Genomic DNA, 72,089 nt, shown 5'->3' with positions numbered 1-72,089 from the left:
TCTTGGCATTGCAGAATGTAGTTTGTGATTGTGAAATGCTACCAAAAGCATTTTAATTTTTCATAGAAATTATTTGGAACAGTATATCACGCCAATTAGTAAAATGTGCTGTTATTTATAAACCATGAAGAATTGATTTTCTGTGGTCGATTGATGATTCAGTCCAACTGCAGCAACAACAGCACCTACATCATTGTGTGGCTTACAATTTCTAGCTGAAAGTTACTAATTAGATTTTTTATTGACGTTGTTTCTAAGGCCTGGAATTTCCATAGCGACCAGGACTTACACCCATTCTACAGATATTAAGTTCCCCCCAAATTTCCTGTGAAATTAGAATATGCCCAAATGTAAAAATGGGTATAAATCAGTAGAAAGTGGTGTAAACAAATGTAGCCCAAGGAAAATGTCAAGCTCACACCATATATTCCTTCCTTAAGTCTGAAAATTAAAGTTTCAACTCATTTAACCACTGTTCGTGCACATTAAACAGACTGGGGATTAAATTGCACAGGTCTCAAAATTGGGCATGGGGATTACAGTAGACATGTTCATTGCAAGTTAAATTAGGAAGATAGGAGCAGGAGTAGGCAATTCAGACCCTCGAGCCATTTAACTAGATCATGATTTATCATCTACCTCAATGACATTTTCCCACGCTGGCCCATATCCCTTGATGTCATTAGTATCTAGCAACCTATCAATTTCTGTCTTGAACATGCTCAATGATTGAGCTTCAACAGCCCTCTGAGGTAGAAAATTCCAAAGATTCACCATCCTCTCAGTGAAGATATTCCTCCTCATTTCAATGCTAAATGAATTGCCCCTTATTCTGAAACTGGGTCCACTTTTTCTAGTACAATCCCCCCCAACTCCATTTCCCCCCAGCTAGGGGGAATATCCCTTCTGCATCTACTGTATCTCTAGCCCTTTAAGAATTTTGTATGTTTCAATGAAATCAGCTTGCGTTCTTCTAAATAAACATGTCGACATGTTTTTAAAATTCCAAGCTTCACCCAACTTTAAAAGGATCTCTTCTTCTTGCCCCACCAGAGTGAACCTTCCAGTGTCCTTTTAAACAAAGTTCTCTTCACTCAACCCTTTCAGCATAATTGAATGGACCTCCAGTAACAAGTGGTGATTCTGTGGTCTTTAACTCTTCACAAGCCCAGTTTCTTTGAATCTGGAATCAGTCCTCACCAGCACTCTGTTTGACGGTTAACTCTGAAACAGTCCTTTTCCTCTAGCACCCATTTGCAGTCCCAATCTTCAGGTTTCCCTGTTTGATTGAGATTCCTGTGCTTCCAAATAGCAACTGTCCTCTATCTATGAGTTACTCTGCCAAGGTATTAAAACCTACATCGTCATTTCAATAAGTTTTGACCATGGCAACCAGGTCACATGTGCTTGTATTTGGGCAGATTTCATAGGAGGTTGCATCCCCCAGTCCAAACTATTCAATTTTAGCTTGAATTAAAGGAGACAATTTAAAACATAACCATCTTATCTTGTCCTATTTTCTTTGTCCTCAGCTCTGACGAAGGGTCATCTGGACTTGAAACATTGACTCCATCCTCTCTCCAGATTTTCCACCATTTTCTGTTTTTGTTTCAGATTCCAGCATCTGCAGTAATTTGCTTTCATTTTATACCACCCAGTGGTCATAAAAATATGTTCAGCAGGAATCAATGGATAATCATAAAAGATCGGGGAGATCAAGACATACAATACTTGTGCGTGCGCACATCTCATTTACTCTCAAAATTCCATCACCCTTTAGCCTGCATATGTGATTAGCCATCTAATCGCATGTGTCTCTGGGTAAAAATACAGGGATATTCAAGGTCCCATGTGTTTGAAACAATGGTGTAGAAACAGGGTTATTAGTAACTCTGAATTAATTAACAGTGCAACTTTAATGCAGAATGTCCCACTCTGGCACATTACTGTAAGTAATCTCCATGTCCTTTATCGCCTTTGATGCTTTTCTATATTTTCAGCATAACAATTATCAAAATTGAGACGAGCTGATTAAAGGCTGAGATGTACATAATTGTTAACTTTCCATGAAAAATGCTACAGTCTCAGGCACAGTAAAATATCTTATGGGTTTTTCCTTACAAAAGAACTTGATAAAATGTTAGTGTTTAACTTAATGAATAAGCTAATGCTGCTCTACAATTTATCACAATGCAAACAACAATCCACAAATAGTTTGTGCTGAATCACAGTGACTGACACAGATCATTGCTAGATGAAGCATAGGATTTAAGCAAAAGAACAACAGAACTGGAATCTTGATTAGGAAACTCATAGGAAACTCCGGGTTTTGTGATAACAGCCTATCAGCCCTCACTGTAATTATGGAGCAGATTGGACAGCAACTTTCTGCACATAGAGTCATAGAGGTTTACAGCATGGAAACAGGCCCTTCGGCCCAACTTGTCCATGCCGCCCTTTCTTTTTTAAAACCCCTAAGCTAATCCCAATTGCCCGCATTTGGCCCATATCCCTCCATACCCATCGTACCCATGTAACTATCTAAATACTTTTTAAAAGACAACATTGTACCCGCCTCTACTACTACCTCTGACAGCTTGTTCCAGCCACTCACCACCCTCTGTGTGAAAAAATTGCCCCTCTAGACACTTTTGTATCTCTCCCCTCTCACCTTAAACCCACATCCTCTAGTTTTAGACTCCCCGACCTTTGGGAAAAGATATTGGCTATCTAGCTGATCTGTGCCCCTCATTATTTTAAAGACCTCTATAAGATCACCCCTCAGCCTCCTACGCTCCAGAGAAAAAAGTCCCAGTCTATCCAGCCTCTCCTTATAACCCAATCCATCAAGTCCCGGTAGCATCCTAGTAAATCTTTTCTGCACTCTTTCTAGTTTAATAATATCCTTTCTATAATAGGGTGACCAGAATTGTGCACAGTATTCTAAGTGTGGCCTTACCAATGTCTTGTACAACTTCAACAAGACGACCCAACTCCTGTATTCAATGTTCTGACCGATGAAACCAAACATGCCGAATGCCTTCTTCACCACTCTATCCACCTGTGACTCTACTTTCAAGGAGATATGAACATGTACCCCTAGATCTCTTTGTTCTGTAACTCTCTCTAACGCCCTACCATTAACTGAGTAAGTCCTGCCCTGGTTCAATCTACCAAAATGCATCACCTCGCATTTGTCTAAATTAAACTCCATCTGCCATTTGTCAGCCCACTGGCCCAATTGATCAAGATCCCGCTGCAATTGGAGATAACTTTCTTCACTGTCCACTATGCCACCAATCTTAGTGTCATCTGCAAACTTACTAACCATGTTTCCTATATTCTCATCCAAATCATTAATATAAATGACAAATAACAGTGGACCCAGCACTGATCCCTGAGGCACACCGCTGGTCGCAGGCCTCCAGTTTGAAAAACAACCCTCTACAACCACCCTCTGGCTTCTGTCAAGAAGCCAATCTTGTATCCATTTAGATACCTCACCCTGGATCCCATGAGATTTAACCTTATGCAACAACCTACCATGCGGTACCTTGTCAAAGGCCTTGCTAAAGTCCATGTAGACAACACCAACTGCACTGCCCTCATCTACCTTCTTGGTTACCCCTTCAAAAAACTCAATCAAATTTGTGAGACATGATTTTCCACTCACAAAGCCATGCTGACTGTCCTAATCAGTCCTTGCATCTCTAAATGCCTGTAGATCCTGTCTATCAAAATACCTTCCAACAATTTACCCACCACAGATGTGAGGCTCACTGGCCTGTAGTTCCCAGTCTTTTCCCTGCAGCCCTTTTTAAACAAAGGCACAACATTTGCCACTCTCCAATCTTCAGGCACCTCACCCGTGACTATCGATGATTCAAATATCTCAGCTAGGGGACCCGCAATTTCCTCCCTAGCCTCCCACAATGTCCTGGGATACACTTCATCAGGTCCCGGGGATTTAGCTACCTTGATGCGCTTTAAGATTTCCAGCACCTCCTTCTCTGTAATATGTACACTTCTCAAGACATACTATTTATTTCCCCAAGTTCCCTAACATCCATGCTTAACATGTGCAGTTAAATGTGGAAATCCAAAATTTGCTGTCCAATTTTCCCTTCTCCTCCACAAATTACACTCCATCGACACCTTGCCAATAGACTCAGCATTGAAATGAATGCAAGGGTCTGTGAATTTGTAGTACTTACCCATTCACTCACTAAACATGGTGGAATAAGTTCGGGCTGGTGTATTAAGGTGGAAGCGAATTTTAACGGTATGATAAGTCTTAAGTACTGCCAAACAACCTCTTTGGCCCTGAAAATTTAACCTTGCAAATGTAAAGTCTCAATTGAGAATGTAATTGTTGGAGATTTTAAAATACTTCAGCCATCTGTCTCTTACATGTCTCTCGCTTTTAATCACATCTCTCTTTATTTTCTGTACAAAACTTTACAGCAGATTAAATATTCTAATTTATACATCCAGCTTTCAACTCCATAGTAGGAAGATTTACTTACCTGATCCGCACGGAGTGGGTTGATCAGAGAGTCATAGAATCATCATAGAATCATAGAAACCAGACAGCACAGAAAGAAGCCATTCGGCCCATCGAGTCTGCACCGACCACAATCCCACCCAGGCCCTGCCCCCATACCCCTTTATGTTTACCCACTAATCCCTCTAACCTACGCATCTCAGGACACTAAGGGCAATTTTAGCATGGCCAATCAACCTAACCCGCACATCTTTGGAGTCGTGAGGTCCTTGTGCACACCATGGAATTTTAACTCCACAGCGTTTAAGCAATGTTATTGATCTGTTACCACACAGAGGCCCAGCCTGATTTACAGGTTGGATCCCCAATTAGGCAAGGAGTCAACTGCTGAAGGTCACAGCTGCAGGTCTGTCTGTGATAAAGAAGGTGAGGAAGGGTTTAGGAGGGATGGTTAGCTGGGGGCAGAGGTACAGGGAAATAAAAGTGTTGACAAAAGGGATTGACCATAAGGGGTTGAATCATGGGGAGGTCAATTGAGAGATCAGAGGAGGAGGAGTGTGGATAGATTGGGTGAGCTGCCAATTACGGGAAGGAAAGAGGGTGGGGCAACACAGGCTGTCTTGGGATCTTGGACTGTGGCAGGCTCAGAGGCCTTGGCTGGGGTGATCACAGGCTGGGATTGGGAGCAGAAGAAAAGGTGACCATTGTGGAGTAAGGCAGAAGTGGTGCATACCTCAGTGATGTTTGGAGTTTGGAGACCATGGGCGATGGAGGAGGACCAGAAGCCTGATGGTGGTGGGAGGTGATGATTGGAAGTGTTAATGAAGCTGTTGGGTGATCAATGCTCCAGAAGAAAGCAGTTAAAGTCAAAAACCCAAGCGACAGAGGCTTTCAGCCTTATTATCATATTTAATGTTCCAACCTATAACCTTGAAACAGATAGGCTGCACACCCACATTCTGACCCCTGGAAATGGGAAATAGAAGCATGTTTGGGTTGGAAACAGATTTCTGAGATTTTATGACCTCCTGCCCCTATTAATATATTTTAAGGTTAAGATGTCACCCAGCCCACCCCCAACCTCCCATGTGTTTCACTGAGGACTCTCCACCCAGACGTGTGGAGGAGACACCTTGTTGTTTGTCCTGTTCACATCCACCATAGATCCTCTGTAGAGGATGTCACACTAAACAAGCTGTAAGTTGCGGCTCTAAGCACATAAAGGACTGTAGGCAACTGTAAGCATGATGCATGGCAAGCGCCATGTCTTCAGTACGGCCTGTGAAATCTGAGCCAATGTCAATAAGCAGGAGGCGGGAGTGACAGAGGCAACCAATAGGTGGATTGATCTTGGAGATAAAAATATTTTCCAGAGAGCTGTCTCTAATACATTCTGCTTTTGCTTATTGCTCCATTCATAACATCAATGTCTCAACCCAGCCCCTACCCCAACTCTTTTGATAAAGGGTGAATGAACTGGCAATCCCTAAATTCTCTTATCCCAATTCTTTCCTTGCTGAACTCTTATCATCCATAATTCAATTGTTCTAAATTGCCCTGTGTATTGTGTTGCACATCAAGTCCCACTGGTTAATCTTCCCAGCTTTTGCAAGCTTATGGCTTTTAGCTCATCGAACAAATCACATTTCAAATCATTCTCCTCAGCGATAATTCCCTTCATAGTCTCACCCTGTAAATTCATATGATTTCTGGAGCCCTACATCGCTTTCTAAATACTCCATTTTGCTGACTCCAGTTTTCTGCTCACCAGTACCCTTCTTTCTTTTTATTCCAAAAATATACTTTATTCATAAGAAGTCTGTGAGAACATTACAAACATTCCAAAATGGCCACCAGGCAAAAAGCAATAATATTCAGGTTCTTTACATATACCATGTAACACTCTGAGATGCTTCAGTACAGTGAAAGAAACATTTCAGACATTTTACAATGGTCCTTACAAGTGTTGCAAAGTTATCTTGAAGGTGGTCCACATAGAACAAGTTGCACTCTGAGGTGCTTCAGTACAACTGAGATATTCACTGTATACATTCAGTGATGATGAGGAGATGCCGGCGTTGGACTGGGGTGAACACAGTAAGAGTTTTAACAACACCAGGTTAAAGTCCAACAGGTTTATTTGGTAGCAAATACCATTAGCTTTCGGAGCGCTGCTCCTTCGTCAGATGGAGTGGAAATGTGCTCTCAAACAGGGCACAGAGACACAAAATCAAGTTACAGAATACTGATTAGAATGCAAATCCCTACAGCCAACCAGATCTTAAAGATACAGACAATGTGGGTGGAGGGAGCATTAAGCACAGGTCAAAGAGATGTGTATTGTCTCCAGACAGGATAGCCCGCAAGTCCAGGAGGCAAGCTGTGGGGGTTACTGATAATGTGACATAAATCCAACATCCCGGTTTAGGTCGTCCTCATGTGTGCGGAACTTGGCTATCAGTTTCTGCTCAGCGACTCTGCGCTGTCGTGTGTCGTGAAGGCCGCCTTGGAGAACACTTACCTGAAGATCAGAGGCTGAATGCCCGTGACTGCTGAAGTGCTCCCCCAGAGGAAGAGAACAGTCTTGCCTGGTGATTGTCGAGCGGTGTTCATTCATCCATTGTCATAGCGTCTGCATGGTTTCCCCAATGTACCATGCCTCAGGACATCCTTTCCTGCAGCGTATCAGGTAGACAATGTTGGCCGAGTTGCAAGAGTAGGTACCATGTACCTGGTAGATGGTGTTCTCACGTGAGATGCTCCCTCCACCCACATTGTCTGTATCTTTAAGATCTGGTTGGCTGTAGGGATTTGCATTCTAATCAGTATTCTGTAACTTGATTTTGTGTCTGTGCCCTGTTTGAGAGCACATTTCCACTCCATCTGACGAAGGAGCAGCACTCCGAAAGCTAATGGTATTTGCTACCAAATAAACCTGTTGGACTTTAACCTGGTGTTGTTAAAACTCTTACTACATTCAGTGAGTCATTTGGCCTGAGAAGGTTCTTTCTGCTCCCCTCAGTTCACCATGGTTGAAAGTTCCCTGACAGCGACCTTCCCCATTGCGCCTCTGCGGCAGCTGCCCCAAGCTTTAGTGCATCCCTCAGCACTTCTTTCAACTCACCATTGGTTATAGAGTTCTTTGGAACTCTCCAGCCTCTTGCAATTTTTTTTAACCCTGCAGCCATTGGGAATTCCCCTTTAAGAGGTGCAGACTGCTTTTGAATTGCAACACAGACACCCAATTTCCCATTGCCTCTCCCAAGCAGACAGCTAAAAGCAGATAAATGCTTTTCTTACTTTTTCTCCACCTTTGCTTCCCTTTTCCCTCTTTTTCTTAATTTTACTTCTCCCACCCATCTCCCCCCTCCCCCCACATCTTCATCTGTCACAGCTTACCCTCTGATTTCAACTTCTCTGCCGTTTGGCCATTCACACCTTCTATTCTCTCTATGGACTGCCATGAGCACCTCTACAGTGGCACAGTGGTTAGGACCGCTGCCTCACAGCGCCAGGTACCCATGTTCAATTCCTGATTTGGGTCACAGTCTGTGCGGAGTCTGCACGTTCTCCTCGTGTCTGCGTGGGTTTCCTCCAGGTGCTCTGGTTACCTCCCACAGTCCAAAAGTCATGCTGGTTAGGTACACTGGCCATGCTGAATTCTCCCTCAGTGTACTCGAACAGGTGCCGGAGTGTGGTGACTAGGGGATTTTCACATTAACTTCAATGCAGTGTTAATGTAAGCCTACTTGGGACACTAATAAATAAACTTTAAAACTCATAGCCTTTCCATGGTTTGGGGGCTATGACTCATCTTTCATTCCCTCACCCTACAGTATAAATATCTCCCAGTTCTAGCTTTGACAAAGGGTCATCTGGAGTCAAAACGTCAGCTCTTTTCTCTCCTTATAGATGCTGCCAGACCTCCTGAGATTTTCCAGCATTTTCTCTTTTGGTTTCAGATTCCAGCATCCGCAGTAAGTTGCTTTTATCCTTTTATTTTAGCAGATAAATGGCACTAGCAGCGCCGTTGTCTCAGTATAATTAGCTGCCAGCCCCTGGCCCCGGCACCCACACGAACTCATGAATGTCCATCCTTTGCATGTCTGTTTTCGTAGAATCCCTACAGTACAGAAGGAGGCTATTTGGCCCATCGAGCCTGCACCGACAACAATCCCACCCTGGCCCTACCCCCGTAACTCCACATATTTACCCTGCAAATCCCGCTGACACTAAGGGGGCAATTTAGCATGGCCAATCAACCTAACCCACACATTTTTGGGGTGTGGGAGGAAACCGGAGCACCCGGAGGAAACCCACGCAGACATGGGGACAATGTGCAAACTCCACACAGGCAGTCAGCCGAGGCTGGGATTGAACCTGAGTCCCTGGTGCTATGAAGCAGCAGTGCTAACCACTGTGCCACCGTACCACCCCAATTTTCTAGTGTAATTGAAACTTTAGATCTGCATTTTCTGCATATATGTACAAAATTGTGAGAGGTCCTGAATTATGATAATATATTTTTATCACTATGAATCTTTACTTTAGCATGAATATAGGAAATTAGAGGATTTTCTTATCACTTCAGAAGTTTAGTAACACAATCGGTTACGTGTCAGAATGCATGCTCCTTACTATTTACAATGTTAGATAGCACATAGAAATTGGTTTAGGTTGGAGGGTCACAGTTTTTTTTTAACTGGTCGGTGCAACATCGTGGGCCGAAGGGCCTGTTCTGCGCTGTAATGTTCTATGTTCTATGTTCTATCTAATATTTTAAAAATGAATTATTGATGGCTTGTATATATAGAGCAGGGGCTGGTTGAAGATGTTCTCAGTAAGTGACCAGGAAACACTACAGTTATAAAACAGGAATATAAAAGGACTTTCAAAAATAAAAGGGACAATTATTAAATATGAAATCAACTGCCTGGACATCAAGATCTCACTTGAATCACATACTGTAACCATATCCTGTACCTCAGCAGAAAATAAACAGCACAGTAATTCTAGTACAGAAAAACTTACAAGCTATCAGAAAGTGAATACAAAGACCTTAATTATGAAATTAAACTAAGTCATAATCCTATGTATAAATATATATAACAGCAGATTACTGTTCAATAGGAGGCTTTGTGGTGCAGTGGTAACGCTCCTAATGCTGGACCAGAAACTCTTGTCGGAATTTTACCACATGTCCACCTGAGATTCGTACGATCCCACGCAAGGCCAATGGAGAATGTCGTTCTCCGAGCCTCACCCGCCCCCGGAATTGGGGCAGGCACGCCGGTAAAATTCTTGGCGTTGTTGGCCACAAAAGGAGTGTTCAACACGGTTTAACAGGCTGATAATCAGCTCAGAAATCCTTCCACTACCTCCTCCACTATTCCCCAAAGGGTAAAACAAACAGCGTGGGTGGGAAGATACTCTGAACAGCAAGGTACGCAACATCCAAAATAAAATGAGGGAGCTGGAGGCAATAATCCATAGTGAGGATGTAGCCAGAATAACTGAAACATGGCTAAATAAAGGTGAGCTCTGGCAACTAAATAGTGCTGGTTGTTACAATCAGAAAGGAATGGTAAGGAAGATTGGGAGATGGGTGGAATAACCATACTAATTAGAGATAACATAATGGCAATGGTAAAAAGGGACATAACTAACAGAAGGCTAAATAAAGAGTCCATATGGGATTGAAATAAAAGATAAGGGATTGATCACGCTAATAGTGTATACTCCAGATAACTGAATGAAGGACCGGAGGTAGCAGAAGAAATGTATGAAATGACTAAATGACTAAAGTTCAGAGCATAACAACCTCGAATAAACTGGCAAAAAGAAGCAGCAAAACAAGTACCGGAAATGGCATTTTAACAAAGTGCGCAAGACTACTTGCTCACCCAGTGGGAGCGACCTTCCCCTCAGTGCACTGAGTGCATGCTAAGGCGAGAAACCCGACGTGTAACTCTCCAGCTGCACTCTCGGTGTTTTCTCTCCAGATTTTAGTGTACTCTGTACAAAAAGTAAGCTGGGGGCATGGTTTTCGCCATCACTGAGGCAGGGGGTGTTTCGGGGGGGGGGGGGGGGTTGGGGAGAGTGGGTGGAGTTGCCTGATGGATCTGGCAACAGAGGTTCCACAGAGATTGGGGCAAAATCTTTAAAGGGCACCCCAATCACCGATAAAAGTAAACTTGCCCCAACCACGCACCAACATGGGGGGCACCCACACAAGTATCGGGGCACTGCCCCCCCCCCCCCCCCATCTTACATGTATCAAGATAATGGAGTATTTAATGGATAGAGGATACTAGGAAGCTCAGAGGAAGCGATCCCTGAAGGCGACAGAGCAGGTGAATAGGATAATTAAGAAGGCATATGGGACACTTGTTTTCATCAGTCACGGCATAGAGTATAAGAGCATAGAGGTAATGTTGGAGCTGTACAGAATGTTGGTTAGACCACAGCTGGAGTACTGTGTTCAGTCTGGTCACCTCTTACAGGAAGAATGTGATAGCACTAGAGGGACTACAGTAGAGATTCACCAGGATGTTGCCTGGAATGGTGCATTTGAGATATAAGGAGACTAGAAAGGCTTGAATTGTTTTCTCACCTTCACCTTGGCAGGTGGTCTTGCAATTTTAAGTCTTTTGTTCCATCTCATTTTGAATTGCAAAATTTCCAGTCAGTTGAAAGTTGAAAAGTCATATTTTCAAAATTAAGAGGGCATGTCACTTGAGTGCACACCTCCCCCATGCTGTGTTAACTGAATATTATTGCAATTTTGCATCTCTTTCTTGTGGTTTTTTCCCAGCCTGGTTGATGACCTGTAACTACAAAACTGAAAAAAAAGTTGCTATGGTGGCCATGAAGGCCATCGGGATCATCAGTAAATCTCCCAATGGACTTCATGAAATAGTTCATGAAAGTTGGGCGGCACGGTAGCACAGTGGTTAGCACTGCTGCTTCACAGCTCCAGGGATCTGGGTTCGATTCCCGGCTTGGGTCACTGTCTGTGTGGAGTTTGCACATTCTCCTCGTGTCTGCGTGGGTTTCCTCCGGGTGCTCCGGTTTCCTCCCACAGTCCAAAGATGTGGGGGTTAGGTTGATTGGCCATGCTAGAAATTGCCCTCAGTGTCCTGAGTGTGTAGGTTAGAGGGATTAGTGGGTAAATATGGAGGGATCTGGGGGTAGGGCCTGGGTGGGATTGTGGTCGATGCAGACTTGATGGGCCGAATGGCCTCTTTCTGTACTGGAGGGTTTCTATGATTCTACATGAGCTGCCTCATTGAGCGAGTAGAGGCTCACCCAACAGGAAGCGTTCAGTGGAGGTTTTTAAGCCTGTTACTCTACCTGGACCATTGTTGTAGGTCCTGAAGTGAAGACTACCTGATTCTCAGCCACAGTTGCGACCCTTTCCTTTGGTGCACAATAAAGGGTGTTGGTGATGGGAAACTGGTGTTTGGCTGTATTGCTGTATTGGTGACGAGGATGGGACTTTGCGGGCCCCTCTATGGCTTCCATGTTTTTAACCATGGTGTATGCACACCCCAAGTGGTTAGAAATGCACCGCATGGATTCCACCACTTCTCAGGCTGCGGTCGAGAAATTACAGCAAAGCTTCAGTGCCAGAAGTCCTGGTTTCCGCTAACGACACAGCCTTTACTATCAGTGATTTCCAGAACGTCGTGCTCTCCAACGGTAGCTGACATGTCTAAACAGCACCATATCACCTGTTGTGAAATGGACTGGCAGGACAGGTGGCTCAAACCTTCAAAAATGATATGAAGAAACAACCAGCAGCATTCATGGAGACTAAACTGGTATGATGTTTGTTTGACGACAGGACCACACCACACTGCACACAACCAACAGATGTTGTTCCAGTGGATCTGTTAGTGGGATGACGGCTTTGTTTCAGATTGAGCCAGCTATTCCCAAACCTGATGGTGAGGATGGAGTCCCAACAAGAAAACCAAAAAAAGGAACTACAATTCTGCAAGGACAAAAAGAACTTTTGCAATGGGTGATCTGGTTCACATGAAGAAATTTGGGGATGGTCCCAGATGGGTCCCTGGGATCATTATGGAGAAGATGGGACCAGTACCTTACAAGGTCTAAAGAAGCACTAGGATCATCTCAGCACCAGGGAGTCCCTGCCCGAGCAGGCCCCATCACTGGCCTTGGAATTAGCCGCTGCCAATGCCAGCCCTCAGCTCGAAGCTGACTCCGTGTTGGTCCCTCCAGGTAGCGAAGGTACAGACTTGGAGATGGAGGCTGAAGAAGTGCGCCTCCAGGCTGAGGTTGATTCTGAGAAGGAACCTGCATTGATAACCCTGTGAAACTCCCACCAGAAAAAAAGGTTCCTTGTTCGGTTTACACCGCCTGATCCAGCCCCTACCTTCGATGGACCTCTGACCAAACACAAAATGATGGAAAGGGCCTCATCACAGTGGGGTGCTGGGAGAGATGCGCACCTAAGGGTGGAGGGATGTTATGATGGCCAGGAAGACCACGGAGGATCATCAATAGATCTCACCGTGGGCTTTGTGAAGTACAATCTGCTTTACTGAGTGACCAGAGGATCACCCAATGGGAAGCAGTTGTGGCCAAACAGGCCATCTAAAATGGTGATTTGTAAAGCACTCTGGGACAATTGGGCAAGAACTAAAATGACAGGCTGCAGCCTAAAAGACAGAGATAAACAGGCTGCAACCCAGACGAGTGAACACACAGGATATGGGTCATCTCCAGGATCAAAGGGACTTTCTGGTCAAACTGGGTTATCTACCAGACATAGGGGCGCCGTAACCCCTTATTTGGGAGGGAGGTGTGTACTCTACGTGCCCCCAGCACCTGCAGACATGGCCGTTGGGGACACACCCGGAGATTGGTGTGGCAGCACCCGATTGGACTTTATCAATCAGGGTGATCAAGTCCTGATCGATTGATTGGCAAACGCCAAAAGAAGCGCGAAACCCAATGGGGTATAAAGGGTGCTGCACAACCAAGGATCTCTCTCTCTCTGACCCCACGAACGGGCTACAACAACGGTGACCATCGCCAGCGACAACCAGCACGAGGAGAGCCACCACACCCGAGAAGGAAGGAAGACCAGAGCCAGAGTGCCAGACCAGACCAAAGGACCAGACTACACAGATGACGACCGAGACCAGTGCACAGATAAAGGCCAATATCTGCTTGGGTACTTGCCAGTCACGCAAAGTTAAGTCAAGGTCTTGTGTTGGACTTGAACTCTCGTATTTTCTGTAAGATAACTTATTGTTGGTTGGGTTTGGGTGAGTGATTATTGATTGTGTGTCTTAAATAAATATTAGTTGTCCTAACAAGACGTCTACTCGCAGTTATTTGTCCACCGTATAAGGATTAAAACAGACTGTGCGGCAGGCACAACAATTGGCGACTCCTCCGGGACATCGACAAGAAGTAACTTTGTTGCTCCAATATTGAATCCCACAGAATCTATATTAAACGATTATTTAAAACTCAGAGCCAACAGGTGTAAACTCCTTATTGGACAAATAACTGCTTTCAGGAAATTGTTTATTGTGCATGCATTGTTACTAACAAGGAGGATAGGGTAAACTCCATAGGTTTGCATTAGAATCCAGAGGGATTAGGACTGGAACATAGCCCAAAGCCGTACCCGCAGTCCGATCAACTCCCTACCCCTTGTCATTGAATATAAAATGGCAGGAAACAGCACAGAGACAGAGAAGTATCCCATATTGGAAACAAAAATCAGGGAATTTATTAAGAAGAAAGGGTGGCTCCTATGGGGAGAATCTTGTGCCAATACTGAGACGGGACCGGGATCCCTAGGACAGAAGTATTGGGAAGATCTAAGGAAAGTTCAGGGAAAATGGGCAGACAAAAGTGAGAAAGAAATTGCCATTGTGAGCTGCTTAGGACAGCTGCTAGGAACAGAAAAGGAATTAAACACAGTTCGTAAGGAACTGGAGGAATCAAAGAGAACACAGGAGGAAAAGGAGGAGGAGATTAAGAAACTAAAAGAACAACAGCAGGAGAGGATAGAGCAGATAAGAGCCAAAAAGGACAGAGAGGTAGATGAATTAAGGTAGATGAATTTGCCAACCAGGAAAATTTATGACATCTGGGCAATTTTCAAACCCAGTGTGAGACAGCCTACCAAGACGCCCAGCCAAGTCTTGGCCAAAGGTGAAGTCAAGCAGGCAGTAGCACGATTGGAAGCTAAGTGCACTGATCTGCAGGTGGCAATAAAAGTGCTACATCAAGCCAGTAAAGACCAGAGACAGGCAACCGCTGACCACTCCAAACGCCAGTGAGAAATTTCACAGCTGGAAACTCTATTATCGGTTCAGAACGGATTTATGTGAACCTTCGGGACAGGAGAGGAAGAGGAGATAGAGAATGCGGATTGGGGAGAGTTAAAGGAGAATGCTAGACTTTACGTTACGCAAACTGAGGATTGGGGTCCACCACCATCTTTCCCAGCGGAAGTCATACTCACTGCGCCCCCAGATTCACCTCAGTACCGATGCACCCAGTGACGACTGAACATCGGGTAGGAGAGTCTCAGGGCCCAGCTGTTACATATACAACCCCAATTACAGTGGCACAATTGGCCAAAATCACAAATAAAATCACAACTTTTGAGCCATCGGCTAATCCACACAGTTTTTTTGAGGATGTTAGGCAGCAGAAGATAATGCATGGGCGAGATGAAAGGGAAGAGGTGAAGCTGATAGTCATGTGCTTAAGCAAGTCTGTACGGTCTGCCCTGCCAGCCCCTCAAAATGTCGGGGAAGGAACATTAAACGAAATTAAGGAAGCGATATTGACCGCGGTAGGGTTCAATAAATGGGATCCTGTAGATGGGTTAAATAAATGTAGACAGAGGAAAGGGGAACATCCGACTGCCTTTGCCGGTTGTTTATGGATCCACTTCACGGGAGTATATGGGGAATTAGATCGGGCTAGATTAAATGAGGCTGAGTCATCCAAATGGGCTAGGACATTAGTCTCGCACACCACAGAGGAAGGCAAGAAAGCCTGCGCTAATTTTGACCCGATGTGGAGATGCCGTCTCCACATCGGATTTTGACCCCACAGAGACTACACACAATGATGCATGGGTTCTCCAACGCTTAGCTCGAGTCTGGGAACAGAAGGTTCAGGGAGCCTCACGGTCAGAAAGGGAGGCGAGAATGCTTCCGATGAGGGCTAGCCAGGGTCCAGTATAGAGAAACGAGGGTAGAGGGGATCACCAATACCAGAGAGGTACAGCTCCACCTTACACAGCAGCCCCAGGGAGAGATAGAGGAACATGTTTTAATTTCAAGCAGCCAGAACACTTCGCTCGAGATTGTAGGAGACTCTCGCCACCATATACACGGTCCCTGAGACTACCAGGACCACCAGCTCCACCAGTTAGGGCAGCTCCTAGGTAGGAGAGAGAACACCGCCCACCATCAATGGAAGGTCCCGGTCACCCCATGTATACCGTAAGCACGAGCCCATCATTGTATCCAACTGTCCCCGCCTATGGAACCCTCGATTGACGGTGCCCAGCCTCCCCAACCTGGATCTGTAGCACCAGGTGGGATAGCGTAGGGAGACCCCTAGTTAACGGCGAGGTAAGAGGCCACCTCGTAGAATTCCTTTGGGATACCGGAGGTTCCCGAACTACCCTAAATGTATCAAAATTAAAAATAGACATCCCTTGGCCAACTACGGGCACAATTACACTGAGTGGATTCACAGGACACATGCAGGAGGGACGCATTACAGCCCCTGTACAGGTCCGCTTAGGTAACATGGTGTGTGACCATCCGGTAGTGTTAGCTGACCTTCCCCCAAGCGCTGAACACATCCTGGGGTCCGATTATATGAATAAATGTAATCTTTCATTCAATCCAGCTAATCGATGCATTTGGCAGATGGCTACGATTAGCAGGGTGCCATCAATCATCCCAGTCGGGACACAGGCTAATGGGATTAGCACAATAGGGGAATTCTGGTTTGATCCCTTAACGATTAGCAGTGCTCCGGCCATCAGGGAGGTGCTTCAAAGAAACAATGGGGTGTTTGCGCGGCATAAACATGATTGTGGCCAGATACCTGGGGAGGTGTTAATTGAAGGGCCGGACCCGAAACCACAGAGACAATACGGTTTCCCCAGACAGGCAGAGGGGGAGGTGGCCAAAGTAATTGATAGTCTATTACAGCAGGGGGTGTTGAGACGAGTGGCACCCACAAATAATGCGCCGATATGGCCCGTGAAGAAGGTAGATGGATCATGGAGGGTAACAGTCGACTACCGGGAATTAAATAAGGTTACCCCACTCACGGCCCCCACAGTAGCCACGGGTCCCGTCAACATGATGAGACAGGGAGCCCAGGCAAAGTTTTTCACGGTACTAGATATTAGTAACGGCTTCTGGTCCATCCCTTTAAATCGGTCTTGCCAGTACAAGTTTGCCTTTACCTTCCAAGGACAGCAATACACTTGGACTTGCCTACCACAGGGTTTCCATAATTCCCCGTCCATCTTTCACAGGCGACTAACTACCGGACTAGAAAAGTTTTCCCGACCCGAGTGCTTGGTCCAATATGCAGATGATTTATTGTTACAGACTAACATCAAAGAGGAACATATAACATTGCTGGATGAATTACTCGCACTGCTCCTCTCATTAGGCTGCAAAGTCAACCCGAAAAAGACCCAAATTTTGCAACCCAAGATTATATACCTAGGTACAGTGATTACCCCATGGGAAGAGGGAGATTGAACAGAAAAGAATAGACTCCATCGTGCACCTTCCACTGCCCCGAGATGTGAGTGCCCTCCGATCGTTCCTAGGTCTAGTAGGGTGCTGTCGGAACCATATAGACGGCTTCGCCACCAAGGCAGCCCCACTTTCCGAATTGCTAAAGAAAAACGCAACCTGGAAGTGGACTGTGCAGCACACAGCTGCAGTAATCGATTTAAAGCGCACCCTTGCCACAGCGCCAGCCTTACTAGTCCCTGACCCAGATCTACCATCCGCCTTAGAAGTTGCAGCCACCGACCACACACTTTCAGCAGTATTATTATAAGAAAGACATGGTAGACTAGGCCCAGTAGCCTATGCCTCACGAGTATTAGACCCAGTCGAACAAGGCTTCGCCGGGTGTGAACGACACCTGCTCGCGGTATTTTGGGCCGTGCAGCATTTCGCCGATATCACCGGACTGAACCCAATAACTGTTCTCACTGAACACACCCCAACCCAGCTTCTGCTGGATGGCCACCTTATAGACGGCTCAGTAAGCCAGGTCTGCGCTGCCCGTTGGACGCTACTACTGCAGGGTAGGGACATCACTGTAAAGCGAACTAAAGTGCCCACGTTCCTGGCAGATAATTTAAATTATGGGGGAGATCCGCATGAGTGTCAGGTTATAGCCACAAAGGACCCCACAGGTCCGTTTATTCTGAAACAACAGGAGAGACGATCAGGGACAAAACAGACAGCCACCCAACGGACAGACTCAGCCATGAGAATTTATGTAGACGGTTCATCCACCATAGAGAATGGGACCAGAATCACAGGATGTGGCATTTATGTAGAAAATCAACAGGGACGGCCACTGATAGAACTCGCCCTCAATCTACCCAGCCATTTGAGTGCTCAAGCTGCCGAACTAGCAGCAGTCACATACGTAGTGAGCCACCCAGATCTATTCCCAACCCCTGCCAACATACAGTCCGATAGTGTGTACGTGTGCAACAGCCTGACTGAGTTCCTACCGTTATTGGGAGCCAGAGGCTTCGTATTCGCGGACGGAAAGCCCCTACCGTCAGCCCCCTTATTAAAATACATTCTGCAGGCCACTGAAGGGCGCACATATGGGATTATTAAGGTTAGAAGTCACCATAGGACCTCCCCATCTGGTAACTGTAAGGCTGATGCACTAGCCAAAGCCGGTGCTCATACGGGACAGTTTTGGCAGCCACCTGTAGGAGAGCGAGTAAACCCTGTGACCATTTGCCAAACTAATATAGCCGACCTGGTCCAGGCACAACGCACTGACAGTTCCCTAAAGCAAATTTTAGACGGAGTCTACCCAGCCCCGTATGAGAAATGGAAGGACAAAATACAGATTCAGGATGGTTTGATATTAAAGGCAGGCACATACGTAGTCCCTACCCAGGACAGAAATCAGCTCATCTACCAGTACCATGATGGACATGGCCATCAGGGCAAAGAGACAACAATCGAGCGACTAAAAGAATTATGTTGGTGGCCCAAACTGCACAATGATGTTGCCCATTATATCGATAATTGTTTAATTTGTGCCCAGAACAACCCCAATAGGTATACCAGGAAAGCGGAGCTAAGACACACACGCCCAGTCTAAGGCCCCTGGACAAATCTCCAAATTGATTATATCGGCCCACTGCTGCCATGTAGGAATGGATTTAAATACGTCCTGGTAATAATGGACACTTTCACCAAATGGGTGAGGCATTCCCCACTAGATCCAACACAGCTAAGGCCACCGCAAAGATATTAGCCCAGCAGGTGTTTACACGATGGGGTCGTCCCCGCAGCATAGAGTCCGACCAAGGGACACATTTCACCAGGCGGGTGATGCAGAACATTATGGCTATGTTTGGCATCAAGCAGAAATTCCATATCGCCTACCATCTACAATCCAGTGGAATCGTAGAGCGCATGAACCAAACGCTAAAAGGGATCATTAGAAAGACAGCTCAGCAAAACAACACCACATGGGATACAGCACTTCCCTTTGCCCTCATGATGGTACGTAACACCGTTTCCAGTTCTACTGGATTCACCCCCCACACATTAATGACTGGCCGACCTATGAGGGGAGCTGAATATTTATTGGGGTTTGACTTAACTGAACCTGTTATCACAGCGCTCACCCATGAGAAAGCAGATAACCGAAAACATTAAAGCAGCCCAGTTAGCCACGGCTGTCCGATTAGGAGTTAAAAAGAAACAGAGCAAGGCATATTTCGATAAAAGGGTACACCCGGTAGAATATACAATTGGCCAGCAGGTAATGATTTCCCTCTACAACCCCAGTTCTTTCTTGTCCCTGAGATATGCAGGTCCGCACACCATCACCGACAAAATAAGCCCCTCGGTGTATAAAGTCCTAATCGCCAACGGGAAAACTGCTTGTTTCCATGTTAATCAACTGAAAGCTTATGGGACTCAGAATAATCACTTCCACCATCTCTCATTAGAGATAGGGGCGGATGACACGAGGCGACCGGAATGGCCTCACCCAGGAAATGTATTTCCTTGAACACCTTCGCATCCACTTTCAGATTCAGACTAGACCCTTACTCCTACCACACTACAGCCCAGAGCCTCGTCCACAACTGGAGTGCCCCTAGGGGTACTGATCGACCCAGACATAACAGGAGACTTGCGCACCCTAGAGGACTGGCGTGACTCGCCAGATATCGGCCCTCACAGCATTATGGATTCTCCCATAAACATAAACCTTAACAACACCAGACCCAACAGCGAGGCCCTGACTAAACGACACCAGGTTATTTTGATGGGGACACCCGATGCTGCATCCCCTACATGGATAAGGGACCAGATACACAGATTAATTAGACTGGGACACGAGGATGAAGGACCCCTGAATCCTGATTCAAACGCAGACCCCACAGTGCAGTCCAACGAACAGACACGGGTATGGAAACCAGGTGAGGAGATAATGATGGAGCCCCATGAGACAAATGATTCAGAAGATGAGTCTCGGTTGGGCAATTGGTGAACAAAAATGCTGAATGAAGGAATCTAAGGTGCCCCAAATGATGAAATTCAGCCTACAGTACAGACCAATGCAAGGTACAAGCATCTCTGATGGAAGCACCAGCCTACAAGCAGTTGTATACTGCTAGTACGATTAACCAGGTTACTTATATAATCCGACGCCAGCTCTTTCGCCAGCTTTCTCTAGTTAAGACAATATGAAGCCAATTATACACATCTTTGGGCAGCTATGCTACATTTTAAAATCTTTGAGGCAGCTATGCTAAATTTTAAAATCTTCAAGGCGACTGAGTTACATTCTCAGCAGGAAATGAAATAAACAAAACTCTTACAGTGCAAAAGCCTGGTACAATATGCAGCTGCTCTGCGTTCCAAGTGACACTGAGAATTTTACTTCCAGTGTTCTAATGATAGAAGGGCCATCTCTTTACCCCTAATGTTAAAGGGACACATTTTCAACTCTTAGAGGCACTTGTGCTAAATTTTACATGCAGCCCGCTTTCAAACTCCAACACACTTATAGAACATACACCTCTTCAGGTCATTACAGGCCGACTCCAGTGCTGTTCGAATCCCTATAGTTAATGGTGGACTGCTGCTAGACTAAAACCGGCTGCCTTGATTTTGCTGGCCAGTTAAATAAGCTCTTTTCTGACAACCCCGCGACTCATCTATTCATCGATCTGAACAAAGAAACTGCACCGTAGTGCTCCACAATTAGAATTTTAAAAAGTTACGACATGCAAGCGACACTTGAGATACCCGGGTCCTCCTGACCACACCACTCTCAAATAAGGGTACACAAAAAAAAAGGGGGGGCGTGGACACTTTAAATATATGTATATACATCAAATATTAGATGTGATAACAGCAGAAATTACATTGATCTTCTCAGGACAGTGACGGACGACGACAGAGATGCAACCTACGATCCATCTCATCGGACTCATCATCGGGGTAAGCACACAGGACATTCCAAGCAAGATGAACTTGTGGTATCCCGGTTATTTATGGTTTGCCCCACCTGACGCGGGGGAATGTGAGGAGGGTGTGTTATGGGTGCACCCCGAGATGAGTATAATGTTTGGGTGTAACAACCAGTGGTTGGTGTACAAAAATCCAAATGGCAGTTCAACTGAATGTTATCTGAGTGTCACCATAGAAGGGGATTGGTGGAGATTTTCAAATAATGGGTGCCCTGAAATTGGATGTCTGGCCCACAGCCCAGAAAAGGGATTAGAGCTCAGGCAGCGGTGCCCCGGGACGCTCATAGAGGCGAACTTTGCAATGTATGAAATAAGAACTGGGCCGAAGCCAACCCCAGACCCATCCCAGTCGATTTGTCCTGAAGCCACCCCCGGACCACAGAATGGATTGATACTACAACATACAGGGAAAACCCTGTATGACAACATCCACCACGAATTGGTACCTGTGGTGGTGGATATAGCTGGGACCCAACTGCCAGAGTGGTGCTCTCCCCAATTTAAGAGATTATATCTCCACTGTTAGGATGGAAGGTAGGAATGGATGAAAGACAGGAAAGATCCGGAATGGAATTAGTCAATGACATGGACAGCATACGGGGCTGGGGTAGCAACCATCAATGCCGTTGATTTAGCCGATCTGGACAATAAACTTAGAGTTCTGACCCAACAGGTTAAACAGACACTAAGTTCCATCAATGAGGACAATCAGCAAGATGCTGAAGGGGAACTGACTGGGAACACAGCCAGCAGCCACATGGTAGCTGTGTTAGAAGGACACGCCAAGACAATCAATCATATTATCAGGGAAAAATTAGAGGATGATGACCGACAACAGAACCGGACTTTATGTAGTGCATATGGAGAGTGGATGATAGAACAGCTAAGGGAAAACCTAGAGCAGGTACGCAGTGGACAGGTTCTGTCTTGGATTAGTGACGAACAGATGGAACACTTATTTACAGGTAAGAAATACCCCGAGTTATCTGGCTGCCAGATGCGACAGTTGACCAAAGTCTGGTTCAATGACGACTGCAAAGGAACTCCAGGGAAAGCCCTGGAATGATGTTAGGGCTCCCCATAATCACTGACGACCGGGTCGGACTGAGGGTCTTTGAAGTGGAGAATATAGGGACTATCCATGAGGATATCTGGATAGGGCACGACTGCACTTTACCGTACGCAGTGGAGAAAGAAGGGAGGCTCATAGGCACTACTCTGGACAGATGTCAGCAAACTGACAAAATAATTGCATGCCCGTACCCAGTCTACTTGAATGAGCGTGCACTGTGTGGCTTCAGAACAAACACTAGCCTAAATTGCTCAGTAGAAACTCGTAGCCTGGACACAGACATAACTCGGGTAGCTTACAAGGGAACAGGGAGATACTGTCTCACCACCTCCCTGAAACAATATCAGTACGGTGCGACACATTGTAACATTACTAACACTACATTCTGTATCAAACCAGACGTACCAGCCAGGGTGGGCCTCATTCAACTAATAGACATTCATAAGAGGGAGAGGGTAGATTTGAACGCCACTGACGAGCTCCGACAGACTCTAGGGGAGTACCATGAGAAATATGACACAAGCCTATAACTCCTGCCAGAGGAATTGAACCTGATTCGGGCAAAATTAGCTACAGCCCTCAGAACCTTCACCGAAGTAGTACAGCGGACCCAAGAGGTAAAAAGGAGAATTAAAGAAATTAAAGTCACCTCTTGGTGGGATGACCTTTGGAACTGGGGCTCAAACATCCAAATTCATTCATTTGTTCGCATAATGTCACACCTGGCGGTATTACTGATTTTGTTCACCCTGGTATACCTAAGCATCCTCACAGTCCAATTCAGCCGATGGAAAAAGAGGATCACCTGGAGGCAGAACGTAGGGTCCACCCTTGAAACATGGTCCCCTCTAATTCAATAGAGCAATCTTTACAGGAAGCCTGCCATTTTGCGATTTGTACTATTGAGCTGTTGGAAATTCTACTACCAAAATGTGCCTCAGATCTGTGAATACTTTATTCTAATGTTTGTTTGAATGTTGGTTTATAATTAGCTTGTTGTAATAATGGTGTTTGGAATATCTGATTGTCTGTATTTGTGGGTAACTAGCTTATTGTAAGAATGGGGTTTAGAATATGTGATTGTTTGTATTTGTAGAGTGTTGCTGTCTATAGCTTCTGGAGTATGTTGTAGGAATGTATTATTACTGTGCATGCCAATGCCTGGGCCTTACTTGACTGTTGAGTGACTGGGAAATTCCTGACAGATACTGGTCCTGAGTTTGTGATCCATCACGCTTCGCATTTGTGACTGTGGCCAAACGGGCCATCTAAAATGGTGATTTGTAAAGCACTCTGGGACAACTGGGCAAGAACTAAAATGACAGGCTGCAGCCTAAAAGACAGAGATAAACAGGCTGCAACCCAGACGAGTGAATACACAGGATATGGGTCATCTCCAGGACAAAGGGACTTTCTGGTCAAGCTGGGCTGTTTACCAGACATAGGGGCGCCGTAACCCCTTATTTGGGAGGGAGGTGTGTATTCTACGTGCCCCCAGCACCTGCAGACATGGCCGTTGGGGACACACCCAGAGATTAGTGTGGCAGCACCCGATTGGACTTTATCGATCAGGGTGATCAAGTTCTGATCGATTAATTGGCAATGGCCAAAAGGAGCGCGAAACCCAACGGAGTATAAAGGGTGCTGCACAACCAAGAATCTCTCTCTCTCTCTCCCACAAACGGGCTACAACATCAGTGACCATCGCCAGCGACGCCCAGCACGAGGAGAGCCACCGAGAAGGAAGGAAGACCAGAGCCAGAGTGCCAGACCAGAACAAAGGACCAGACTACGCAGAGGACGACCGAGACCAGCGCACAGATAAAGGCCAATATCTCCTTGGGTACTTGCCAGTCACGCAAAGTTAAGTCAAGGTCTTGCATTGGACTTGAACTCTAGTATTTTCTGTAAAGATAACTTATTGTTGGTGGGGTGGGTGATTATTGATTGTGTGTCTTAAATGAATATTGGTTGTACTAACAAGACGTCTACTCGCAGTTATTTGTCCGCCGTATAAGGATTAAAACAGACTGTGCGGCAGGCACAACACGGTCAACAGGGGTTTTAAAACCTTTTACTCTACCCAGACTGCCGTTGTAGGTCCCGAGGTAAAGACTACCTGACTGGAAGCCACAGTCACAGCCCTTTTCTTTGGCGCACAATAAACGGTATTTTGACGGGAAACTGGCGTTTGGCTGAATTACTACAAACATTTTTTTTAAAAAGCTTCCATCTCACTGAGGAAGTGTCACTCAGGTCAATATATCCAACAAATTGCTCTGAAAACTCTGCTCACATTTTGACAACTGTGAACAATTTCAGCTAGCAGTTCATAAATCCACAACATTCCAAAACAATCAACATTCTAAACAAAACAACCCATAACATTCTTAAAAAAAGGGCAATTCACCCAATCTCCCAATGTTCACGGATCCTTTAAAAAAATCCCAGGAAACAGATCCAGATGTGTATCCTTGCCAAAAATGAATCAGATTTTTCTTGGGCCATAATATGGGCGGGGTTTTCCAATCCTGCCTGCCCAAAGTTAACAAACTGTTTTCCATATCTTCCAGTCTCAACCGCACCAATTCCCAACATGGGCAGACAGGAAAATCCCAACCTAACTGTTTACCAAGTTCATTGAAATCTGCCCATTAGTTTTATACAATTGCTTACAGCAAACAGACTAACAGGGAGAAAAGTATTACCTCTGGGTGGCACAGTGGTTAGTACTGCTGCCTCACACTGCCAGGGACCCGGTTCGATTCCTGGGTTAGGTCACTGTCTGTGCAAAGTCTGCACGTTGTCCTCGTGTCTGCGTGGGTTTCCTCCGGGTGCTTCGGTTTCCTCCCACAGTCCGAAAGACATGCTGGTTAGGTGCATTGGCCATGCTAAATTCTCCCTCAGTGTACCCGAACAGGCGCCAGAGTGTGGCGACGAGGGGATTTTCACATTAACTTCATTGCAGTGTTAATGTAAGCTTACTTGTGACACTAATCAATAATAAATAAACTTCAGTAGCGGAGGCCAATACATATCACAATGTTATGAGATTAAGTTAAAGAGACCGTGATTTAAGTAAACTACAGCTATCGTATGAATTCCCGGATCCTTACTATGAAAATTTGAAGAACATATTCATTAGAGTTAAAATACTTTTTTCACTCTTTATTTAGCTTTATGCAGAGCTGAATGAAAGTTTGCTGACAAATAGCTCATTGTTTAAATAAAAGGTTATATTGATACAGTTTGAGATAATTTCCATAGTGTTATACTGTATAATACTTCTGATTACACATTTCCAATTACCATCGCCATGGTAGCAACGAAACTCAGTTCAGAGTGCAACCGTACAAGTAATTGGGTGCTCCATGTCAATATGTACCATTATTCTTCTCACTCCCATCAGATTAAATTTTCCTATTTGTTTTATTTTAATATTTTTGTACAAGAGATGCAACTGTGAATGCTTCCATTGAATGTGTATTTCTTAGATAAATAACCTACTTGCAGACTATATTGCTCACGTCGCTGGTGACAAAAATATTTGTCGCACTTTATTCAACACTGAAAGGTGTCAGCAAGAGAAAGGCAACCATACTCTTCTTTCATTGGTTTTCCTGGGCATGGACTTTTCACCATTTCTCTCGAGAAAGAAAAACGTCAAAGCTTTTTGGTTCACCATTGTGGAAAACGCAGATTCAGACTGAGGAACATAAGATTCTGGGATTACTGCTCTAGCAATTATTACAACATAAAAACATTATAACATAAGTGGTGGGATTTTATGACCTTGCTTGTCCCGAAACCATAAAATCCCACCTGAGGTCAATGGACCTTCCCATTGTCTGCCCCTCGCCCACGCCGATTCCCATGGCAGGCAGGGCAGTGAAATTTCAGCCAAGAAATGGAGCAAGAGTAAATCACATAGCCCCTCAGCTCTGCACATCATTAAAAAAGATCACAATGATATGATCTGGGTCTCAACTCCACTTTCCTGTCTGTTTCCCTTTACCCTCAAAAATCAGTCTACCTCATCCCTGAAAATTTTCAATGAATCAGCCTCTGACAGCAGATCTTTGGAGTAGAAAAGCCTCATTGTATTATCCTCACAATTTGCTCTCCCGTCTATCTTTTTATCATCAGCAAATCGGGCTACAGTACATTTGATTCCTTCATCCAAGTCATTAATATAAGTTATAGATATGAGAGAACATTTTTAAGAATTCCTCAACCAAGACTTTGGGTGGAGTTTTGCGAGATTTTTTCTAAGTGCCCAGCTAGGCTGAAAATGGGAGAGTTCCAGCTCCGTTTTTCAGGCGAGTTTTCGCGCCCAATCTTATGCACTCTGTCTCTGAAAAGATGGGCCAGTCAGTTTCTAGCCAGAGAGACTGTGGGCAGGGCTTAACTTGCCAGACAGCCTGTAGAGAGAGGTAGTACACATGTGCAGACCTCTGATCCTGTACGTGCACATTATCAGTAGCAAGGGTCTGACAGACAGAGAGAGAGCTGTCAGGCCCCTGCTATTGCAGGCAGCCTCAAACAGCAACCCCTCGCCCGCAATCATGAGGGCCCGTGACCCGAGATGCTGCCCCACCGCAGTTTGTCACCATCCAGTTGGGATTCCCACAAATTGTACAAACCCAATAATTATGTTTGAAAACCAACCAATTTAAGCAGGCTTTCTTGAGTTAAGATAGATTAAGGCCATGATTCTCCCAAATTGGGACTATGTGCCTCCTCACCACATAATCTCCCCCCCCCTTACTAAATATTCAAAGCTTGTCAACATGATGTCACATCAGTAAAGTTCACAACAGAAATTTAAAGATGGGATTCAGTTGAGGGAATCCTGCCAGGGGTGTCAAGGTAAGTATAGCCTCTGGGGGAGAGAGACATGCTAAGAGCACTGCCCCTGGTCAGATTGGCACTGCCAAACTGGCAGTGCGGGGGCCACTGCACATGCGCCGATCTCAGCACTGACAGATCAGCCCATGCGCAGTGGCCCACTCAGCGCTATGCTGCCAGCCTCTCCAGCGGGAATAAGCTCTGTCCACTGATTCGCATGATTCACATTAGTGCATTCTGCAGTGCACAGTGTGGGAGATTCATTTTGAAACTCCCACTGAAAAAAACCAACAGGATTTACTCCAGTTTTTACGCGAATTCAACAGCTAGAATTCTTTTGGGAGAATCACCTCCCCACCCCTTGAGTCAGCAGGCTATGGGTTCAAGTGCCACCTCAGCGCATTGATCAATGCTGACACTTCAGTGACATACTGATGGGGTGCTGTACTTACAGATGAGATATTAAATTAAGCTCCTGCCTGCCTGTTCAGCAGGCTATAAAAGATTCCATGACACTGTTTGAAGAAGACCAGGAGGTCAATAATTCCTCAAGTGTTCATTTTATCTGACTGTTACTCGTGACTGCTGACTTGCTTACTTAAAAAAATATGATTTCTACTTTTTAATAATGAATTAGATGAGAATGTAAATTTCACCAAATAAATTCAAATAGTCCTTTTTCTATGCATTTCACCAATCTGCTTCTTAGTATTTGTACAACACTGACATGGACTTATATAACACCTGTGATATAATAAAGTGCTCCAAGCTCTTCACAGGAGCATTCTAATACAAAATATGACAACAGGCTCCATAAAGAAATATTAGATCAGGTGATCTTAACAAAGGAAAGTGAGTAGTTCAAAGGAACAGGTAGGGGCAACACCTGTGTCACCAGTTAAATAATGCATTCTTTACTTTCAGTCGAAAAAAACATTCGTCACAATGATATGCAAATTCTTGAATATAAAACCAGCTGAGTGGATTGTAACATCAGCTGATAAGTTTCAGAGTGCTATTTCAGGAACCAGAATTTCAGAACAGGAGGAGATCATTTTGCTTTTTAGGTCGATGCTAACTACACATCAGACCGAGGGACTTATTCCTCCTTTCTTGCCCTATATACTTTAACGTTTCTCTCTTTGTTGATCTAATTGTTGCAATTAGTTTGGCTTCTTCTGGTAATGCAAACTTATTGCAGTATATTCCATAGCTTAATCAATTTTCAGGAAAACATTTTTCATTGTCTTCTCCTTTATATTTCCAGTCATGGATTTATGTACATTTTTCACAATTCACTGACCAATAGGAATCACCTTTCACCATTTAGTCTCTCCAATCTTTTCATAATTGCCAACAGTTCTAGTAAACATTATTTCAGTAAATATTACCCTAGTTATGCAAGTCCTTTCTCCTAATTATACCCTTTCATTCCTTAATGATAATACATTGCATGTTTTCAGAACAGGATTCTCAACACACATGCTCACTATTCCAACTGCAGGTTCACCCATTTTAGCTAATAAATGTATTAAAATAACTCTTTGCTTTTGTATTCAAAGCACCTATGTATAAAGCTCAGAATCCCATTTGTTCTTTTGAAGATGTGTGTGCCTAAATGCTTCTTCCACCGAATTGAGTTTCTGACTTTGAGGGCTGTGCTTCCATTCCAGAGAGGGAATATTGCTCTGGCTATTGTTCATCATCACTTCATAAATACATTCTTTGTGAAAACATTTACTCTGATACTATACATTGCTACCAGATTATTTCTTCCCACAATATATTAAGTCTATTCATTGTTACTTCATTAATAAGGAATCAGGTGTTTTTAAAAAAGAAAGTTAACTTTTCTCTTCTGACTTAGTATGACTTTTCAGTCTATGGTCCTAATTTTACAAGATCAGTAAAATCAGAGTACAGCCCACTCATTTGTGAGGTCCCTACATGTAGATTGACTGAGAGATGATGAACTGGACAAGGCAACAATGCATAAAGGGTTTCTGCTTACCCTGAACAAGCAGTGGACTGCTTATGTCCAATAACCTGAAGGGGTGTCATTGCTCTACAGGATGGCATATAGTTTGCCCTGAATATATTGTACATTGAATACAGTGTGGAAAATTCTGTCCTTCTGTTTGAGATGTTGCTGCAGGAGGTGCAGCAAAAGGAAGGAGTTCCTCCTGCAGTGGAAGAATGTGTTTAACACTCCTGTTAAAACACAGCTCCAAATTGCACAGTTGGAAGATTCAAATTGGGCTGATTGGATCCCAAGGAAAGTGGCATAAGGCAAAATGCCAAGCAAGGTAAGTATTTGTGTACATGATTATTATTGTGCCATAGAAGGTGTGGAATGATTTAAATGTTTATCTGCTGCCCTTAATAAGATAGAATACAAATCCTGTTGATAGGTTTTGACATAATCTCAATACTCTTTCATTGCACAAAAGATACAAGAACACACAAAAGCCTCTGCAGAGTAGTTACAAATGGGGTGGAGTGCATATTGTATATCTTACATTAAAACGATGCAGGCTGGATTAATACTTATATGCCTTCCATTTAAAATGCTCCTCATGTACAATCAGTGTCTCCTGTGCTGCTAAATGGTTGTGCAGGTATTGGGCGGATCAAAAATTGGGCATCCATGGCATCACTTAAAAGTAACATCACTCAAAGCAGATCTGGGCAAATTATGATCTGGGGAGCTTCCACTCCAGCCAGTGGCTGTACCAGAGAGAGAGCATGCAATGTACATCGATAAATGCAGTGCCCGCTGAGTGTACATGCTCAGCTTCTTGTGGTGTCAGGAGCTGTGAAAGTAAAATGGCAATTTTCAGGTAAGTTGGAGTTTCCTAATGTTTGGAAGATGAAACACAAGAACACAAGAAATAGGAGCAGGAATCGACCATATGGTTCGTCAAGCCTGCTCCCCCTTGTAATATAATCATGGCTGATCTTGGGCTTCAACTCCAATTTCCTGCCCACTCCTCATATCCCTTAATTCCCAGACACACCAAAAATCTGTCTATCCCAGTCTTAAATGTATTCAACGGTGGTGTATCCACAATCCTCTGGGATGGAGAATTCCAAAGCTTCAGAACTCTTTGAATGAAGTATTTTCCCCTCACCCCAGATCTAAATATCAGCTCCTTACTGAGGCTCTGCCCCCATGCTTTAGACTCCCCAATCAACGGCTTCAGAATTTTGTACGTTTCAATGAGATTGCCTCTCATTCTTTTAAGCTCCAGAAAATGTAATCCCATCACCTTTCATCATAGGACAGCCCATTCTGGAGTACTGCGTCCAGTTCTGGTCGCCGCACTACCAGAAAGACGTGGAGGCATTGGAGAGAGTGCAGAGAAGGTTTACCAGGATGTTGCCTGGTATGGAGGGTCTTAGCTATGAGGAGAGATTGGGTAGACTGGGGTTGTTCTCCTTGGAAAGACGGAGAATGAGGGGAGATCTAATAGAGGTATACAAGATTATGAAGGGTATAGATAGGGTGAACAGTGGGAAGTTTTTTCCCAGGTCGGAGGTGACGATCACGAGGGGTCACGGGCTCAAGCTGAGAGGGGCGAAGTATAACTCAGACATCAGAGGGACGTTTTTTACACAGAGGGTGGTGGGGGCCTGGAATGCGCTGCCAAGTAGGGTGGTGGAGGCAGGCACGCTGACATCGTTTAAGACTTACCTGGATAGTCACATGAGCAGCCTGGGAATGGAGGGATACAAACGATTGGTCTAGTTGGACCAAGGAGCGGCACAGGCTTGGAGGGCCGAAGGCCTGTTTCCTGTGCTGTACTGTTCTTTGTTCTTTGTTCTTTGAAGGGGGGGAGGTTTAACACAGATATCAGAAGGACATATTTCACACAGAGGGTCGTGGGGGCCTGGAATGTGTTGCCGGGCAAGGTGGTGGAGGCGGACACACTGGGAACGTTTAAGACTTATCTAGACAGCTATATGACCGGAGTGGGAATGGAGGGATACAAAAGAGTGGTCTAGTTTGGACCAGGGAGCGGCGCGGGCTAATTGTTCCTTGTTTCTCGTTTCAAGGCTTCATTCTATGATCATCTTGCTGGTGCCAGTACAGAGCGAGACTGCGGATAGTTGGGAACCTGTCTCGGGGGCAGGGAATTCATATGGTGTTCATGGAAGTGGAAATGACTAGGGTTGGGAAGCATTTTCCGATTAGGGCCATTGTGATCTCCTGGACTCGTTTCGATCGCCTCAGGGGGTCGGAGAGGAATTTCCCAGATTTTTTTTTTCCCCATATTGGCCCTGGGGTTTTTCACTCTGGGTTTTCGCCTCTCCCTGGGGATCACATGGTCTGGAATAGGGGGGTGGGGGTGAGTTAATAGGTTGTAATGAACAAAGCATCGTAGCTGTGAGGGACAGCTCGGTGGATAGGATATTGGTATGTAGATAGGCTGGAAAATTGGGCGGGGATCCTGGATGCAGGATTCAATCCTGGACCGGGGAGCGGCGCGGGCTTGGAGGGCCGAAGGGCCTGTTCCTGTGCTGTATTGTTCTTTGTTCTCTTTGTTCTTTGTTCTTTGTTCACCGCAGGGACCAATTTATTGAACCTTCACTGAACCACCTCCAATGCCAAGTATATCCTTTCTGAAATGTGGAGACTAAAACTGCACACAATAGGGGGGATTTTCTGCTCCCATTTTCATGGGGGAAACGGGTGCAAGATTGATAGCAGAAGTGGGAAATTTTGCAGGAGTTCAAAAACATGATTTACACTAATGGGTTTTCCCATTCAGATTGTCCCCCGCAACTTCCATGGTACCTTATTGAATGCCTTTTGGAAATCCAGGTATACTACATCTACTGGTTCCTCATTATCTACTCTACTGGTCACATCCTGAAAAAACTCTAACACACTTGCCACACAGAATTTCCCTTTGGTAAAACCATGTTGATTTTGTTCTAATGTGGAGATGCTGGCGTTGGACTGGGGTAAGCACAGTAAGAAGTCTCACAACACCAGGTTAAAGTCCAACAGGTTTATTTGGTAGCAAATACCATAAGCTTTCGGAGCGATGCCCCTTCGTCAGATGGAGTAGTTATCTGTTCTCCAACAAAGAACAAAGAACAAAGAACAGTACAGCACAGAAAACAGGCCCTTCGGCCCTCCAAGCCTGTGCCGCTCCTTGGTCCAACTAGACCAATCGTTTGTATCCCTCCATTCCCAGGCTGCTCATGTGACTATCCAGGTAAGTCTTAAACGATGTCAGTGTGCCTGCCTCCACCACCCTACTTGGCAGCGCATTCCAGGCCCCCACCACCCTCTGTGTAAAAAACGTCCCTCTGATGTCTGAGTTATACTTCGCCCCTCTCAGCTTGAGCCCGTGACCCCTCGTGATCGTCACCTCCGACCTGGGAAAAAGCTTCCCACTGTTCACCCTATCTATACCCTTCATAATCTTGTATACCTCTATTAGATCTCCCCTCATTCTCCGTCTTTCCAAGGAGAACAACCCCAGTCTACCCAATCTCTCCTCATAGCTAAGACCCTCCATACCAGGCAACATCCTGGTAAACCTTCTCTGCACTCTCTCCAATGCCTCCACGTCCTTCTGGTAGTGCGGCGACCAGAACTGGACGCAGTACTCCAAATGTGGCCTAACCAGCGTTCTATACAGCTGCATCATCAGACTCCAGCTTTTATACTCTATACCCCGTCCTATAAAGGCAAGCATACCATATGCCTTCTTCACCACCTTCTCCACCTGTGTTGCCACCTTCAAGGATTTATGGACTTGCACACTTAGGTCCCTCTGTGTTTCTATACTCCTGATGACTCTGCCATTTATTGTATAACTCCTCCCTACATTATTTCTTCCAAAATGCATCACTTTGCATTTATCCGGATTAAACTCCATCTGCCACCTCTCCGCCCAATTTTCCAGCCTATCTATATCCTTCTGTATTGCCCGACAATGCTCTTCGCTATCCGCAATTCCAGCCATCTTCGTGTCATCCGCAAACTTGCTGATTACACCAGTTACACCTTCTTCCAAATCATTTATATATATCACAAATAGCAGAGGTCCCAGTACAGAGCCCTGCGGAACACCACTGGTCACAGACCTCCAGCCGGAAAAAGACCCTTCAACCACTACCCTCTGTCTCCTATGGCCAAGCCAGTTCTCCACCCATCTAGCCACTTCTCCTTGTATCCCATGAGCCTTAACCTTCTTAACCAACCTGCCATGTGGGACTTTGTCAAATGCCTTACTGAAATCCATATAGACGACATCCACGGCCCTTCCTTCATCAACCGTTTTTGGCACTTCCTCAAAAAACTCCACCAAATTTGTAAGGCACGACCTCCCTCTTACAAAACCATGCTGTCTGTCACTAATGAGATTGTTCCGTTCTAAATGCACATACATCCTGTCTCTAAGTGCACTGTTGGAGAACAGATAACTACTCCATCTGACGAAGGGGCATCGCTCCGAAAGCTTATGGTATTTGCTACCAAATAAACCTGTTGGACTTTAACCTGGTGTTGTGAGACTTCTTACTGATTTTGTTCTAACCATACCTATGCTTTTCTAAATGCATTATTAAGTCTTCCTTGACTAGATTCCTGCATTTTTCCAACAACTGATGTTAGGATAATTTGTCCTTTCTTCAAAAGCAGTGTAACATTTGCCAACTTCCAAACTAATGAGGTCATGCATGAATCTAAGAAATTTTGGAAAATCATAATTAGCACATCCACTATCTCTGAAGCTATCACTTTTGGAACCCTGGGGTGTAGGCCATCAGGTCCCAAGGGTCTGTTGGATTTTAGTCCTCTGCATTTCTCTGAAACATTTTCTCTGCTGATATTAAACTCCTCACACTTCTTAGCCCCTAGATTACCACCTATTTCTGGAAAGTCATTTGTATGTCTTCTACCATGAAGACAGACAAAATATTTGATCAATGCCTGTGCCATTTACTTATTCTCCATGATAATTTCTCCTGTCTCTGCTCTGTTTTTTCAGCATGGAAACAGACCCTTCTGCCCAACGTGTCCACAGCACCCTTCTTTTTACCACTAAACTAGTCCCAATTGCTCATGTTTGGTCCATATCCCTTGATACCCATCTTACCCATGTAACTGTCTAAATGCTTTTTAAAAGACACACTTGTACTCGCCTCTACTACCACCTCTGGCAGCCTGTTCCATAAACATAAGAACATAAGAAATAGGAGCAGGAGTAGGCCATCTGGCCCTTCGAGCCTGCCAAAAAAAAAATTTAAACTCATCACCTTATGTGTGAAAAAATTGCCCCTCTGGACCCTTTTCCATCTCTCCTCTCTCACCTTAAACCTATGCCCTCTAGTTTAAGAATCCCCTACATTTGGGCAAAGATGCTGACTATCTAAGTCATCTATGCCACTCATCATTATATAGACCTCTATGAGATCACCCCAAGCCTCCTACGCTCCAGGGAAAAAAGTCCCAGTCTATCCAGCCTCTCCTTATAATTCAAACTATCAAGTCCCCATAGCACCCTAGTAAATTTTTTCTGCACTCTTTCTAGTTTAATAATATCCTTTCTATAATAGGGTGACTAGAACTGTACACAGTATTCCAAGTGTGGCCTTACCAATGTCTTGTACAACTTCAACAAGACATCCCAACTCCTGTATTCAGTGTTCTGATCAATGAAACCAAGCATGCCGAATACCTTCTTCACCACCCTGTCCACCTGTGACTCCACTTTCAAGGAGCTACGAACCTGTACCCCTAGATATCTTTGTCCTATAACTCTCCCCAATGCCCTACCATTAACTAAGTAAGTCCTGCCCTGGTTTGATCTACCAAAATGCATCACCTCGCATTTATCTAAAATAAACTCCATCCGCCATTCATCAGCCCACTCGCCCAATTGATCAAAATCCCATTGGAATCCTAGATATCCTTCTTCACTGTCCACTATGCCACCAATCTTGCTGTCATCTGCAAACTTACTAATCATGCCTCCAAAATTCTTATCCAAATCATTAATATAAATGGCAAATAAAAATGGACCCAGCACTGATCCCTGAGGCACACTGCTGGTCACAGGCAGTGGTTCCTGAGGAGCACCGCTGGTCACAGGCCTCCTGTTTGAAAAACAACCCTCTACAACCATCCTCTGTCTTCTGTCATCAAGTCAATTTTGTATCCAATTGGCTACCTCATCCTGGATCCTGTGAGATTTAACCTTATGCAACAACCTAAAATGCAATACCTTGTCAAAGGCCTTGCAGTCCATATAGACAAGATAATTTTCCACTCACGAAGTCATGCTGACTGTCCCTAAACAGTCCTTGCATCTCTAACTGCCTGTAGATCCTGTCTCTCAGAATACCTTCCAACAACTTACCCACTACAGGTGTTAGGTTCACCAGCCTGTAGTTCCCAGGCTTTTCCCTGCAGCCCTTTTTAAACAAAGGCACAACATTTGCCACCCTCCAATCTTCAGGCATCTCACCTGTGGCTGTCAATGATTCAGATATCTCTGCTAGTCGACCCGCAATTTCCTCCCTAGCCTCCTACAACGTCTTGGGATACACTTCATCAGGTCTCGGGGATTTATCTACCTTGATGCGCTTTAAGACTTCTAGCAATTCCTTCTCGGTAATATGTACACTCCTCAAGACATCATTATTTATTTCCCCAAGTTCCCTAACATCCATGCCTTTCTCAACAGTAAAATACTGATGAGAAATATTCATTTACAATCTCACCCATCTCTTGTGGATCTGTACATAAATGATCTAGTTGATCCTTCGGCCCTACTCTCTCCCTAGTTTCTCTTTTGCCCTTTATGTATTTGTAGAAGCTCTTTGGATTCTCCTTTGCCTTATCTGCCAAAACAATCTCGTGTCCCCTTTTTGCCTTCCTGATTTCTCTCTTAACTCTACTTCTACACCCTCTATACTCTTCAAGGGATCCACTTGATCCCAGCTGCCTATGTATGTCATATGCCTCCTTCTTCTTCTTTACCAGGGCCTCAACTTCCTGAACCATACAGGATTCCCTACTTCTTCCAGCCTTGCCCTTCATTCCAAAAGGAATGTGCTTACCCTGAACCCTGGTTAACATACTTTTGAAAGCCTCACACTTACCAGACATCCCTTTGCCCGCCAGCAGACTCCCTCAATAAACTTTCAAAATTCTTGTCTAATACCATCAAATTTGGCCTTGCACCAATTTAGAATTTAAACTTTTGGGCCAGACCTATCATTCTCCATAGCTATCTTAAAACTAATGGAATTATGGTCATTGGTCCCAAAGTGATCCCTCACTAACACTTGTCACATGCCCTTCCTTATTTCCCAAGAGGAGGTCAAGTTTTATCCCCTTTCTAGTCGAGCCATCCACATACTGAATGAGAAATTCCTCCTGAATACACCCAACAATTTTTTCTGCACCTAATACTGTGGCTGTCCCAGTCAATGTTGGGAAAGTTAAAGTCCCCTACTATTACTATCTTCTTGGAGCTATCTGTAATCTCTTTACGTATTTGCTCATCAATTTCCCGCTGACTATTTGGGGGCCTATAGTACAATCCTATCAAAGTGATCTCCTTCTTATTTCTCAGTTCTCCCCATATAAACTCAGTGGGCAAACCCTCAGAAATATCCCCTCTCAGTACTGCCGTGTTGTTCTCCCTAATGAAAAACTCAACTCCCCTTCTTCTCTTACATCCTGTTCTATCTTCCCTATAGCATCTGTACCGAGGATCATTTAGCTGCCAGTCCTGTCTCTCCCTTAGCCATGTTTCAGTAATGGCTACAATATCCCAGTCCCATGCTCTGAGTTCATCTGCCTTGCCCGTCAGGCTCTTGCACTGAAATAAATGCAGTTTAATCTGGACTTCCCTTACTCTCTGCCCTACTTTTACCTGACGTCTAGTACTAGGATTACTGGCACATCTCTTACTATTTAATGTGCTCTCTTTAACTTTAGTGCTGTCCTCAACCTTCTCTTCTGTCTCCCTACTGCTTTGGGTCCAACCCCCCCTGCCAAACTACTTTAAACCCTCCCAAGTCGCTCCAGCAAATCTTCCCACTAGGATATTAGTCCCCCTCCAGTTCAGGTGTAACCCGTTCCTCTTGAACTGGTCATCCCTGCCCAAAAATAGATCCCAATGATCCGCAAATCTAAATTCCTGCCCTCTGCACCAGCTCTCAAGCCACACATTCATCTGCCTAATCTTCGTATTCCTACTTTTACTAGCACTGACAGTAGTCCAGAAATTACTACCCTCGAGGCCCTGCACTTCAGCCTTCTGCCTAACTGTCTATATTCACACTTCAGCACCTCATTCCTTTTCCTACCTATGTCATTGGTACCAATGTGTACAACAACCTCTGAATGCTCCCCTTCCCCCTTAATAATGTCCTGCAATCGCTCAGAGATGTCCTTGACCCTTGGCACCATCCTGGAGTCTCGATCGCGGCCACAGAAGTGCCTGTTTGTGCCTCTAACTAGCGACTCCCCATTACTACTGCTCGCTTGCTGTTTGCCCAACCTTGTTCTACAGCAGTACCAGGTGTGGTGCCATAGGTCTGGCTGCTGCTGTCATTTTCCCCTGAGAGGCTATCCCCCTCAACAGTATCCAAAACGGTATACCTGTTTGAAAGGGAAATAGTCACAGGAGACTCCTGCACTATCTGCTTGACTCTCCTGGTAGTCACCCATCTACCTGACTGAGCCTGTGGTATGACAACCTCCCTGTAACTAGTGTTTATCACACTTTCTGCCCCCTGTATGCTCCATAGTGCATCCACCTGCCACTCTGAACAATGAGGTCTGTGAGGAGCTGCAGCTAGACACACTTCTTGCAGACAAAATTGTCACGGAGATTAGGTTGCTCCCTGATTTCCCACATCCGGCAGGAGGAGCATACCACTGTCCTCATTGCCATACTGCCCTTTTACAGTTAAAAGGATAAAAGAATCTCAACTCACCTTTCCCTTGCTGTGGTCCTCACAGTGACTATTTTTTTGGTTAGAGGAGGAGATAGGGAGGGAAACATTGGGATTTACCCGTTCCTTGACAACAGCTCCTTCACAAACCACTATCTGGAAGCAGTGACTGTGCCGATGCGAATCTTCCCCGTGACAGCCTATCAGCATCACCCCTCTGCTGGACTCTTGCCTTCACTTGAACGCAGAGGGTGTCTTGCTGAGGTCCACGTTCTGGAAGCAGTGACTGCGCTGTTGCAAATCTTCCCCACGACAGCCAATCAGCATCGCCACTCTGCTGCCCTTTGCTGGACCAAAAGGACCATTGTTTACTTAAGCAATGTGAGAATTTATAAAAGCTCTTATAACGTGTTTTTACATTTCTGGCTAGTTTATTCTTATTATTGGAGGGGTTTTTTTTGCGAGTGTGGTTGACGTTAGAAGAATCGACTGTACATGGAGGAGCAGTGAACACAGTACCTGTTAAGTGTACTTTCAAGATTACTTAGTAAATCGCTGCAATTGTGATTTGCTTTTTGATTTTGAAAGTATATACACTGCAATTTTGAAACTTCCATTGATTTTACAGCAAAGTTTTAACACTATTTATAAAATGTCAAGTACACAAGCTATTTAAAGTTCGCAGATATGTAGCAAAAGCAATCAAAAAGACAAAATGCAAAATTGGCCTTTGCCTGTAGGGGACTGGATTGCAAAGAGAAGGAAGTCATCCTTCAGTTCTATAGGTATTTGATCAGATCTCTCCTGGAGCACTGCATTCAGTGCTGGCCCCATTGTGTATGTGGTATTTATCTCTTTAAGACAGTACAGCAATTGAGGGTCGTCTGACTTGAGGGTCCAATGGAACTGAGAGTGAGTGTTCACACCAAACGGTGGAGTGCCCTCTCAGGCAGAATCTTCTGGAAGCATGTAATAAGCATGTAGAACTAGGGGCTCTGCCCAGGACAGCCTTCGTGCTGCAGAAACCTCTTGCACCTAAGTTTCTCTTATCAATAAATATCTTTTGTTCCTAAAATATATATATATATAGCTTAATGAGACAATGTAAAATAAAGCAGCAGAGAACTCTGTTAACAAAAATGTACAGGCCAGATGGATAGGCCATGATCAATGCATGGGATTACAGGGATAGGGCGGAAGAATGAGCTTGAGTAGAGTGCTCTTACGGCAGGTAGGTGCACGACCCAATGGGCTGAACGGCCTCCCCCTGCACCACAGGAACTCTATGGATTCTACATAGACTGGAGTTGTTCTTTATTCCATGCATCCGCTTCCTCCCCCGCCACTAAGTTTCCTGTACTCTGTCTTCACCAGTTGCAGTTTGGTCAAAGCCATCTCCAGCTCCATCTCCAAGAGTTAATAACTGTTCTCCTTTATTTTGATGTTCATCTGAAATACCCTTAGATGCACTGACAATTTTAAGTGGCGTAAACACAGTAAGAAGTTTAACAACACCAGGTTAAAGTCCAACAGGTTTATTTGGTAGCAAAAGCCACACTAGCTTTCGGAACAGGCTGTTCCTTCGTCAGGTGGGTGGGAGTTCTGATCACAAATAGGGCACAAAGACACAAACTCAATTTACATGAATAATGATTGGAATGTGAGTCCCTCCACTCACATTGTCTGTACCTTCAAGACTTGATTAGCTGCAAAGACTCACATTCCAATCATCATTCATGCAAATTGAGTCTGTGTCCCTGTGCCCTGTCTGTGATCAGAACTCCCACCCACCCGACGAAGGAACAGTCTGTTCCGAAAGCTAGTGGCTTTTGCTACCAAATAAACCCGTTGGACTCTAACCTGGTGTTGCCAGACCTCTTTAACCACTGCAGTCGTTCAACTGCAGGTATAAATTTCCAAATATAATTGCAGATTAAAATATCTCCTTCTTGGACAAAATAAAGAGTCACTCCAACCATAGCTTGCATCATTTGTTAGAGACGTGATCCTTCATGCTTTGAAACTACAGTCCCAGCAAATGTGTGATCTTTTATTAAATTCAGTCGTCAAATTACAACCATAAGTTTCAATGAGTGCAGTTTTTTTGACAGGTTTACAGTGAGGTGTAGTAATTATTTCCATTGTGGCTAGTATTAAAAGTTACTACTGGCTTAAGCTGATTAGTTTTGTCTTTATTTATCATAGGATTGCAAAGCAGAGCAGGAGGCCAATCGGCCCATCATGCATGTGCCAGCTCTCTGAAAGAGCCATTCAATTTTAAGTGGCCCCATCTTTGTTGAGAGAGTTCTCTGCTGTTTTATTTTACATTGTCTCATTAAGCTATAGTCAGGTGACCATCTATTGCTGTACTGTCTTAAAGAGACCAACACCACATACACAACAGCACCAGACTTCAGCAAGTATATATTAACATTTCCAAGGATTAAATCATTTTGGTTTGCTGCAAATGAGTTGTGAAAATAACAGTATCACTGTAAAAGTAGCAGGATAAATAGTGCCAGGTCCTAATCTGCCACCAAAATGCAGCCATGCGTGAACTCCCTTAAGGACACAATTCCACACTACATGGTGTCAAGTAAAGTATAACTCTAGTGTTGGCTTGAAAAGTGCTCAATAGCCCATTGGATCTTCTGAACACATTAAAAATATGTTCATGTAAAACCGTTAAAAGAATAATGGTCAGGTGTATGGCTGCGTGCAAACATGTAAACACAATACTAAATGTCATTATTTTAAAATGAGCCACAGCACAGTTTACAACTAGGAATCACAATACAGGTCTTGTGAGCTGTGCTTTATCTCCTGCAGCTACCAGTTTCTGACCAGTAATATAATATAACCACAGCCTTATTTGATGATAAACAGTTGTGACCAGCTAAAAACAAGTCAGCAGTATTTTGGCTACAAAAAAAATTCCTTTGTCAAATTTCCCCAATAAAGTTTCACTATTAATAAATATATATGAAACGCTGTATATCACATTCCTCCAGTCTGTTTTTCAAAAATAAATTGATGACAATGCTGAACTACTCCGTGCTCACTTAGAAAAGTGAGGAATCAGTTATACTGCAAGTTATCGTTGCTGAGGGAGGGAGAACCGAACCCTGCAGATGCGTGTTTTAAATATGCATGGTGCACACTTTTGTAATGAATGTGAAGACCGAACTTGCCATAAACTCTTTATTTAAAAGAACCATACCAATACATAAACCAGTATGTAACCTTTATTCTACAAAGGTTTGCAAAATCTATGCTTATACCTTGACTGTTAATTGTCAAATTTTAATTCAAATTGTTGGCTTGAAGAAATGTATTTATATTAAAAGATTAGAATATCATCACATCTCCATTTCAGTTTGTTAAAGTCAACGGCAGTGGAGTGAAATGATGCATGGCCATCTCTAGGAAGCCACTCCTTGAAATTCTGTCAAAACATTCATGCATAGTAGCATAACTATTTGTCATAATTCATCTAGTACGGTATGTTCTTTGTATAATAAATATCTAAAAGTTTAGCATGATCAACTTGTTATCAATATGTAACTCGCAATATGTGAGAGCTTCAATAAACATAGATTCTATTAACTATTTTCTTTTATACAATTGCTTTACTGGTTTTTTTTCAAATATAACCACATATTTTTCAACAGAATTGCATTATTTTGGATGAAAAAGCAAAGAGGTTTTACAGCAGGGGTTGGCCATTTGATCCATTGTGGTTGTGCTGATGCAGCCAGAGAAATGTCAAAATAAGCTCACCTACTTAGTCTCTCCACTGCCCCATGGCCAGAACTTTACACTTATTTCACACTCAACATTTTCTGAAAAGGCCACTTAAGGGCCTTTCCCATCCAACCTCAATTCTTAGGCTGGTGGGCAGGTGGTAGCTTGAGGAGGGGGGAGCGCATAATTGAACATAGTTGGATCTCAGGCTTGAAGGGAGGAGGGAGTGCATCTCCTTCAGAATCCTCTTCTGAATAGGGGCACCCATCCCTTAAGGCTTGGTGACCTTCAGACCTCCCTCCCACCCTGGTCTATCCACTGAGACCCTGATCGCCCCCTCACTACCCAGTCAGGTGTTCCTTACCCTGACCGCCACTCACCTGTCCCCTGGTTCCCAGGGCATAATGTCAAGCAGCTCCCTGCAATGTCTCTTCCAGCCACTGCAGCACTGTTGCTGGAGGGACTAGAGAGCTGCTGGACAATCTGATTAGGGGGGCAGAAGTCCCACCTTATGCCAATCAACATTCATTAGTGTTTAATAGGGCATGGGGGCTGCTGGAGTCAGCAGGAATGTGTTCCCCACTAACTCTTCAGATGGCAGGGTCCAAGTCCCCACCATCCTTAAAATTCAGGCCCATGTTTTCCTCTACTTCTGTGCAAATATAGCAATTGTCCTGAACAAGGTACAATGCTGTCTGCCTCAACCATTCTCTGTGATAAAGTGCCAACGATCAATTACATAAGCAACTTTATCCTAACCACTCTCTTTGTGGTCATTTTAAATTGATGATCTTTTGTTACTGAATTCTCAACCGTAAGAAAATGTTTTTTTCCTATTGTAATAACTTTGGCTCAGCAGCTAGGAATGAAGCAACTAATGTCTATTTAAGACATTATCTAATGTCTTACTAGAATTTGGCAAAGTGTCAGATCTGGTGACAAAACTGGTGTGGAAATCTACAACTTCGCTGGTCTGTTTTCTCTCCAGCTCTTGACACTTCAACATCTAAAAAAAGAGTGGGCGAGGTTTGCGTGTCACTCTGGTGGAGTGGGGACTCTTAGAGCCAGGAACCTGCTCCACAAATAAGAATCATTTCAACCATCCTCAGTAAAGAGGTTTCTGGGCCCACCTCTTCTCCCCCATCCTGCAAGCCCCCCGCCCACCCACCATAACAGAAGCATCTGGGACTTTCCCCACCTCCCCCGATTATCCCCGGCATCTTCATTCCCCCCTAGCCCCATTGAACATACCCTTCCTGGCATCCTCATCCCCTCCCCACACCCTCTCCCACCCACTGGATCATCCCCGGCAACCCCCTCAGTGTCCATTCCCCTTCACTGCAAATAGTAGATTCCCACCCATGAGACTCCCCTTACAGACCGCCCCGGCATTGCACCCCCGGCACAACCTGTGGGATCCCTCGACAGGTTTATGTTCGGCCAAACCTATTGTAAACCTTGTTGACGCGAGAGGTGTGAGTATTTAGTGGGGGCGGGGGCGGGGGGGAGCGGGGGGGGGGGATAATTTGGTGAGGGTGTGGTGGATCATGATATTTAAAGTTATTAAAATCAGGTTCACACCCAGGTGAACCTGATTACCTTGCCAGTGAGGGATGGAGAAAATTGGAGATTACAATCTTGCCAGCGAGATTTGTGATTTCCAGTTTTTACCAGATTTTCATCCCTGTCAGTGATCCCACACGTAGAGAGTGCAGGCTCAGAAAACCGCCCACTATCTGACAGACTCTTGCAGATTCATAGCTGTCAGTCTGCGTCCAGAATCAAACTATGGCAAAAAGCCTGTGCTTGCTCAGGTGAACTCCCACCCTATTCCCCTGACTGGTTTTCCTGGATCACGTGACCCTATTGGCAGATCGCCTCTGAAAGGAGCCAGGCACCACATCCCTCCCCTCTAAGTCCTTTTATGCAATGATGAGAGTTAAACTATGCAGTCCCCAATAAATTTAACATTCAACCCATTCGAACAGTCCATCATAGATTTAGGGCTGAATTCTCCCAAACTAAACGTCATCTCCTGTGAGAAAAGCGGTGAGAATTCCACCGGAGAAGTCGTCGCGATCCACCCACACTTAGTCGTTTCATTTGGAGTTTGGGGAGATTCCTGAAGGCAAACAGATGTGCGGGACTGAAAGACACCGGCAAGACCGGCTCCTCAGAGATCTGAGGTATGCTCGCATTACTTTTAACTCCAAAAATCAACTCTCATACTTCTACACATTGGGTGGGAGTTTATGGCCTCACATGACCTGAGACTGGAAAGTCTCACCGAGGTCAACGGATTTTCCCATTGTCCGCCCCTCACCCGCTCCAATTCCCGTGGTGGGCGGGGCAGTAGAATTCCGATGATTAAATTGCATCTCTAAATGCTTGTTCATGTCTTCCTCACTGTTTGCTAAACCTTCTATTTCTTTTAACATTAAGTTTCAATGGTTTGTTTTGTATGCTCAAGTCCAAATCACCAGATATTCTAAAAACAACAGCAGACCCAACTAACTATATGCTGACTTCTACTTTAAATGATTTCAGCATACAGCCAACCATATTGATCAGCTGGACATCTGAGCAGAAGGCCAACATTGTGACTGAGCTACCTCTTTTATTTTGGTCAATTAAAGGTGTTTATCAATTAAAAGTGGAAAGACATTTCCAGCGGTTTTGTGGTGTGGTGTTAGGGTTCCTGCCTCTGAGCCAGAAGCTCCAGGTTCAAGTCACATTCTAGGACCTGATGGCCACAGAAGATGTGTTCATAATGTGGCCAAATGGGTTGAGCATCAACTTGTAAATCCTTTCAAGACACTTCAATGGCAGGCAGTAAGCTGGATGGGGGTAGTTGGCTGGATTTGGCCCTGTGGATTTGGGATTTTTCTCCTTATCCTACCCATGGTAGAGGCTGTGGTGCTGTCAATTGGACCTGCCTTTGGAGAGAGAACTGAAAGAGAAGAATATGTGCCTCCTAATTAGAGGGACACTACCAAAAGAACACCAAAACTTTAAAGGAAACCGAAGAAATTATATTTCTGGGTGATGATGCACGTCTGTCCCTCTGGTGTCCACCAGTTTGAAGATCGTCAGTACACTATATGCTCCTTTTCCAGGGACATCTATCATGAATTGCTAGCACGAGTTAAAGCTGATGTCAAAGTTGGGGACTAAATATTCCAGAAACCTAACTTGTAGAAGAGATAGGCAAAATGGAAAATAATTGGATAAAGGTAGTTGAAAGAAAGAACTGTTGCTCAGAAATCCAAGAAGTTGAATCAGTTTGGGTGGAGATAAGAAACAGCAATGGGTAGAAAACATTGGTGGGAGTTGTTTACAGGCCCCCAAACAGTTGTATTGTAGAGCAGAATATGGATCAGGAAATTAGAGGTTCATTGACCAAATGTAATTCATGAATCATGGGGGCGTTTTAATCTTTATATAGATTGGGTAAACTAAGTTTGAGACAATAGTGTAGAGGACAAATTCATGGAATGCATACAAGATTTTGTTTTTAAATCAGTATATTGAGGACAGGCTATTTGGGTCTAGTATGGCACAATGAGGAAGGGTTGATTAATAACCTGGTGGTAAAGATGTCTTTAGGGAGGTGTGTCCATACTATGATAAAATTTTATGTTGAGATTAAAAATGATTTCATGAAGCCTGAAACTAGGATCTTAAATCCAGATAACAGGGAGGGGGAATAACAGAGATGGGAAGTGGCAATAAGTTTATTTCTTATAAAGTCATAGAGGTTTACAACATGGAAACAGGCCCTTCAGCCCAACTTGTCCATGCTGCCTTTTTTTTAAACCCCTAAGCGAGTCCCAATTGCCCGCATTTGGTCCATATCACTCTATACCCATCTTACCCATGTAACTGTCTAAGCGCTTTTTAAAAGACAAAATTGTACCCGCCTCTACAACTACATCCGGCGGCTTGTTCCAGACACTCACCACCCTCTGTATGAAAAAATTACCCCTCTGGGCCCTTTTGTATCTCTCCCCTCTCACCTTAAACCTATGCCCTCTAGTTTTAGACTCCCCTACCTTTGGGAAAAGATGTTGACTATCTAGCTGATCTATGCCCCTCATTATTTAATAGACCTCTATAAGATTACCCCTCAGCTTCCTACGCTCCAGAGAAAAAAGTCCCAGTCTATCAAACCTCTCCCTATAACTCAAACCATCAAGTCCCGGTAGCATCCTAGTAAATCCCCTCTGAACTCTTTCTAGTTTAATAATATATTTTTTATAATCTTGTTGTCACAAGTAGGTGTACCTTAACACTGCAATGAAGTTACTGTGAAAATCTCCAGTAAGGGGGTAGCATGGTGACACAGTGTTTAGCACTGCTGCCTCACAGGGCCAGGGACCCAGGTTCAATCCCAGCCTCAGTCACTGTGCAGAGTCTGCACATTCTCCCTGTGTTGCGTGTGGGTTTCCTCTGGGTGCTCCGGTTTCTTTCCACAGTTCAAAGATGTGCGGATTAGGTGGATTGGCCATGTTAAATTGCCCCTTAGTGTTAGGGGGATTAGCCGGGTAAATATGTGGGGTTACGGGAATAGCCTGGGTGGGATTGTTGTCGGTGCAGATTTGATGGGCCACATGGCCTCCTTCTGTACTGTAGGGATGCTATGATAAGCAAACTACATAGGTATGAGTGACAGACTGGGAAACTACATTAAAATACATCACAGTAGGCAATCAATAACTAGCACTTAAAGAAATAATACATCGGTTGCAGTTCTCCAGCCGTTCACGCCCTTCCACCACTGCCAGTGAGGACGGAGAATTTGGCACTCAACCAATTGTCTGATCACAACCAACATGAGGAGTTTGGGATAATATTAGATCAAAGGAAGAGTTGCCACAAATGTTGCCAAAAAGAATAGTACGCCTGAGGGCTGGGAGGATTTTAGAATTTGGCTGGGGAACCAAGAACAAAGGAAGGGCGGCACGGTGGCACAGTGGTTATTTATCCAAACGTAGCGAAAACTCTGCATTGTTATCTCCGAGTCTCCAAATGACCTTTGGCATCCTTATCATCTTTCCATCTACATGTGAAGAAGATAAAATTTCACAACATGATTCACAGGCACAGGGTCAACTTCCACATATACACTTATGACATTCAAACCCTAGCTTCCACCACCTTTTTTTAACTTCTCAACTTTTGCTGTGATATCAGACTGTCTAACATCCGCGCCTGAATTTTCCAGCCATTCCCGCGGTGGTATTTTCTGGTCCTGCCGATGATGAGCCTCTGGGTTTCCCAGCAGCGAGGTGTGGGGGGGAGTGGGGGAGGGAGTGGTCCTGTGGGAAGGAAATCTGTCGTCCTTACTTGGTCTGGCCTGCATGTGATTCCAGGTCCACAGCAATGTGGTTGACTCTTAAATGCCCTCAGGGATGGGCAAAAATGCTGGCCAGCGAAGCCCACATCCCATGAATGAATAAAAAAGAACAACAGGAAACCTCGTTAGCAATGGCAGGACCAAAAGGTCCTGCTGCCAGTCAATGACTGACCATATCCACCACCATGAAACACGCTGCAAAACATCCCGCCACTAATTTTGGATGTGTCATAATCCCCTCTAGCTCTACATTGGAAAGATCAAAACCACTGCCTACAGCCTCCACTCAAATTCCTGGTTAGTAATCTAATCCCTACCCCTGGTCACAGTTTGACCACACTGTTGTAATTTTGCCATCCCTTCAACCCTGAGCTGAGTTTCAGCAAATCTCTTCATCCCAAATACCATGTATTTCCACATCTGTATATTACCCATTTCTGCCTCTCCATCTCTGAACCCTTTATACATGCCTCCAGACTTAACCAATCCAATGGATTCTTCATTGGCCTTTCAAATAAACTCCATAGACTCCAATTTCCCCAAATTCTGTTGGAGGGGATTTGAACAATTTTTTTTTGACAATTCATTTGCTACATTTTATACTTAATTTTTTTTTTTTACGTGCCAATACTTTTTTCATATTTGAATAAGCAGTAGTTTGCTGGAATTTCTTATGAAACCCCTCTTGAGACACTGTGATTTCAAAATAACACGCTTCGCAGAAACCAAGAGGTCATCCATCGGCCTCTATTCGTTTTCAGGGCATACGTTCAGTATTTGCAAAAATCAGTCATCACTGCAACCAGTTTCAAGAACAGTAACTTCTTTGATTTTCTTGATCCTTTTCAAAATCTGAACTTGTGACCACTGTTCCTACAATCTCAGATCTTAGGTTGCGTTTGTCATCACAGAGCTTTGTATTTGAAACACTCCTTCATTCATGAAGTACATTTTAGTTTACATGTTTCTAAGTTTGTTTTCTTTCTTAATGGAGTACATGATGCTTTTACAAGTTCTGCTATTTGTTCCAACAGTTACGTTGCAGCCTATGACTAAGGTTAGCATTTCCTTCTAATAGGGAAATGTCACAACAGACTGTGCAGACCCCGATGTAGCAATTTCCCCAATTTATTAGTACTTGGCATTTTTGCCAGCTCTCTGAGTCAGTTATTCTCCCAGCACTCAGATAGAGCTGTAAATATAAATCTAAGAATTTTACCAACACATCTCAATTTGGATACATAGAAACCCCACAGTGCAGAAGGACGCCATTCGGCCCATCGAGTCTGCACCGACCACAATCTCACCCAGGTCCTACCCCCACATATTTACCCACTAATCCCTCTAACCTACACATCTCAGGACTCTAAGGGGCAATTTTTAACCTGGCCAATCAACCTAGCCCGCACATCTTTGGACTGTGGGAGGAAACCGGAGCACCCGGAGGAAACCCACGCAGACACGAGGAGAATGTGCAAACTCCACACAGACAGTGACCCAAGCCGGTAATCGAACCCAGATCCCTGGAGCTGTGAAGCAGCAGTGCTAACCACTGTGCTACCGTGCCGCCCCTTGGATATAATTTGGACAGTGTGGCACGGTGGCACAGTGGTTAGCACTGCTGCCTCACAGCACCAGGGATCTGGGTTCAATTCCCGGCTTGGGTCACTGCCTGTGTGGAGCTTGCACATTCTCCCCGTGTCTGCGTCGGTTTCCTCCAGGTGCTCAGATTTCCTCCCACAGTCCGAAAGACATGCTGGTTAGGTGCATTGGCCATGCTAAATTCTCCCTCAGTGCACCCGAACAGGTGCCGGAGTGTGTCAGCTGGGGGATTTTCGCAGTAAGTTCAATGCACTGTTAATGTAAGCCTACTTGTGACACTAATAAATAAATTTAAACTTAAACCAGTAAAACAGATGAATCTCTCAGTTGATCAAAATTTGGGTTGAGTGCAATTCGGGTAGGTTGGGGAAAATGCTCATCGTAAATTAATGCAAAAATATTCAGTATAAAACATTTTATTATTCAATGAATTATAACACAGTGAAGAAAACAGATAACCATCATAAAAATTTAAATCAATGCTTTTGTTCAAGTTAGAAAAAATTTAATCAAAGTGTTTTGGAAAAAAGTATGTATTGTACAACATGTATAGAATTTTGAGAACAAGATTATTTGTTTCATGGACAAGTTTACCAAACTGTTAGATAAATAGTGTGACAAATATTAAATCTGAGAAGCCTATATCTTTCAGTGCTGGTAGTGTGTGAAAAACTTTTCCCTTGACTATCATGTGCCTGGAACCCGGCTGATGTTATTTGTGAGGATGTCCCAACATGGAACACTGGTTCATGGTGTGAGGAGTCACGTGCAAATCCCAGTGAGAACATTAACCAGCCCAGTCATAATTTAACACTTAATGAAGACTATTTATTACAATAAGGAAAAGACACATATACACAAACGGGACTATAATGATCCAAGACAGTTATGTATAGGAATTACGAAACACATCCACACATTACATGTAACAATGACCCTTTTTGAACCCAAGGGCAGGATTTTACGGCCTCGCTCGGGCAAGACCGGAAATTCCCACCCGAGGTCAATGAAGGTTTCTGTTGTCAGACCCTCCTCCGTGCCGATTCTGTTGTGGGCAAGGTGGTAGAGTTCCGGTTAAAGTGAATTTACAAGACCTGAACTCTTCCAGGACTACCCTCTTCCCAAACAATGTCCAATTCAGTAGATCTATAAGTAAAGACCACCTTATACTTATCACACTGCACACAACTGGGAGTTATTCTGGGAAATGTTTCTGCGAGGTTCAGTGAAAATATGGTTCTAACTGCCTCCGCAAAGGTTTCTGCACTCTTGCCTCTGGCCTCCTAGCTAGAATCAGTTTACAGGTCACTGGATGGAAATTGCCTCTCTGCTTCCACAAAAGGTTAAAGTTAAAGTTTATTTATTAGTCACAAGTAGGCTTACATTAACACTGCAATGAGGTTACTGTGAAATTCCCCTAGTCGCCACACTCCGGAGCCTGTTTGGGTCAATGCACCTGACCAGCACGTCTTTTGGACTATGGGAGGAAACCGGAGCACCCGGAGGAAACCCACGCAGACACGGTGAGAACGTGCAAACTCCACACAGACAGTGACCCAAGCTAGGAATTGAACCCGGGTTTCTGGCGCTGTGAGGAAGCGGTGCTAACCACTGTGCCACCATGCTGCAAAGGTTGGCAATTATATTATTTTTTTCCTTTGATGGTTCTTTCTGTGTATTTGCTATCTGTCCCCTCAGCTTCTGTGGTTCTGAAAGGTTAACATATGTATGTCTCCCCTTAATGGTTTCAATCATTTAACTAAGGTGTTTCCTATTAGCCGGACGATATTCTTCTGGTTTGTCTAAAAACTGCTGATCTCATTACTGGGAAACTCATATCCTGTGAAACCTTATGAAATGCTCATGGCTTCTAAACTGTTAGTTTTATCACATACTTGGTATTGCTTGTTATGAGGCAAAGTCATGACACATGATAACTAGCTTGAGGAAATTTGCTGTATCAACTTGATTGGCATTCTATCATTGTCTTAAAGCTGCCAAGCATCAGCAATAAATATCAGAAACCGTACTTTTGATTCTGGCTTTCTGTGAATGTAACTACAGGGAATCTAGTATTATATTTATGGATTTACACATGTTTGAAAGAGTATATGTGCATAGAATAACCAAACAACTATATTGAAGACGCACATATATAATGCAACTAAATGTTCTATTGCTGCTTTTTCATGAAAAAATGTTTGACAATTTTGTTTTTGTTTTCGGATGGAAAAGGGCCCTTCACAAATCCGTGCTAAGACCCTTCTATCAAATGTTGTTTGTCCAATGGCTGAGCCAATTTAAATATCTTGGGTCAAAGCCATTTTTGGTAGATAGCTTGCCAGGTCAACTCCAAGCATCACAGCCTGAGACAGAGCTGCCAGTGTTATGCCACACATCTCTAAGTATTTCACAATCAAAAGAAGCCTGGCCAGTTGCCCTCCAGGTTCCCACCAGCATAAAGTAAGTACAGAACAGTCAGAGTATATTTCCCATAAAAGTGAGATGCTCAGACAACTTATGGGAGTAATTGGCACACTGAAGTAGAGACATTATATACAGGAGACCTGGTTTCAAGTGTTAACAAAAATAAAAACCCTTGCATACGACCATACAAATTAGGAACAGAAATAGGCCACTTGCCCCTCGGGCTTGCTCCGCTATTCGATAAGATCTTTATTGATCTGCTTGTAACTTCAACTAAATATTCTTGCCTACTGATAACCTTTCGCTCCTCATTAATCAAGAATCTATCTAGTTCTGCCTTAAAAAATATTCAAAGACTCTGCTTTCCCGATTTGTAACTATTTCTGCAATATTACTGGTTTCCTCTATATTGACGGTAGATGCAAATTAGCTGCTTAATTCATCCGTCATAGCCCTACTTTATTAATTCTCCACGCGCACTTTCTCTAGGACTAATGCTCAGTTTGTTAACTCTTTTCTTATTTAATTATCTACAGAAAATCCATCTTTAGGGGCACAATGGTTAGCACCAAGGACCCGGATTCAATTCTGACCTTGGGTGCATGTCTGTGTGGAGTTTGCACATTCTCCCCGTGTCTGTGTGGATTTCTTTTGGGTGCTCTGGTTTCCTCCAACAGTCATGATGTGGAGATGCCGGCATTGGACTGGGGTAAACACAGTAAGAGTTTTAACAACACCAGGTTAAAGTCCAACAGGTTTATTTGGTAGCAAATGCCATTAGCTTTCGGAACGGTGCTCCTTCGTCAGATGGAGTGGATATCTGCTCTCAAACAGGGCATACAGAGACACAAAATCAAGTTACAGAATACTGATTAGAATGCGAATCTCTACAACCAGCCAGGTCTTAAAGATACAGACAATGTGAGTGGAGGGAGCATTAAGCACAGGTTAAAGAGATGTGTATTGTCTCCAGACAGGACAGCCAGTGAGATTCTGCAAGTCCAGGAGGCAAGCTGTGGAGGCAAGCTATGTCACACTATCAGTAACACCCACAGCTAGCCTCCTGGACTTGCAGAATCTTACTGGCTGTCCTGTCTGGAGACAATACACATCTCTTTAACCTGTGCTTAATGCTCCCTCCACTCACATTGTCTATATCTTTAAGATCTGGTTGGTTGTAGAGATTCGCATTCTAATCAGTATTCTGTAACTTGATTTTGTGTCTCTGTATGCCCTGTTTGAGAGCAGATATCCACTCCATCTGACGAAGGAGCAGCGCTCCGAAAGCTAATGGTATTTGCTACCAAATAAACCTGTTGGACTTTAACCTGGTGTTGTTAAAACTCTTACTGTGTTTCCTCCAACAGTCCAAGGATGTGCAGGTTAGGTTTGGTTGATTAGCCATGTTAAATTGTCCCTTAGTGTCCCAAGATGTATAGGTTAGGGGAAGTAGCGAGTAAATATGTGAGGTTATGGGGATAGAGCCTGGATAACGTGTTCTGTCGGAGGGTTGATGCAGAGCAGATGGGCTGAATGACCTCCTTATGCACTGTAGGGATTCTATGATTTATATTACTGGCCATATTTCTCTTGTACTCAAGTTTTTTTTCTTCCTCACCAATCATTTTGTCAATCTTTGATGTTCATTATATTCTTTCCGATTTTCTGACTTGTTATTTACCTTTGGGTAAATATATGGGATGGAATTTAGTGGGCCCATTAGCCTTGGGTGCAAATTGTCATGGCTGCAAAATATTGGGAGAAGCCAAAAATGGGGTTAGTGCCAGCAGGATTGCCAATCACAATCTTCCCAGGTCTTCCCCGATAACACAATGAGGTATATGCCCAGGAGGGCGCAAACCTGATTTGCATCAATTTGAATACATTATTCAAGGTTAAAGTTGAATCTGCAGACCTCGTTGAATCTTCCTAACCACCAAGCGTGAGGTCATACGGGTATGAATTACTACTAGTTTAAAATAGTAGTCTTCGATGCCCTCTTCTCTCCCTCAAACTGAATGCAAAATTCAATCATATTATCTGATTGCTGCTACCTAGGGGTGCCTTCACTATGAGGTTATCAATTAATTCTATCTTGTTGCACAGTACCAAGTTTAGGATAGCCTGCTCTCGATGGCTCCAGAACATGCTGCACTTAGAAACTATCCTGAAAACATTTGATAAACTCTTCATCCAGGCTACCTTTGCCCATCTCATTTTTCCTAGATTAAAATCCCCCATGATTATCACAGTACCTTTCTGACAAGTTTCCATTATCTCTTCTTTTATACTCTGACCTATCATGTAATTACAATTAGGTGGCCTGCACCATAAGTGAATTTTGCCTTTATAATTTCTCATCTCAAGCCAAACTCCTTCAACATGTTACTTTCCTGTTGGCCCCACGAGCCTATCCCACTGTTCAATCAGACCATGGTTGATCTGCTTGTAACTTCAACCAAATATTCCTGCCTTCTGATAACCTTTCATCTCCTCATTAATTAAGAATGTATCTAGCTCTGCCTTAAAAATATTCAAAGACTCTGCTTCCATTGCCTTCAGAGGAAGAGAGTTCCCGAGAGAATCTCTGAGAGAAAAAAAAATCCACATCTCTGTGTTAAATGAGTGACCCCTTATTTTTAATCGGTGACTCCTGGTTCTAGATGCTCCTACAAGAGGAAACATCCTCTCCACATCCACCCTATCAATACTCCTCAGGATCTTAAATGTTTTAATCAAGTCGCTTCTTACTCTTCGAAACTCGAGCGGATACAAACCTAACCTCTCCAACCTTTCTTCGTAAAACAAATGGCCCATTCCTGAAATCAATCTAGTAGACCTTCTCTAAATTGTTTCTAATGCATTTACATCTTTCCTCCATGGCCAGGGGCTCGGCTCCTCCCTCTGTAACTGGATCCTCAGCTTTCTAACCCACAGACTACAATCAGTAAGGATAGGCAACAACACCTCCTCCACGATCATCCTCAACACCAGTGCCCCACAAGGCTGTGTCCCCAGCCCCTTACTATACTCTTTATACACCTCTGACTGTGTAGCCAACTTCCCCTCCAACTGGATTTTCAAGTTTGCTGATAACACCATCATAGTGGGTCTGATCTCAAACAATGATGAGGCACAGTACAGGAAAGGGATAGAGAATTTAGTGAACTAGAGTGACGACAATAATCTCTCCCACAATGTCAATAAAACAAAGGAGATAGTCATCGACTTCAGGAAGCGTAGTGGAGGATGTGCCCCTGTCTACATCAATAGGGATGAAGTAGAAATGGTCAAGAGTTTCAAGTTTTTAGGTATCCAGATCACCAACAACCTCTCCTGGTCTCTCCATGCTGATGCTTTGTTAAGAAAGCCCACCAACGCCTCTACGTTCTCAGGAGATTAAGGAAATTTGGCAGGTCCACTACGACTCTCACCAGCTTTTACAGATGCAGCATAGAAAGCATTCTTTCTAGTTGTATCACAGATTTGTATGGCTCCTGTTTTATCCAAGAGCGTAATAAACTACAAAAGGTCATGAATGAAGCCCAGTCCATCATTCAAACTAGCCTCTCATCCATTGACACTATCTACACTTCCCGCTGCCTCAGAAAAGCAGCCAGCATAGTCAAAAACCCCATGCGCCCTGGAAATACTTTTTTCCACCTTCTTCCATCGGGAAAAAGATACAAAGGTCTTAGGACACGCACCAACCGGCTCAAGAACAGCTTGCTTCCTTGCTGCTATCAGACTTTTGAATGGACCTACCTTGCAGAGGCAGGGTGACCAATGCTGGGACCTGAATATTTGAAGAGTATTTGACATTTCAAAAAGAAATTAAGCTCGGAAAAGATGGTGGCATAGCTCTGTTAACGAAGGATGTTATTAATACAGTAAGAGATGACCTTGCCTCAAATGAGCAAGATGTAGAATCAGTTTGGGTAAAGATAAGAAATAGGAAAGGTAACAGATTACTTGTTGGAGTAGATTTTAGGCTTCCTGATAGTAGTTACACTGTAGAACAAAGAATACAGGAAGAAATAAATCCGGCATGCAAGAAAGGTATCGCAATAATCATGATGACTTTAATCTACACGTTGATTCATTGAATAGATTGGCAAAGGTAGCCTGGAAAGTGAGTTTATAGAATGTATGTGGGACAATTTCAAAGAGCAGTACTTTCTAGAGCCAACCAGGGAGCAGGCTATTCTAAACCTGGTCATGGGTAATGAGACAGGGTCAATCAATAACCTCATAGGAAAGGAGCCTCAGGTGACAACAATCAGAACATGATAGAATGATGACATCATCCAGACTCGAAACGCTGGCTCTATTTTCGCTCCACAGATGCTGAGATTTTCTAGCATTTTCTGTTTTTGTTTCAAATACTAGCATCTGCAGTATTTTGCTTTTATTTAAGAGCCCGTACTTCCTATTTCAACCATTTTTTTTCTCTTTGCTTGGTTTAGTTTTTCAGTTGTATTAATACTTTTACAATGATGTCAGCTTGTCACTTATTACCAGTATGTTTCAACTATTTTTCAAAGGAATTTAATTATTTTATGAGGGCATAGGTTTAAGGTGAGAGGGGAGAGATACAGAAGTGTCCAGAGGGGCAATTTTTTCACAGAGGGTGGTGAGTGTCTGGAACAAGCTGCCAGAGGTAGTAGTAGAGGCCGATACAATTTTGTCTTTTAAAAAGCGTTTAGACAGTTACATGGGTAAAATGGGTACAGAGGGATATGGGCCAAATGCGGGCAATTGGGATTAGCTTAGGGTTTTTTAAAAAAAAGGCGGCATGGACAAGTTGGGCCGAAGGGTCTGTTTCCATGCTGTAAACCTCTATCTATCTATCTATCTATCTATCTATCTATCTATCTATCTATCTATCTATCTATCTATCTATCTATCTATCTATCTATCTATCTATCTAAAAGACAAAATTGTACCCGCCTCTACCACTACCTTTGGCAGATTGTTCCAGACACTCACCACCCTCTGTGTGAACAAATTGCCCCTCTGGACTCTTTTGTATCTCTCCCCTCTCACCTTAAATCTATGTCCTCTAGTTTTAGACTCCCCTACCTTTGGGAAAAGATATTGACTATCTAGCTGATCTATGCCGCTCATTATTTTATAGACATCTATAAGATGACCTCTAAGCCTCCTACGCTCCAGGGAAAAAAGTCCCAGTCTATCCAGTCTCTCATAATTCAAACCATCAAGATCCGGGAGCATCCAAGTAAATCTTTTCTGCACTCTTTCTAGTTTAATAATATCCTTTCCATAATAGGGTGATCAGAACTATACACAGTATTCCAAGTGTGGCCTTACCAATGTCTTGTATAACTTCAACAAAACGTCCCAACTCCTGTATTCAATGTTCTGGGCAATGAAACCAAGCATGCCAAATGCCTTCTTCACCATTGTGTCCACCTGTGACTCCACTTTCAAGGAACTATGAACCTGTACCCCTAGATCTCTTTGTTCTATAATTCTCCCTAACACCCTACCATTAACTGAGTAGGTCCTGTCCTGGTTCGATCTATCAAATACATCACCTTGCATTTATCTAAATTAAACTCTATCTGCCATTCATCAGCCCACTGGCCCAATTGATCAAGATCCCATTGAAATCCTAGATAACCTTCTTCACTGTCCACTAAGCCACCAATCTTGCTGTCATCTGCAAACTTACTAACCATGCCTCCTAAATTCTTATCCAAATCATTAATATAAATGATAAATAACAATGGACCCAGCACCAATCCCTGAGGCACTCTGCTGGTCACAGGCCTCCAGTTTGAAAAACAACCCTCTACAACCACCCTCTGTCTTCTGTCATCAAGCCAATTTTGTATCCATTTGGCTACGTCACCCTGGATCCTGTGAGATTTAACCTTATGCAACAACCTACCATGCAGTACCTTGTCAAACGCCTTGATAAAGTCCATGTAGACAACATCAACTGCATTGCCCTCATCTACCTTCTTGGTTACCCCTTCAAAAAACTCAATCAAATGTGTGAGACATGATTTTCCACTCACAAAGCCATGCTGATTGTCCCTAATCAGTCCTTGCCTCTCTAAATGCCTGTAGATCCTGTCTCTCAGAATACCTTCTAACAACTTACCTGCTACAGACGTGAGGCTCACCAGCCTGTAGTTCCCAGGCTTTTCCCTGCAGCCCTTTTTAAACAAAGGCACAACATTTGCCGCCATCCAATCTTCAGGCACCTCACCTGTGGCTGTTGATGATTCAAATATCTCTACTAGGGGACCCGCAATTTCCTCCCTAGCCTCCCACAATGTCCTGGGATACACTTCATCAGGCCCCGGGGATTTATCTACCTTGATGTGCTTTAAGACTTCCAGCACCTCCTTCCCTGTTATATGTACACTCAAGACATCACTATTTATTTCCCCAAGTTCACAAACATCCATGCTTTTCTCAACAGTAAATACTGATGAGAAATAATCATTTAGGATCTCGCCCATCTCTTATGGATCTGCACATTGATGACCTTGTTGAACCAGATGCTGCCAGATCTGCTAAGATTTTCCAGCATTTTCTCTTTTGGCTGCAAATCTTTGGACTGTTCTGTTATTGCTTTGAATATCCACACGACTTCTGAATTTTAACGATCTTCAAAAGTGTACAAACTGAAAATCAGCCTTGTATTAGGTTCCTATCACTTTGTGAATTTACTCAAGAACTCGTGGCAACGACCTTCTTAACATCATGTGATTCAACCTGCCAAGGACCGAAATATTGTATTTATAAATCCCACAAAAGAAATTACAGGTGAGGTAGCAATTGGGTCCAATATGTATGTGGCAGGCATTCCTCCGGCTCTCCCACAGCCTCAAAACAGAGTAATGAGTCATCATCACCAAGAAGGTGGCACAGTCATCCCAGATTAAAATGGGTTTCCCTGCAGTGCAGTGCAGCTTTCGTCAAGCACACAGGAGCCTGCTCCGAATAGTACGAAATTATTGTGGGCAGAGAACATATCTCCTCGAATTACTGTATTGAAGCATCTTAAGTTACTTGTTGTATGTAAGGAACCTGAATATCATTGCCTTGTGTGTGTGTGACGCTAATTTTGGCATGTTTGTAATGTTCTCACAGATTTATGAATAAAGTATATTTTTGGGGAAAAAATCTCGAGTTTATTCTAAATAAAATCTCCATTATGAGGGGGGGGATGGCTTATTTCTTTTAAAAACCTCCATAATGAGGGGGGAATAGTTTATTTCTAAAAAGAAATCTCCAATATAGGGGGACAGCTTATTTATAAAAAAATATTTATTGGAGGTATGTTTACACCGTCCTTGCGCATTTTTAACTCTATAAAAAAAAGGATTGTCCTCCTTCCAAAGCCTCTCACATTACAATGTGAACGAAAGTCAGCAGAGCAAGAGTGGTCCTTTTATGAAAGGTGTCTCCCCGCACAGAGCAGCTCGCAATCCAGCAGCTGCACCCCCGCAATGGGGCTTTTAATAGCAGCAGCTTGCGTCAGCCGCTGGATGATGGGGGGGAAAAATAAATAAGGAGGGCAGGTTGCACAGCCCAGGCGCAGCAGCGCGTCTGCGCAGTCGGCCCACCCCGGAATCACGTGCTCCGGGATGGCTGCATTACGTCATTGGAAGGCTGTGAATGTAGCGAAGCGGCGGCAGCGGGGAGCACAGGTGGAGCCGGGGACAAAGCGGAACGCACAGGTAAGCAGCTGCTCAGGCTGACAGCGCCCTGCACTAACAACACCAGCACCTCGAGCCCAGTCCTCATCAAAGCCCCCCCCCTCGTTGTCGCTTTGGAATCGGAGCTTTTTTAAAAAAAACAAAAATTCTGTTTCACTTGGCAAAGGGGCTCATTCGAGAACAGATTATTTATTCCGTTTGATACTCTTTTTAAAGCAGCCTTTTTAAAAAAAAAGATCAATCCTGTCTCTCTTTTGTGTGGCTTTTCTTCCCCCCCCCCCCCCCCCCGAATTATTATTATTTTTTCCCCCACATCTATTTTATCTATCGACTTTTAAAAAAAATTTTTGTCAATTATCCGTTCAGTTTGTTCGCTCACGTTTGAGTTTAAAAATCGCGATGGCGTTAATCCGTTTGACTCCTGATATTTTCTCTCTGTCTCGCTCGCTCGGCTCTCCCAGTTCTGTGAATTGGACACATGAATTAAATGTGGCTGTTTGTATTTGTAAATGGTGCTGGAACCAGCAGTAAACATGTTTCAAAATAATCAGTTTGAAAGCTGAATGGAATTCATTGTGCCTTCCTACAACATGGGACACAAATCTACGACTGAACTGTTCTATTTATTTTTGAACATCGGATTTAAAAACGAAAATAGATCGAGTTACCTGCACTCTTTGGGGAGTACTTGTAAATCGGTGGGAGATGGGAAAGGGTCAATCTGCCGCCCAAACTCGTTCTTCTCCCTTGATCTGTTCTCATTATAAAGTTCCTAAATAGGTTTGCCTGTACCACACTGCGGGCTATAGTGTTCGCCTTTGAATAAATAAATTGTTCTTGATCTATTTTGATTTTTATTGTTTTCCATATCCCTTTTCCGCCCTCCCTCGGCTTTCGCGGTGTTATTGTTCTTATGCCGATTGGCCCAATTGATGTTCAAGTTATCTGTACTAAGATCATTTTATAGACCTGTAACCTGTTGCATAATTGCAGAATGGATTAAGATTTTTTTGGAACCCTGGCCACTCCCTGAATACGCTTTCTGTGTCCCCATCCACTAAATATATGTCAAAGAAACGGGAGTAGAATCGATCCATTGTTTGCATACTGCCTTAATAAAGCAAATGGTATCTCCATGTTACCATTATGGTTAAATTAAACTGATAACGCGGTTGTTTGCAGTTTTCCTGCATTTATTGTAAGCTTCACCAGGCACTCCCATATTTGCTTGGGGCCTGTAAAAATAATCTGCCCCTATCTACCAAGTGACTGACCTTGATTAGTTTGAGTCTAATTGGAAAATGCTGAGAAAGATGGGCAGAGACTTCAAATGAAATGATGCATTTTCTGAAGGAAAATATTGCAGATGGTGGAAGTTTCAAACAAAAGTATAAAATGTTGGCCATACTCTGCAGATCAGACAGAAACTATGGCAATATCAGTGGAGTTAATATTTCAGGTGTGGCACTTTCATCAAAACTTGGAAATTAACATTTGAAACAGATTCAAGTTTCAGTATTTTCTTCAGCCGTTGCAAGCAATCATAGTTTTTAATCACAGTTGGAAAGTAAGCTCATTTTGGTGAAATGTTTTTCCTTTTGGTTTCAAGTCACAGAAGCACTTCAGTTTAGCATCCTAAATGAACGAGAACCCGCCACCTTATCCTGGGCCAGGCCCAACTGGTCCATATCCAGCTTATCCACAACAGTATGGACCGGGTCCTAATCCTGCTTACCCTGGTTACCCACCTCCTCCAGGAGGACAGCCTGTATATCAAGGTTACCCACAGTATGGCTGGCAAAATGTACCTCCTCAACCAGGAATGGTTTACGCAGATGCTCCAAAAAACACAGGTATGATTGACCAACTCTGAAAATGTTTTTCTATTAAATCAATAAATCTAAAGTTTTAATGAGTTAACTAGTAATTATAGTTGAGTTGAAGTTTCATACATGTGTGAAAGCCTTTCAATTGTGTTTTTGATGAAAATTTAAATATTATGAGATTTTATTATTTTAAGCATATGATTGTCATGAATCTACCAAGAAATTTGACAACCTCAACAGAACATGTGGCAAAGTATTTAAAATGTGTTTTAGTTCAATGATTCCCTGAATATTTGTTTTTAAAAATTGAGATTGAATAGTTGGTTTAATTTACCTAAAACTATAAATATGGTTAAACTTGTTGATTTGAATTAACAGCAATGTTTTGGTGTGTGTGAAAGAAAAGGTTTGTTCGATCATGCACATTTGCACATTTTTATGATTTTTCATTAACTTGTATATAACATTAAAAATGTTTCTCTTTTGAATTCTAACCATATGTAAGAAGTAAAGATTGTCCTGAGATTTTTCAAATAAAAGTAACTGCAACAACTCTCATTTATATAGCGCAGTAAAAGATCCCAAAGTACTTCATAGGAGCGTACTCAAAACAAAAATTGACATCAGACCACTTGAGGGGATATTAGGGCAGGAAACTGTAGGAAGAGAAAAGAGTTAATGTTTCAAGTCCATTTGACTCTCCATTGAAACTAAAAGAGGGACAATGTGTTGAATATTATACTATAGCTGGGAGAGATTGCAACAAAGATGTAGCAACCTTAAGAGACAGATGGGGTGAGTGTTGTTGGGGGGGTTGCATTGAGACAATATAGAGCATTTTTTTAAAAAGAGAGATTCTGAAGGAAGAGAAAGGTCACATCTGAAGTTGTTGAACTCGGAGTCCTGAGGGTATATCATGCCTAATCAGAAGATGCGATGCTGCTCCCTGCCTTTTGCTTTGGGCTTCACCGAAGTATTGCACTTATCAAAGAGGTAGATTTTGAGGAATGCATTTGGAAAGGAGAGGTTTAGAGAAGAAATTATAGAGCGTAGGCTCTGGACTGAATATCTGACATCCAATGACAGAACCAATACAATTTTCCAATTGCGAAGTAGGGAATGGTGATTCAATGTAGGGATTTAAAAACAAGGACAAGAAGTTTAAATTAAAGGTGGTATTTGACCAAGTGCTAAAGTAAGTCAGTGAACAGAAGGATGGTGGCTCAAGAGACTTGTGGTGAGTCAGGATATGGCAGCAGTTTTGAATGATCTGAATTTTATGTAGGTGGGAGGCCAGCCAGGACAACAATAGAGTTGTCATGAGATAACAAAAGCATTGATCAGGGTTTCAGCTGCAGATAAACTGAGGCAGAAAGAGTTGGGCAATGTCACAGTGCTGGTCTTTATTGATGGAGCAGATATCAGGTCAGAAGCTCATTTTTGGGTCAAATAAGATGACAAATTTGTCAATAGCCTTGTTGAGCACGTGCCAAAGAGGGGATGGAGTATGTGGCTAGAGAATTAAGTTTGTGGAAGGAACTTGAAGACAATGGCTTCAATCTTCCCAATATTTAGTTTGAAGTAAACTAATAGGACCCAATCTTAACTCTGCAATGCATGGTGGGAATTTTGAATGAATTAGGATTGGGTGCATAGTACCTGGTTTGGTAGTAGTGTATTTAGATAATGGAGTTCTTGGCCTTCGGTTAACCAAAGCCTTCCCACTAGTAGAGTTGACCGAGGAGAACAAGTGGTTTATTTAGACTTTCAGAAGGCTTTTGACAAGGTCTCACGTAACCGACTACTATGTAAAGTTAAAGTACATGGGATTACAGGTAATGTCTTGAGATGGATAGGAAGCAAAGAGTTGTCATTAATGGGTCTTTTTCTGATTGGCAGTCAGTGACTAGTGAGGTTCCACAGTGATCTGTGCTATGATCTCAACTCTTGTTATATATTAATGATTTGGAAGAGGGAACTGAATGTATTATCTCCAAGTTTGCAGATGATACCAAGTTGAGTGGGAGGATGAGCTGTGAGGAGGATGCAGAGATGCTTCGGTGTGATTTGGACAGGCTGTGTGTGTGGGCATCTGCATGACGGGTGCAGTATAATGTGGATAAATGTGAGGTTATCCTATTTGGTAGCAATAATAGGAAGACAAATTATTACTTGAATGAGTGTAAATTGAGAAGGATGGATGCTCAACAAGACCTTGGTGTCCTCGTGCATCAGTCACTGAAAGTAAGCGTGCAGCTACAGCAGGCAGTAAAGAAGGTAAATAGTATGTTGGCCACCTTAGTGAGAGGATTTGAGTATAGGGATGATTTGTTGCAATTGTATAGGGCATTGGTGAGGCCACACCTGGACTATTGTGTGCCGTTTTGGTGCCCTTATCTGAGCAAGGATGTTTGCTTTAGAGTCAAGGTTTACCAGGCTGATTCCTGGGATGGCAGATCTGTCATGAGGAGAGACTAAGTCGGTTAGGATTATATGAACTGGAGTTTAGAAGTGAGGGGGGATCTCATAGAAACTTAAAATTCTAACAGGGTAGATTCAGAAAGAACGTTCCCAATGGTAGGGGAGTCCAGAACTAGGCATCATAGTTTGAGGATAAGGGGTAAACCTTTTAGAACTGAGGTGAGAAGAAATTCCTTCATTCAGAGGGTGAATGTGTGGAATTCACTATCACAGAATGTAGTTGAGGCCAAAATGTTGTCTGATATCAAGAAATTAGATATAACTCTTGGGGCTAAAGGGATCAAAGAATATGGGAGGAAGGGGGGAATCAGGATATTGAATTCAATGATCAGCCAAGATCAAAATGAATGGCACAGGCTTGAAAGGCCTACTCCTGCTTCTAGTTTCTATGTTAACTTTTAATATGTCATCAAGGTTGAAGATATGGTCCTGTGAAAATTGAGCTTAAAGGTGAAATTCATTCAATGAATTGGCTGGCTTAGAAGAAGATCTCACTTTGTACTCATTTTTGAAAGTTTGAGAAAAGTGAAATGTAACACGTTTGTTATCTTTGTGTTAAAAATCAAGTTGCAATTCATCTTCTCAGAAGTTTTGATAAAACTCGGCAAAATTGTTTACTTAACCAGGTATTTGAAAAATGAAGTGTTTCAATTACTTTCTTACTCTTAATTGATCAGAAGGATCAATTTGTGTTCTTGTACATTGACTGGAATGCAGAAACTCTGTATGAAGGACATCTCTCAAAATGAGTAGCTAAACCTTGCTATGTATGGAAATAAGTTTGTTTTTTGAAGTTAATTTTTACTACTGTTCCTTGCTTTGACATTACTCATAATGTTACTCACATAGGTTGTTGGTAATATTTCTCACTGTTTTCTGGATATAATTTATGGGATGCATAATTTTATGGGTTTATGTGCTGCTCTTCACTTGCCACTCAATGATGGCCTGTTCAACCCACCCACTACCTGTTTTCCATCTCAGCATCCCATATGGAACAACCTTCCTGAGGGAGACCTACCATCAGACAATGTTTTTAGATCAAGGAATTGGAAACAAGAGGAATTCACAAGTTCCTTGTGATAAATCCAAACCACATCTGTTGAATGGCAGATTATGAACTACCACAGAACGGTGGTCCTTGCTAACCAGGTTCAGGGCAGGTCAAGGATTTTGAGGCCAACCTCTACCATTGGTGCCTCAGCACAAACTCCTCATGCATTTGTGGAGAGGCACAAACAACACGTTACCAAAGATTATCCCCTCTATAGACTAAGTGGTGGACTAATCACAAACTCAGCAAATGAGGAGACTATTTCTTGGCTTTGGGGATTCGTATCTGAGAAATAAATAAAAATAGGATTCGTATGATTTATTGACTGGAAAGTCCCTATCCTAGACTGTGTAATGTTTCGAGAGTTGCGAAAGGAGCAGTAACTTTTTTGATGAACAAGGAATGTACATAAAATTCAAATCAGGAGTTAGGTATTTGGCAGAGAGTAACTCGCCTCCTTACTCCCCAAAGTTTGTTTACCATCTACAAGGGAGTGTGATGGAAAACTCTCCCAACAGCACTTGAGAAGCTCTACCATCCAGGACAAAACAGCCTGCTTGAATGACACTCACTCATTCAACATTTACTCCCTCCACCACCAACGTAAAGTGTATACTTTCTACAAGAGGCACTGAAGTGCCCCACCAAGGTGCCTTCAACAACACCTTCCAAACCCACAACCTAGGAGGACAAGGGCAGCAGATGCATGGCAACACCACCTGCAAGTTCCCCTCCAAACCCCACACCATCCTGACTTGGAACTATATCATTTCTTTTATTATCGCTGGGTCAAAATCCTGGCACTTTCTCCCTGTACTTACACCACAGTAAAATGGTTCACAAAGGCAACTCACTACCACCTTCTCGAGGGTAATTAGGAATGGGCAATAAATTCTGACCTAGCCAGTGATGCCCACATCCCTGTGGAAAAAATAAAACAAAAATTAATTTAAAACATTGACCACCAATGGGACTCTCCCACATGTAATGGTGGAATGATTTTTATTCCATTGATAATGAGATTTGTTACTGTTTTTTTGTTTCAAAAGTACATAATAAATATTCCTGATTTCCAGCCAGCATCATATTGACCATCTTTAACTACAGAACCAGAAAATAAGCTGTTGCACTGACAAATTTATTCAGTGGTGCTTTATAATGTGACAATAGTATAATCTGTTACAGTTAGATTATTTGTGGTCACATCCTGTGTCAGCTTTTAAACTCTGATAAGTACTTAGCTCTATTTGTGAAATCTAAATATTGTTTGCCTTGTACAGAATTGATAGTCATAAAATTTTATATAAATCAAGAAAATTGTGTCGCCCAAACACAACTAGGTGCACAATAAGTGGCTAGTAACTCGCAGAAGATAAATGAAGGAAACCTGAACCAAACGATGTTCCTTTCTTGCTCTTAATGAAATAATTTATTCAGAAAATTCCTCTGCCAGAACTCTGAACCCTTTAAAACTCTTGATTTTAAACTTGACAAGTGGCTTGATTTGAGAAATCAACTGCATGCTGTTGATAACTAATTATTTCAAAATTATTTGAAAGAATTGAACTGTTCATGCACCATTTAAACAAATCTCTATTTATATTTGAACCTCATCATACTGTAACCATTAATTGATTTTTGAGGATTAATGTGATGGTGGTAAACTATTGAACTTTGCACTTGTGGTTATGGTGTTGGGTGACCTCCATGTTGCTAAAATATTAAAGATTAGAAATCTTACCATCCATTATAAGTATATTGTGCAATCTAATCTGCAATTTACCAAATTTATTTGAAAATCTGGTCGTCCCAGGTTTCTTTTTTTTTGTTTCCTTTCCAAAAGCCTCTGATGTAAGAGGGTGGCCAGCATTCCTCCAGTACATTACCCACGTAGCTATTTTTCTTGTCTGAGCTCTGACAATGAGGATATTTAATCATGATGGTCATTACTGCAATCTGAGTCTTTCTTTCCCCAAGTCCACACATCTGAGTGGGTCATTGGCTGGAACAGTGTTGAGGAGCCAACGAGAGAACAGGCTATTCTTGATTTAGGATTGTGCAATGAGTCAGGGTTAATTGGTAATCTTATAGTAAACAATCCTCTGGGGAAGTGGGATCATAATATAATAGAATCACCTCTACTCCAGTGCATTTGGGATTGAGCAATCATTGCTGGCAAGTCCTGTGACTGAATTAAAAGATTTTCCTGTTAAACTTGATTCTGAAACTAGAGTCTTAAATTTAAGCAAAGCCAGTTAGAGTTGAGAGACAAGATGGTCTAATTAGATTAGAAGATATGAAGGTGGATAAGCGATGGCAAATATTTCTCCCTGAAAGTACATTCCCATGTGGAATAAGAACTTCACTGGAGAAATAGAGTGTAGCATTAGATTAAAGATTTAATGTTGCCAAGAAGTAATAAGCCTGCAGATTGAGACAAATAGCAAATAATAATCAAGGAAGTGATGAGGGAGAAAAATAGAATGAGGTAAATGAGCAACAAATATTTTTTTTAAAAAAAGAAATAATAGAAGCTTTAACAAATGTGTATAAAGGTAACCAAAAGAGAAAATGCTGGAAAATCTTAGCAGGCCTGGCAGCATCTGTAAGGAGAGAAAAGAGCCGATGTTTCGAGTCCAAATGACCTTTGTCAAATTCCAGCATCTGTAGTAATTTGCTTTTATCCAGTGTATATAAAGGTAAACTCGCCATAGTCCCAGGTGACCAGAGGTTGGTGGTGATATGACTTGAGGTTCGCCACACCTCAGCAAGATTGAGAAGGCAGGCCTTCATGAATAACTTCATTTGAACCCACATTTTTGCCGTTGTTTCACATATAAACCAGCCGTCCAGCTAACTGACAAAAGTGTTGGGGAATTAATGAAACCACCAGTTTAAAAAGAAATCCCCTGAACCTGATGGCCTTAACCTGGGGTTTTAAAAAGGTGGCTGCAGAAACAGTGAATGCATTGATTTTGATCATCAAGATTCTAGAGCTGTGAATTTGGAGATAGCAGATGTAACCCCTTTGCTGAGAAAGAAGGAAAAGAGGAAACTGGGAACTTTAGCCAGTAAACCTAATATGAGTAGTAAGGAAAGTGCTAAAATCTGTGATTAAGGAAGTGACTTGGAAAATCACAATTTGTTTAGGTAAAGTCAGCATGGTTTTATGAGAGGGAAATGATGTATGACAACTTATTTTTTTAGGCGAGCTCAAAAGGCTAGATAAGGACAGACCAATGGATGTAGTATATTTAGACTTTTCCATTCAATAAAATGGCATGCGTAGTGGAGTGCCACAAGGATCAGTGTTTGGACCTCATCTAAATTTATTTCAATGATTTGCGCACATGTAGATCCAGGTTTACTGATTATACAAAGCTAGATAGAAAAGTGAACTCTGAGGTTGGCATAAAGAGAAGATCTATAGGCTGGTTAAGTGATTGGGCAAGTCTTAAGTTTTCTACTTTGGTAGTAAGAATGGTAAAGCAGAGTACTTGGAAACCATTACAAGTTGGTAATTAGATACAACTTACCTTCCTGAAGTGTTTATTGTATGTCAGCCTTCATTGCAATTGGTTGCAGTATAGGAGTAAAGAATTGCTGCAATTATGTAAGGGCTTTGGCGAGATGCCTGGTATACCATGTACAGCTTTGATTTCCTTACTTAAGAATATCCATACCTAAAAGGGGTGCAGTGAATGTTCATTAATTTGATTCTTGGGACGAGGGTTGCGCTATGAAGGGAAATGGAGTAGAATAAACCTATATTCAACGGAGCATAAAAGAATGAGCAATGATCTAATTAAAATGTATAAAATGCTTAGAGGGCTTGACAAGCAGGGTTGCTGAGTTTTATTTGCTCTGGCTGGAGAGTTCAGAACAAGGGGCCTTAGTCTCCATATACGGGGTTGGCAATTTGGAACGGAGATGAGGTGAAATTTCTTCACTCAAGCTCGTGAAAAGTCTCTACGCAGAGAGCTGCAGGTACTTAGTTGATGTTTAAGACTGAAATTGCTTGCTCTTTGGGAACTAGGAAATAGAAGGACGGGAGGAAATTGAAGTTGATTATAAAAGTTCCGTCGTGATCTTGCTACAGAAATTGGCTCGAAGAACTGGATAGCCTGCTCTCTCCATTTCTTTTGGAATCCTGCCTTTAAATCAAAACGTGCATTTATATAGCACCGTTCATTATCTGAAATTATCCCAAACACTTCACAACCAATGAAGTGTAATCATTGTTGTAATGGAGAAAATGCCGTATCCAAATTGTGCATAGCAAGCTCTCGTGTATCATTGATGTTGGTTGAAGGGTCTACATTGTCCAGGTTGCTGAAGAAAACTCTCTGCTCCGCTTCAAGTAGTGCCATGAGATATTTTACTGCTTACTGAGAGGGTAGAGTTTGCCTTGATTTAATCTCTCAACTCAAAGGTAGCAGCTCTAAGAGTGCTGCACTGAATTGCCAGCCTGGATTAGACTCCTGACCTGCTGCTCATGGCTGATGTAGCCAGTTGTAGGACCTCTATTGCATCACCAGCAGAGATCGGCTCAAACGATATAGACCAGGAATCGAGCCTGGCACATAATCCTATCGGGCAGTGCATTTTCCTGCAAAGCCTTCAAGGTAACTGCTTTCCTCTGAGTACCCCATTTTGTAAACTATCTTAATACTTAAAAGGTTGCATTACATATGCAAAAACCTATGCACATGACCAAATGTCATGTATTTATGTTTGTGTGAAATCAATGTTTCGAGTAAATCAAATTAATTTGAAATTTCGCAACGTTTGTGGGTTTAAGTGCCCACAGCCACCTTTTGGAGAATACAAATGCAATTTTTTCTTGCGCTTAAAAATGCTGATTCATGTTGAGTATATTTCATGGGTTCCAAAAGCTGTCTGCCTCATCCCAGCACCCATTTTTTATGTATTAGCATGACAGCAAGCATTTGTAAAACTTGCCTCATTGTAGGAGCACTGATACAATAGAGAGAAACTTTTTCAGCTAGAGGCAGAGTCGGGGACAAGGGGGGGAAAATCCTGAAATCGGAGCCAAGCCATTTAGTAAACACTTATTCTTGCAAAGAGTGGTAGAGTTGTGGGCCACTCTCTGGAGCTGCTACCTTTTGAGTTGAGAGATTAAATCAAGGCAAAGTCTACCCTCTCAGTAAGCAGTAAAAGATCTCATGGCACTACTTGAAGAGGGACAGACAGTTTTCTTCAGCAACCTGGACAACGTAGACCCTTCAACCAACATCAATGACACACATGAGAGCTTGCTATGCACAATTTGGATACGGCATTTTCTCCATTACAACAATGATTACACTTCGTTGGTTGTGAAGTGTTTGGGATGCTTTCAGATAATGAACGGTGCTATATAAATGCACGTTTCCATTTAAAAGCAGGATTCCAAAAGAAATGGTAGGAGCAGGCTATCCAGTTCCTGGAGCCAATTTCTGCAGCAAGATCACGGTGACCAGCAAATACTGGCTCAGTTGACTTTTAAAATCGGGATGAATAGATTTTTGCTGGCCAAGGATGTTGGAAGGGTATGGAGCCAATTTGGGTGGATAGAGTTCAGATAAGGATCAGTCACAATCTCATTAAGTAACAGAACAGGCTTGAGAAAATGAAAGTGAATGACCTACTTCTATACTTGTGTTGCTGTATCGAGAGTGTATTTCACCATTTGGGAATTTTTTTCCCCCTTAACTTGCCTACACCCAAATGTTTAAGTTGTCAAATTTGAGCTTCTGTTGATTTAAAAACTAACACTTATCAGCCTAAAACAAGATAATTCCTCATCATTTGAAGGCTACCTTTGCAGAGCTACTTTAGTATTTCAAAATTTACTGTTCAGTAAAATCCTCATTCTCTACTATCCACCCAGGTATCGCACCAAGTTTCTCACTGAGCTGTCTTCACTGCATTCCTCCCTCGGCCTCTGCACCAAATGATTTCAGTCTCAATTCATCAAGCTCTCTTCAGAGTTCACTGTCCTCCTCAAATGTTCCTCTTCAGATGAACTCTTCTCCCCGTGTTCATAGCTCTCCCATGGGCCTTGCCATCTCGTGTGCCTCTGCATCCTTTGACTGTCACAGATAAGGCCATTGCTGATCACTTCCTTGTATCGGTGTTCACCCACACCCACTTATCCTCCCGACCTTGCTTCCTTCTGACCGCCACCCCTGGAAAAAAGTTCTCGCCTTACAACTGAACTTTCAAATTCCCAACTGTTTACCTTTTGGCGTAGAGTGCAGCTACTAATCTCAACAATATTTAATATGACCAGGTTAGGAGGGTTGACTCCTCTCTTAGTCCCACTCCTGGGTTGGTTATAACAGAGTTTGTATTTTAAAAGAAGAGATATTCCCAATTCAATATGTACTTAATTGTGTAGAGCCCGGTGCAATAATTAACCAGCCAGATTCTTTGAGTTAATGAGTTAGTTTAATGACTAAAATGGATAAAGATACAGAAATTATTAACAAAAGGTTTAAAATGTATGAATATGTCCAACTTTCAACTAATGCAAAAAATACACGCAACATCCCCAGGCATGCACAAGAAAAACAGAGTATCAGATGTTCAAACTTGGCGAAGTAAAAAAGGTTATTTCAGAAAAATTATTCATGTGTTGTCCGAACATTTTGTTCGCAGCCAGAGAGAGTCACTTCTCACAGTGGCTGTTGCTGTTACTGTGGTTTCTCACTGAAGCAGTCGCTCTACAGTCCTGGCTGGTTGATTCTCTCCCCTCCTTGAAGATAGTGGTGTTGAATTGAAATCCTCCTTTATGAACAGTGAGGTCTTCTGTGGGGTGGGTGGGGGGGGGGGGGGGGGGTTCAAAACACAAACAGGGCTCAGCTTTGTTGAGAAGGGACACGGAGAGAGACAGTAAGGTTGTTGCTGTGGCAATCTGTTAGTTCAACTCCAGTATATTTTGCACCCAAGAGCTCTGTTATGTGACCATATTAATATTCTATGCATCTCATCTTTGTAACAACATCCTCACCTCCCACTTTGTCACTGTCCTCATTTCTCTCTGACCCTGGCCATTTCTGATACAGCTTATCTCCACTCTCAAACCAGATGCATTTGAACATTTAATGCAAACAAGTGATTCAGCCATTCAATCCCAGATCTGGCTGGACAACATGTAGCATGATCTATCCTCCACCAAAACTGTTTACTGTTCCAGGATCCTCCTGGAATGCAAAAACAAAACCCAGCATCTCTTCTGTAAAAACCCACGTTAAACCCCTCGCCTTCATTCTCGCTTCCAACAACAAATGCAAATAGTTCCTGGACTTCTTTGTAACTAAAATTTAGACTCTCTTCAGCTGCTTCTGTTAATTCCTTTCTTCCCCTAGTTGATGAGCCAAACTTTTCCCATGTTTCCCTATGCCTTACCCTCTAACTTCATCCACAAACTCTTGCCTTTCTCCAGTTTCTTTCCAGTCTCACCTCATGACCTCTTTGGGCTCATCTTGTCTATGACATCCACCTCCTGTTGCCTTGACCCTAATCCCACCAAACTGTTGACAACTCTACTTCCCTTCCAGGCTCCAATATTGATAGATATTGTTCATTGTTCCCTATGCTCGGGTACTGTTTTTGCCCTACCCCTTTCCCAACCCCCTCAAATCTGCTGTTGTCAACTTTCTCTATAAACTCCCCCTTTTGTTCTTGAAAGCAGCTGCCTCATCTTCAATCTCCCTTTCCCCTCAGGTGCTCAGTTCATGCCAACCCATCCC

This window comes from Mustelus asterias, chromosome 16, assembly GCF_964213995.1.
Source record: "Mustelus asterias chromosome 16, sMusAst1.hap1.1, whole genome shotgun sequence".
NCBI lineage: Eukaryota > Metazoa > Chordata > Chondrichthyes > Carcharhiniformes > Triakidae > Mustelus > Mustelus asterias.
The sequence above is the reverse complement of the archived record's forward strand: the minus strand, read 5'-3'. Positions refer to the sequence as shown.